Source organism: Lepidochelys kempii, chromosome 11 (genome assembly GCF_965140285.1).
Source record: "Lepidochelys kempii isolate rLepKem1 chromosome 11, rLepKem1.hap1, whole genome shotgun sequence".
Classification (NCBI taxonomy): domain Eukaryota; kingdom Metazoa; phylum Chordata; order Testudines; family Cheloniidae; genus Lepidochelys; species Lepidochelys kempii.
The window spans coordinates 74,621,467-74,692,905 of NC_136390.1; the positions used below are offsets into that span (position 1 = coordinate 74,621,467).

The following is a 71,439-nucleotide window of genomic DNA, read 5'->3' on the forward strand; positions in this document are numbered from 1 at the left end:
GCATATGTCCATCGCTGTACTGGCATTGGTGGATAGATCTAATTGCAGGATGGGAAGTAGCCACTCTGAGAAGGGGAATAAGCGGGCTTCTTAGGCCTCTGTATGCCCTTGGGCGCGTACCGCAGACGGGCCCCAGTCTGGCCCTAGATTTAGTGATGTGAAAGATACATATGTCACCCTCACTCAACACTATTCATTTAAACAATTGGAATTTAATTTTAATTTCCCTTTTATAAAGGCTTTTTATTGGCTTTCCTCTTGCAGTTTCTCTGGGCAATTGCTGTTGTCGCTTTATAAAATGGATGTAGGGCTCACTAGATTATTAAAATTGAAGGAGAGTGCCGCATTGGCTAAGTGACTCGTGGCTGGAAATCAATGTCCACAGAAGCTTTCAAACTGCTGTGGAAAGAATCTTTTGGCAAAAATGCACTGTCTCTAAACATGACCTCACCCCTGGTATGTTTGTGAAGCACTGGGAGAGCATAGTGTTTAAGTAATATATCATCCCTGTACCTTTGCTTTGGCTGTTGAAACAATTCATCAGTGACCAAGCCTGTCATAGGCTATATGATCCATCCTGTTCTTATTTTCTCCTTGAGCTCCAGTGACAGAATCACATCTAGATTTCTAATCATGGTGATTTCTTGAACATTTTCCTGTTCCTTCCTGGGAAAATTGTCAAAGCCACTGTGTCTAGGCTTCAAATTTTGGAATACACCACAATTTTGTAGGGCAGCTAGAGGGACACAAAAACTCGTTAGCGAGTTTGCAAAAATTTCAACAAGAAGGGCATGTCTTCTCTCCCGCGGCAGAGCTACGGAGCTCTACTGTAGGGTAGATGCTCCCTCCGGCACCGGAATGGCTTTTCCCATTGATGTAGTTAGTCCATCTCTCCAAGTCAACCTAACTACATTGCTGCACAGGGCACAGCATTTTCCACAGCCCTCCGCGATGTGGCTAGATGGATCTAATTTTTAAGTGTAGAGCTCCCCTAAATTTTCTAATCTCAAAAAGTACAGACTCATTCAAACCTTTCCTATCGTGGTCCCTTGTCGTTGTGATCTAACGCTAAAAATCTCGAGGATTTTGCTCTTTTCTTTTCATTCAGACTCATACTTTGCAGGTGAAGTAAAATTATTTAGCTTATTTGAGACATGGAGATGTTCAAAGGGACCTAATAAAGTTTAAGTGAATAGGCAGGTGACATGAACTTGCACAGTGATGACTAATGGCAGACAGTGCACACTGGAAGAAATCATTTAAACTACTCACACAACTTACTGGATTTTAAGCGTGCTGTAACAACTCAGCAACAAGACCTAGGTATAACTATGGGCAGTACACTGAAGAGCTCTGCTCAGTGAGACCCCGGTCAAAAAGGAAAAAAACATATTTGAGTGTGTAAGGAAAGGGACTGCGGGTAATACAGAAAATGTTATAATGTCATCGTATAAACCCACGGCCCACCCTCACCTAAAGCAGTGTTCATTTCTTGACACCCTGTGGCGCAGCAGAGAGAGGCAGAGTTTTGTGACAGATGACAAGGACGATTAGGGGTACAGAAAAATTCTCCTGTGAAGAGAGACTCAAAAGGTTATCACCAGCAGGAGAGTGAATTTGTGGGGGGGGGGGGTGGAGGGTGAGAAAACCTGGATTTGTGCTGGAAATGGCCCAACTTGATGATCACTTTAGATAAGCTATTACCAGCAGGACAGTGGGGTGGGAGGAGGTATTGTTTCATATTCTCTGTGTGTATATAAAGTCTGCTGCAGTTTCCACGGTATGCATCCGATGAAGTGAGCTCACGAAAGCTCATGCTCAAATAAATTGGTTAGTCTCTAAGGTGCCACAAGTCCTCCTTTTCTTTTTGCGAATACAGACTAACATGGCTGTTACTCTGAAACCTGTCAAAAGGTTTGGTCTGTTTAGTTTTTGAGAACAGATGAATAAGAGGGGGCATGATAAAGGTATACAACGTTATGAATGGGGAAGAGGAAGTAGATCAAAAATTTCTATTTCCCCTTTCTCATGATACCAGAGGAATGCGACAGTCAGTGAAACTGACAGGCAGCAGATTTCACATGGGTATGGATGAACTAGTTGCTGGACTGCTCAAATATTGCAATGCCTATTTTCCAACACTGGTGCTCAAAATCAGCCTTATATTAGCAGGATTCTTGTAGCCTTAAGTAGGGAGAGTCTATTTGCTCTTCATAACTGCCCCCACCCACACAGCCTTTGCCACACGATCTCATGTTCTTTCTAACCTGCAATATAGGCATCCTGTGACTGATTCTACCCTCACTGAGATCAACAGCACACAATTTACACTGACACCAGTGGGAATGGAACTGAGCGCCAACCAATCTGCAACAAAAATGGTTAATAATTGTATGTAATTATAATCCTTTTTCCTCAGATATATCCAATGCACAAGTTTTTCTGCAGACTTTACTATTTGGAAAGAATGAAAGGGACGTCACAGGCCATTTCTGAGTGGAAAGGAGACAAACAAATGTTAGACATATGTCAGAATTTCAAATGAATTTTTTTTTAAATTAGCCAACTCAAAATCAGTTTGATACAATTCTGCAAGTGTAGTAGAGACACTCTCCTTTGCCTTCGCAGTAAATTCTGGCGAATGCCAGGCCTAATCAATGTTCTAAGCTAAAGTTTAGGGGGTTCTAAAACAGGGTTTTAAAACCCCAGCCTGGGATTGTCTGCCAGGACTGAACTCCAGGATCTAAAAGCTCCTGTTGCTACTGTCTGAGAGAACTCAAACTTTCACCGCTTAAAGGCCACAGCAGACTCATCAACTTCTATACATGGGCTAGCGACTAGGTGGGGACAAAGAGCCATGCGGTATTATCGATGGAAGATGGTTGCAACCTTAGCTCATCCTCTCCATAAAGAAGCTCAGTTCAGAGATAACATCCCTCTCCCAGACCTGCCCCCCCTCCCGCTCCAATATCCTATCAATGCTGAAATCCCATACAATCCATAGATACAGAGAGGCCTCAGCAGACCTGGCCTGCTGCTTCTGGCATCAAGAATTATACTCTGCAGAATGGGGCACCTTTGAACTGAATGCCTACATGCAAGCGATGAGTCAAGCAGCTACCTGCAGCTAGAACTGCTAAGACCTCACCAAATGGGTGTATCATCAGTTTTGTTGGGGAGCGGAGCAGGGTTGTGTTAGGGGTTCAAAGAGAACAAGTTGGGTACCAGGAGTCTCTGCTGGGGAGTAGGAGAAGGAACTAGAGTCGGAAGATAGGGACTGATCTACTGCAGTTATTTCAGAGGAGGGAGGAGACACAGCTGTAACCCTGGGACCTCTGGATCTAAAAGCATGAGAACCAGGCACTCTCCTGCAAAGACTTTAGCAGACCCATAAACCTCTCTCTGTGATCTAGCCAGCAGGGGGAGACAGGGCGTGGGGTTCCTGAGAAGACTGGGAGACGAAACCTGACAAGGCTTGTGTATGTCTCTAGTGAAAAGCTGAGGGTTGGAGGCTTATTCAGCCCTCTGCACCTGCCTGTCACTTGCTTCCATCCCCCACCCTGTTTAGTCTGGCTTGAGCCTGCTGCATGTGAAATGACCCAGGGCTGAGGGTGGCCTGGGAAGGCGGTGCGCTCTTCTCACTACTAGCAGCCGTAACCCAGGCTCAGAGACCACAGGTCTCTTCCCCCCTCGGGTGGTTAGAACAGAAGTTTGTGAGGCAGCTGAACGGTTTTAGCTCAGGCCATAGAGACTTGTGCTTTTTAGAACCAGAAGTCCAAGGTTCAATACCCAGTGCCAACACCTTCTCCAGGGTGCGGTGTCACCCTTTGGTTCATAAATGAGCACGCTGCGAGATGGCCTTTTTTCTTTTAAACATCTTTATTTGGTTACCATGTCCCCAGTTTCACCGCAGATGTCTCCTGTCCGCTCCCCGTTTCAACCTGACTCCCTTTAGAAGCTGTAGTTTGTCCTTGGAAAAAGCAGCAAAACACTGAGCAACATCTGCAGGCATTTCATGGAGCATCTGTGTGTTCTTATAGCAGTCACTGAAAAGAAGGGGTTAAAGAAGGTACTACAACCCCTTTCAGAGCTTCCTGCCACATTCCCATTTGAGTTGGAAGCAAATATTTCCATTCCAAAATATCCCTCCCTGCACAAGAGGGTTTCAGAACGGAATTGGAAATAGTTGACCCAACTTAGACCATGGTGAATTGACTTGAACCCAGCCTTGCTGTTGTCTTTGGAAGTGGTGGGGAGGCACACGTGGGAACAACATCCCAGACAGCATTTATCAACAGCAGAATCCAGACAAGGCAGCAAAGTAAAGAAGAACGCAAAGATGAAATAATTCTCTTTTTTTAATGGCTGTGATTGTTCAAAATGTGTCTAGGTTCATTAGCCAATTTTCCAATCTCGTTACCATATCACAAGCTGCATTCCTAGCAAGGCCACACACTAATTGATACATAATGTGCATGCGTCTATATATGCAATATACACTGTCTGGCTGTTTGATTTCCCACCTAGAATGATTTCTGGCTGGGGCAGAAGATACATGTTTGTTATGAGTTATTTATGCTATTCAGCCATTACTGTAGGACTCTATGGAACAAACGCCTTTGCAAAAGAGGTATTTTTCTACTTATGAGAAAATAGTGAAATATGAGTTAAGGCGAAAATCTCTCTCTATATATAGTTATATAGAAATATATTGTACTACAGCTATACAATATACAGCTCACTCCCAATTAGCCAAATAGCACGGGCACACAGATTTTACTTGGGTAATTGGGAGCTCGGATAATCCAGAGGGCCAGAGCCATTCAGCAGGGGGTGGCCTTCTCAGTGGCCAACACTCATCCTCCTCCTCGCCGTTCTGTTCTATTATCCAAACTCATTCCTTACCTCCCAGCATGAGATACACACCCTCTGCAGCATGTGTCTCATGCAGGGGAGAAAGGAAGGGATTTGGATAATGCAGAGGTTTGGACAATAAAGTTTTGAGTAAATGGGAGCATAGTGTATACATGTTATTACTCAGATTTCATAGTGGAAAATTATCGTTCCTTTGGTTGAAAAAAAAAAGTCAGCAGCTAGATCTAATGCCTGAAGCCACAGGTTGAGAATATCATTGACCCCTGGAAGTCACTTTTTCAATTCACAACTCAACAGTTTCCTCTAAAAATTTCAGGATATACGTATGCTTAACATTGCCCTTTTAAGCAAGGTTTGGCACCCTTGGTAGCAAACCTCCACGGGAAACCACTTTGGCACCTATCCTGCAAACACGCTTGTGCTTAACATTCTGAACATGAGAAGTCCCATTGACTTCAGCTCGTATCTGGCTGTCTCTCCACGAGGAAAGATGAGAATGGTTGACATTTTCAGAGAGGCAAGAGTCTCTGGCTTCCAATGGGAAATGAGCACCTTCAGCTACACAAGCCAGAAATGCCTCCTGCACATGATAGTTTTGATCCTCCAAACACCTGGTTAACTTTAAACATGTTTGGTTTCAATGGAACTACTCATGCATCAAATTAAGCATAGACCCAAGTGTTTGAGGCATCAGGGCCCTCAAGTTCAGACTTTCTTTAGAGAGAGAAATACAGGTAAGATTTGATCACATCTCACCCATAATCCAGGTTGTCCTTTTTAGCAGTCAGAGCAGGTAGGTGAAGATACCAGGGAGAGAAACCACTTACGATAGATATAAACCGAATTTTGTAAGCAAGGTGGGGCCAATGTGTCTTGTACACCCTGACTGTCCTATTGGTCCTTACACATAAATATTGTATGGGAGGAGGACACTGCTTGATGTGTTGTTTTTATGGATAGGAGTAATGTTTTTGAGGAGAGGGTAGATGTGAGGGTTTATATGGTTAAAATTGTATAAGCCAGTAGTGCGCCTTTAGTGGGTTGCTCACAAACATGTTGTATGCGACTGTCTTAGCTGAGTACACACTGGTAAATGGCTCAACTACTGACCTGTTAGGAAGGAAATAATGAAATACAATAACATGGTGCTGTATGACTTAGAAGGGCTATAAGTCTTAGCACTAATTATGCTGTCAAGGCACACTGGGCTCAGATTTAATCACACTCCACAAGAAGTAACTTCAATTGCTGAATTTGATCATACATCCAGCCATCAACCATCTTAGCTATCCAATCGTTTCAGTCATGGGCCAAATTCAACCCTAGCTCAGCTCTACAAAGTTACATCACAGTTGAATTTAGGGCTGTTTTGAGGTTTTGTTCTTTCTCTATCATAATGATGTTCCATCTCAGACCCTTCTTCCAACATCTCCTTTGGGGCCAGGTTTTTAAAGGTATCTCAGTGCCTAAAGATGCACATAGGATTCTACGTAAGAACGGCCACACTGGGTCAGACCAAGGTCCATCTAGCCCAGTAACCTGTCCTCCGACAGTGGTAGGGTGACCAGACAGCAAATGTAAAAAATCCAGATGTGGGTGGGGGGTAATAGGAGCCTATATAAGAAAAACCCCCAAAATCAGGACTGTCCCTATAAAATCGGGACATCTGGTCACCCTAGACAGTGGCCAATGCCAAGTGCCCCAGAGGGAATGAACAGAACATGTAATCATCAAGTGATCCATCCTCTATCACCCATTCCCAGCATTCTAGTGGGATCAGCCAATCTGCTGGGGAGGCCTCCAAGGGGTGGAGCCTAAAGGACCTAAAGACTCTACAATACAGGTTGTCACTGATCTAACTTTCCAAAAGCATGTGTCTGTCTATCCATCCACTTTCCCTCATTTCCTCCCTCCCTATCTATGGTTTTTAAAACACCCATCGCTCTGGTGTCTGAGGACCTACTCATCACTCAAAATTCGGCAAAACCTAATCAGCAGAAATTTGTTTTTCCTTTTCATCTCACATACTCAGATATTTGTTTGCAATGAAACAGCGAGCAGAGGCAATGCAGGACCCATCTTTATATACTTGCCATCTACTGCCGCCTTAGGCCAGACTGCATGGCTGCTAATCTGAAATTAAAAGGCCAATGATAAGGAACACTGAGGACTCTCTGTCCATTGCTCCCCTTTCTTCTAATCTACCTCCTTGCCAGAATGAACTGTTAATGCAGAGCCGTTAATACAAAGTAAGAAAATAGTGAAATAACAGCAAAAAATAGCAATCCAGCATTGCCTACCAAATTTAAACACAAACATTCATAGGATGAAATTCATAAGGACAAATGCAAAGTACAGCATTTAGGAAGGAACAATCAGTGGCACACATAAAAAATGGGAAACGACTGCTTAGGAAGGAGTACTGCGGAAAGGGATTTGGTGGTCATCGTTAAGGCTGCGAGTCTTTCACAGAGGTCACGGAAAGTCATGTGACTTCTGCAGCTGCAGAGGCTGACCCCAGGGCTGGCTGAGCAGCTGGGGTGGCCCCGTGGCCAGCCGCACTGGCTGCTGCTCCAGTGGCCCCAGGCAACTGGTCCTGGGCGCTGCCCCAGAGCAGCGGTAGCAACCCACCCCAGGAGCATCAGCGACCGCCGGAGCACACACACCCCAGCAGCAGTGTCTTCTGGAGGACCCTACCCCAACCCCCCACTGCCTCTCTCTGTCTTTCACACGCCTCAGCCAACTCTCCACAACTGCTGAACTGCAGGAACTCAAGACAAAGCATGGTCTCCTCAGCTGCTTCACACTGGGTAAAAGGGCTGGATCAGAGTAAAAGCACGGTAACCACCCAGGGGCGGCTTTCTCTGGCACAGGCACTGCAGAAGACAGCCTCAAGGCTGCATTTCAAGAACCCCTCAAAACACCTGGTGTAGTGGGTGTGCAGAGCGTGGGGCTGGGAGGTGTTGCGGGGGATGGCTCGAAACCCAGTTTCCAGGCAATTCCCTGTCTAATGCTGGAGCCCCAAGAGTTGCATCCGATGAAGTGAGCTGTAGCTCACGAAAGGTTATGCTCAAATAAAATGGTTAGTCTCTAAGGTGCCACAAGTCCTCCTTTTCTTTTTGCAAGAGATTGCTGTAATTTAGGCTCCTGGGACTGACTACATGACACAGGGGGCCTCCCGCAGCCCCTGCAACGGTCCAGGATTGGGAGGGCACAAAAGCGACTATAGCTTCCCCTCCCTTTGGGCTGCAGGTTTGGTGCTGCACCCTCAGAGGTTCAGCACAGCATCTCACCCAAAGCATATACATAAATATAGTGTATAGAAATCAACAGCTAAACAAATGAGTAAAAGGGAGGGGGAACTTCTTCCCAGCTGTGGGGCCACCTCCTTGCAAACCTTGACACTCCACTGCTAGGAGCACCGCAGAGCACATACTGCGGGGCTCAGTGGGACAGGGCCTCCTATCTGTTTTTAAAACATCCCTACACAAAGCATAGGACAGGAAAGCACTCTAGGTGCTCTCCTTGGGACAGGGAGTCTCTTGTACGGATTGTATTGGGCCTAGTAGAATGTGGCCCCAGTTTGTGATTGGAGCCCATTAGTCATTACTGCCACATAAACAATAATAATTAATGGAGACACTAGAAACAAAGGGCGCCTTGGCCGAGCTGCCCAGCATTCTTCCATTGGGTGCAGTGTTACTCAGTCTTTATTCAAGATAAAACCAAGCAGCTCAGTCACACGGACACCCCAAGAAATTGTTCTGTCCACAGCAGAAGTAGGAAACACCTGATGGTTGGGGAACATTCTATCTGACAATGATGCCAACATAGGATGGGCAGGGAAGGGTGGTAGTAATGTCTATATGCGTGTGCCATGCTTTGCAAACTGCCGACACCTCCCCATCGATAACTGCCAACACGGCTGTTGGAACACTGATAACATTTTAGTGGGGGCGGCATGTTTCTAAGCAATGAAAGCAGACTAGTATTTGGTTTGGTGGAGTTTCTTGAATGGAGTAACCCCACAGCAATTTACAAGCATGGAGTTAATTACCAGTAGCGTAGGGACACTACAGATACATTTACCAAGTCATTCACCGAACAATAGCTCCCGTTCATCCTTGGGTATTTCAACCAGCATTACTGCGCATCGAGCTGTTCAGCAGAACATTGTCTTTTTGAGAAGTGCCATGGGAGCTTTCTGGTGGCCCATGGACATTAGAAACATTAGCTTAATGCCTCATTAGAAGGCTGAGACGCACCACAGTCACGAAGGAGTGGGACAGAGCATCTGAGCACAATCTCAGACTGACGCCTCCACAACTTGTAGCTGAGTGGGCTGCCTGCTAAACCACGTGCCATGGTGAGTGTTATGTGCCTTCTCCACAGTCCCATTGAGAAACCCCATTCTTTTCTTCTCTCTTATGGGTTTTCCCCTTCATGCCATGGCAGTGATTGCTATAGCTGGTCCACTCCCAGGCATTCATGTAATTGGAGACCTATTTTTCTGGTAGCCCACCCAGACCTATATATTTTTGGTAGCAGGTACGTCAGGACACCATATCACATCTGAGAGTGTTTTGAGGACACCTGCAGTTGCTCAGACCGGTTGGCTATCTCCTAGCCTTTTAGTAGTCCCATCTCGGGATTTCTAAATAACAAAAGCCAAGTGATCTGGCTTGGGACTCTGCTGCTACCTTGAACAGCTAGGCACACACAAGCAATTTCATATTCTCCAGCAAACACACGGCACCAGACAAGAAACCCAATGCATTCACCCCAGAATGAGACATACAGCAAGTCAAAACACATCAACTTGCCATATGCACAATAGCAATTGTCAGCTCCTCAAGGGAGCAAGGTCGAAGTAAGGACAGCTGAAGCATGAGAAGATAATGGAACAGTACTGTTGTACACGCCCATTACTGATGAGGTCAGGGACTACCTTTTGCATATTATAGGCAGATAAAAGCCCACCGTTTGAGTATGTACAAGTTCGGCATACGGTAGTGTTGCTAAAACCCAAGACAAGTTACAAGTAACAGCAACAGAGGTAGTGTCATAACAAATAACCTTATGCAAATAAACACAGGATATATCGTTCAAAACAGCACTGTGGGGAGGGGGCGATTGGCACCTGTTTTCATCAGCTTACTCATTTCTTACAGCAAACTGTCCCCAAAGCAGCTGATTGCATTCTAGCTCTGTTTGTGAAGTAAAAATTGTTTGATAGGGTCTGGGACTGGAAGAGCATGTATCAGATGCAGATGGTATTTGCCAAGTATCCTCCGCAGGGCCACACGGCACAAAGACAATAAGCTCCTGGGGCAGCCTGCAATCAAAATAACAAAGGGGAAGAGAGAAAGGAATAAAAGAGCAAATGTAAATTGTTACTGGGCCAGATCTCCCTCGGGTGTAAATTGCCATAGCCCTAACCACTTCAGTGGAGCTATGCTGATTTATACCCCTGGGGATTGGCTCCCTCCCCACGCCCTTGTTCTATACCATAATAGAAATTCACTGTTAATTCTTGCAAGGATCAGACAACGCACTTTGCAAAAGCTCAGCACCCAGGGCAGGCAGGAGTGTGTCTGACACTAAGGCCTCTGGATCAGATCTTCAGCGGCGATAAAGCGGCATGACTCCATTGAAGTCAGTGGAGCTATGCCAATTTACACCTGGTTCTCTGTTTATGAGGGGAAATCTCCAGCTCCCCTGAATGCTTAGCACCAGTCGAGTCATTTTGGTTTTAAGTTACACACATTTTCTTTTTGAATTAAGCATCCCCGGCACACAAAAACAATTAACACTGGGTAGAGCTAGGACCTCTTCTCACAACCTGTCTGCAACGATGCCCTGCAAACCCACTCCCCTTCCCTGACCTCTCTATTTCAGGTGAGAGGCACAGGGTGCACTGTCCTCTTTGCCAGCTAAGCAGGGGTTGAATGGACATCACACCACTTCCTTAACCCTCTGGTTGCTACTTTTCAAGAGGACCATGTGTTCAGCTCTGACCCTATGGCCACACGTTTGCTCCTCCCACCCCTGCTCCCGCTTCTTGCCACCACTGTTCCTCTGCTGCTTTGCTTCCCAGCCAGCATGCTGCAGCTGGAGACCTAGGCCAGCTGGCCCGGATAATCAGGGCCAGACAGGTACTATAGGCTCAGGCCTAGGGCTCCGGCACCAGGACTTGGAAAATGGGGTCAGAATCTCAGCTCTGATGTTTTCAAAGTTAAGTTTCTAGCCCTGTTGGACTCAAACAAGCTGGAAACATCACTTGAGTGTAACTGAGGCCTGCCTGAGTTTGCAGACAGCCTGAATCAAGAGCCCCAAGAGGCACAGACTGCCCTATTGATCTTACCTCTGAAACCTGCTGCCAGCCCAAGGAGGGCTGGCACCATGCTCCAGGGGCAGAACCACGACACAGGGGTGGGGTAGGGCGGGACCCATGTAGGGTGTGCCTAGGGCTCTGAACTGCCTTCAGTCAGCCCAAGCTACAAGCACCACAGCCATAGGGAACCGTTTGCTGTGCTTCTCTCTTGGCAGCACGAGCAAGTCAGTGCCGAGGACTCGCCAGCCACTTACTCCTGGCTTCTTTGAACACCTGCAAGGCTTCTGGGTTGACTTTGACCCTTCCAGTCGAATCGGCAGCCAGGGCTTCTGCCTTCACCAGGTTCAAGTTGGCTCCAAAGTCAATCAAGAGGTTGACAAAGGCTGGCTCGCAGCCGTGTCTCAAGACAGCATCCATCACGCAGACCGGGGAGCCCCTGGAGAAGCCCTGGATGTTGACGGGGCCGCAGCAGTTAAAATCGGGGTTGGCTCCAGCCTGGAGCAGCAGCTTGAAGCACTGGAGGTTGTGATAGGCAGCGCTGATGTACAGAGGGCAGACCACCAAGGAAGTGAGTGGGCGAGAGGAGGGGCTGGGGAGCCGTGAGGGCAAGTGGTGGTTGACGTCCACGTCAGCGCCATACCTGAGTATGAAAAAACAAAAGCCATCTTGGTACCGAGGCAGACGGGTGCGGGCACACAGGGCCTCCAGAGGGAAAATGCTTGAAAGCAATAACACGACTGAAGCTCAGGTCCATGGAGAAGCTGGAAATCACTGAGAAGGCAGGAGAGCCCCACCACCACTAACCATCCAGGGCCTACATCTAGGATACTTTGCTGGCTGCCAGCCTCACAGTATCTGTGCATTTAGCCTCACACTTTGTATGGGGGCGGAGGGCAGTGTGATTATCTCCACGGTACAGGTGGGAACTGAGAGACTCCTTGCGAGAGTGGGTGGCCTAGCAATGGCTCTGCCAGCTTTACCCCCTTCCCACGCACAAGGGTTTTCTTGACAGCCACGCAGCACAAAGCAGCAGCAGCAGAGGCCGGAATATGGCCTGTGAAGGATTCATGAATTGCAGGGACAAAGCGGAGGGCGTGTGTTAAACATTGAGTTCAATGACAGGCTCACATTCCACAGGGGTAAATTTAGGCTCCTGAAAGTTGGGGAATTCTGGATCGCCTGCCAAAACACCCTGCTCCTGGTCCCTTCCCTGCCCGACACAGAGAAGCCGACTGCATTGGGGAGGTGAGCACAGTGTATGTTGAGCTGGCCACTCTACAACTAGCCCAGTGGTGGCTATGGCCACTCTGGTGGCTGTTGGTCCCCAGGATCAGGAAAGCGGAGATGTGACTTAGAGACACTTTCCTCTCCCAGTCATAAGGGCTGTGCTGAGCATTGTCCTTATGCAGCTAAATATTCTGCCCTGAGTGACCAGTGTGTAAAATCCACCATTAATGGTTTGGCTAGGGGATGTGTAAATAGAATCATAGAATATCAGGGTTGGAAGGGACCCCAGAAGGTCATCTAGTCCAACCCCCTGCTCAAAGCAGGACCAATCCCCAGTTAAATCATCCCAGCCAGGGCTTTGTCAAGCCTGACCTTAAAAACTTCTAAGGAAGGAGATTCCACCACCTCCCTAGGTAACGCATTCCAGTGTTTCACCACCTTCCTAGTGAAAAAGTTTTTCCTAATATCCAACCTAAATCTCCCCCACTGCAACTTGAGACCATTACTCCTTGTTCTATCATCTGCCACCACTGAGAACAGTCTAGAGCCATCCTCTTTGGAACCCCCTTTCAGGTAGTTGAAAGCAGCTATCAAATCCCCCCTCATTCTTCTCTTCCGTAGACTAAACATCCCCAGTTCCCTCAGCCTCTCCTCATAACTCATGTGTTCCAGTCCCCTAATCATTTTTGTTGCCCTCCGCTGGACTCTTTCCAATTTCTCCACATCCTCCTTGTAGTGTGGGGCCCAAAACTGGACACAGTACTCCAGATGAGGCCTCACCAGTGTCGAATAGAGGGGAACGATCATGTCCCTCGATCTACTGGCAATGCCCCTACTTATACAGCCCAAAATGCCATTGGCCTTCTTGGCAACAAGGACACACTGTTGACTCATATCAAGCTTCTCGTCCACTGTCACCCCTAGGTCCTTTTCTGCAGAACTGCTGCCTAGCCATTCGGTCCCTAGTCTGTAGCGGTGCGTTGGATCTTCCGTCCTAAGTGCAGGACTCTGCACTTGTCCTTGTTGAACCTCATCAGATTTCTTTTGGCCCAATCCTCCAATTTGTCTAGGTCCCTCTGTATCCTATCCCTGCCCTCCAGCGTGTCTACCTCTCCTCCCAGTTTAGTAATAACTCAGCTCCTCACTGAATGGGTACCAGATAGGCCCTAAAACAACTTCCCCCCCGGGAGGAGATGAGTAGTTAATATGTTAGTGCAAGCGCCCCTTACCTGTTGCAATCAAGGAAACTGAAACACAAATCTCTGCTAAACGGAGGAGTGTAACGAATTTCAAGAGTCTCACTTCAGTGGGAACTCAAATAGTGGAAAGCCAATCATAATGTCAAATGCTGGAGTTTCCCCCTGTACTCAGCTGTTTATGCTAAATAGATGTACCAAATTCCAGGCTTGTAGCAAATTGGGAACATATAAAATAATTATGTCAGTTAGTCAGCCATCCCTGAGAACTGTATTGTATTATCCTAAAATTAAATATTATGAGTTATGTCATTATAGATCACTTTTAACATCTATTCAGGTTGTTGGGTTTTTTTATTATGGTTGACAGCTGCCATCTTGGCCAATGCACTAGAGATGAACCATGGATCTTCAGAGCTGCTATTGCGTGAGCTAAACTGCTAACGTTTTCTCGGGAGGGCTGTAACAGACTCAGATACTGTGGACCCGGAACAGAGTGGGAACTGTAGAAGCCATTCACCAAGGGCTTACGGTCAGAGCTATGCAAATAACTGATTTTTCAATTCACCAGCTACACATGCCAAAAAATTGTAAAAGATCATTTTGATGAAATGTTTTCAATTTTTCAGCAAACCAAATAATAATAATTTTACAATCTTTTGCATCATTTCTGGGGTTTTTTTAACCTTTTCAAAAATAAAATAGATGTACAATTCAAAAAAAGACGTCGTTTTGAATCAAAATGATTTGTTTAGAAATGTCAGAACATTTCGATTGTTTCAGATTTATATTTTCTCCTGGTTTTTCTGACCGAAAAATATGGTGAATTTGACACAAATTTGCAAAATGTCTCAAATCTGCATTTTTCAGCAAAAGAAGGTTTTGTCCAAAAACTTTCATCCACCTCTCAGTACAATGGAACAACACAATACAATTTAAGGGGCTGGTTCTCAGAAGCATTCTGCTTAGGTCTAGCTCTGCACTCATTGAGCTCAATGGATTTCAAAGAGAGCAGATACCCCAATGTCGAGCACTTTTGAAAATCTCACCCTCGGTGTTTAGAATCTATGCTGTTATGCTATAGATGTTACTTTGATAGTACAAGGCATGAAACTATACATTTTACATGTGTAGCCTGTGCACCTGAGTGGATCAAACACTGAGTGAACAGAAAATAGGAGGGTTTTGCAAAAGCCTGCTGAAGAATAAGAATAGCACAAAGAACATTTGCTCCCTTTAAAAATATTTACTTTGAAACACCATAATACCGCATTTGACTGAAAAATAATAATAGCAACGTGTGCTATATGCAATGCCGTACCCATACAGTATAGAGCACATGCTTCCCAAATGGTGCACTCGCACCCATTTTACATACCGTAAATGTTAAAAAAAGCAGGGTGGGGGAAGAACAAGCCAACCTCTTTTAGCCATTTTTAATTGCTCCTTTGCAACAGCCAAGGATGGATCCTGGATAGAGGAGAAGTGTCGTGCTTCCCCTTCAGAGTAATACAATGCTCTTCCGCTCAGGAATAACTCTCCTGGGTTTGTAATCTTAGCATTCAGAGAATGAGGCTTTTCTGCTCTCCTGTATAGTGTAGGATTCCTCTTTCTGGTTAATAAAACATTCTGGGCCAAATTCTGTCTAGATCTTTATGAAGCTCTCACTGAAATCAGTGGGTTTCTGGCCCTGCTGCTGCAAATATTTATCCATGTGCTTTAACTTTGAAGATATGAATAGGCCCACTAAAGTCAAGCATGTGCAGAACTAGTTGCAAGATCATGGGGCATTCAAGCACATCCAAGTGCTGAATTTGGCACTTTGCGCATATTTCTCCGCACTCCTCTCCACGTCACAGCACAGAGACTGAGACCTCAGAGGATGACGGAGAGGTGGCTGCAGGCATGAGTGGAGAGGACAGGACGTTACATGCTGACTTCCCCCAAACGCACACTGCAAAGTGGTCTCTGTCTCCTCCATAGTCACAACACAACAGCTCAGCTTTGCTTAGTGAAGGCTAAAGCTAAGAGAAGGGAAAAAGTAGCCAGGAACAGCAGCTCTCTGAAGAACTGTTCCCTTCTGAAAGAGGTTTTCAATGTTCTGTGCTGAATTGAGGCCATACTGCATATAATGGTTTCATCCTAGAAAGTTTACATTTAAATCGGGTTTCTAGGAAAATGGCAAAGGCTCAAAGCCAAGCAATGGGACTCCTCCCGAGAGTCAGGCCTGCAGGATTGGTTTCCTTTGCAACTAGCTGGTCAAAAATTCTCTCTTGAAACTGCTTCTCAGCAGAAAATTTGGTTTTCAATTAAATGAAATTTATTGCAAAAAATTTCTGCATTCCACAGAAATGTTTGATTTTTTCATCAAAAACCCAAATGGCTGAAAATCAAAATCTGGTCAAAACCGGAAATATTTCTATTTGGATTTGCTGCCACAGTGCCTCATTGCAGCTGTAGTCCGCTTTTCTCATGCCCAGTTTTCTTCTGTTGGCCAGATTCCCTGCCAAACTACATTTCTACGATGCACCGTGGCCAGTGACTCCCATAATGCACCACCCTTTAGGGAGAGCAAATTTTTTCATGAAAAAAGCCATTTTCTGACCAACTCTGCTAAGTTATACTTTTTAAAACAAAATCAGTCAAACTTTTTAAAAGTTTGTAAGTACTGATACAATTCCCCATGACTTTGTCAGTTTAACACTGTCCTTAAATGGAATAAGCAGAATATATATCTCCTAATATCCTGGCTCTGCCCTCTATTAGACTAGAAGTATGATGCAATATCCCATCACAGGATGATTATGTAACAGGCTGTTAGGAAAGTAATCTATACGCCAGCCATATAATTGTAAATATTTCCACCAGTCTTACTATAAAACACGGATTACCATTCCATAGCTACGTGTGTATTTACTATTAGTGGATAAAATTTACATATAATGTCCTATCAGCTCCTGCTTTTTGCCTGGTATTCTGGTTCAGCAATTGTAGCAGGTCACAGGACTTCAGGAATTGTAATTGTGCTACCATATGATTTAATAAACCAAATCCAGCAGAGTCAATAGCAACTGCGGAGTTTGTATGTTAACAGGAAGCACCACATTGACTGGTAATTAACTGGGAATAGGGTGTTTTGAAGAATATGAAAATGTATAATTACATCTTGGTAAAAAATGTCATTTTATTACATTTACCCTGTCAAGGAAAGAGTAACTTAGATCAATACTTTTAAGCTTCTACAGAGCTCTGTAAGTCAGGATTGTGTTTTAAAGTAAGCAATTCTGAATAGATCTATGAAATCCCTATTGAAAATTTTGGGCAAACTGACCATTTGGTATTAACTTAGCAGCCTTGGGAGAAACATTGCCTAATAAAAAGATATTGGACAAACTCCAGTTAATTTTTAATCCTGAAAGTTTTCCAGAATCATGCTTTTAAATTGCTGGCAAGGCATCTTTAGAGGCAGACGTATAAATCAATACATCAACTCCATCTGCTGAAATATCATTTGCTATGTTTTGTACTGTGCTAGCAAATATACTGCGGGAGATTCTTAGGAATGTAGCTAGTGGGTTCATTCTGATGTGTACACATGCAAAAGAGGAGAAAATTCAAGTTTATAGGGCCCAGTGCAAAGCGCATTCAGAGGCTATCAACCCTCCTGCTTCAGGGTTTAAGCCAACCTCTAAGTGCTGGGGGTAGGAGGAAACTTCACAGGGGTTTTCTCCCAAAGCAGCCTGCTCTAGGGTTTCTTGCACCTTGCTTGGAAGCAGCTGGGACTGGCCACTCCTGGAGCCAGGATACTGGACAAGATAGTCCATAGCTGCTTTGTAACTTTCTGTACCAACACTTTGCATTAGAGGTGATCCCATGCCCCTGTGACTTCAGTGGGCCCATAATGAGCTAGGACCATGATTTTCAAAAAGCTGGGCTCCCAAATCCACCTTTGCTGCAGAGTTAACTTGGGCTTTTACTCTGGGGTTGCCCCAATCCCTCTTTCCTAACACATTCATACCTCTCCCAGCTAACATTGGTGGTGATTTCAGCCCAGACTACCTGTCTTGTCCTGGGGCTATAGGCTAAAGCCAGCCTAAGTGAGGCTTTCCCTTGGGTTTGTATCCCACCCACTTTGCACTGAGGATGCAGGCTACATCACGTGACTGCTGATAGTCCTTCAATGACTTCCCACAATTCCCTTCACATACCTAGAAGTTAGAAAAAAGTTCTCTCACTGGGAAAGAATCAAAGTGGCTCAGGTGACAGCAGCACAAAGAACCAGGTCCACGTCCCAGAAGTCCAAGTTACGCTCATGGGGAGAGCAGCACCAGTGAAGACCCAGTAAGTCGGGTGTGGCTGCTCTCATCCAGGAGTGACCAACCCTGGTGCTGCTCACCCCACTTAACTCTGAGGTGACGACAGATCCCAAATCATTTCAATAAGCAGGCTGATTTTCATTGGTGATGAGCACCTACAATCCCACTAAAGTCTGTGGGAGCTCCTAGGGGCTCCTTTGAGAATCAGACCACTTATCCAGGTATCTAAATACAGGTTTAGGAGGCTAAATGTGGGTACCTGGTTGTGGCCAGTTTGGGCCTCGGGCAGTGTGCACAATTTCTAGGAACATAAAATAAGCATTGTATAGAGAAATCAAAGGTCATCATCCATCATTCTTATCATTAAATGTCATATCTTATTGAAGTGCTTTGCACACGGACCAGAAGTCTTTGCCCAGGATTTATTTTGGCTTTATTGACCTTACAAAAGAAACTTCAAGCTCCCCGCAAAAATAGGCACCTAACTTCTCAGCTGATCTGCTGCTTTGTAACTTTCTGTACCAACACTTTGCATTAGAGCTGATCACAAACTAGAAGTCAAAACAGCTTTCTGTTGGAAAATGCTTGGGGTTCTCAGCGGCACACCTGCTCTGAGCATTCAGTTCAAATCACCTGTTGAAATCCCTTGTCAGACATAGGCCGGACTTGAACTAGGGGTCTCCTGAGTCCCAGGTGTGTGACCGAACCACTGAGCATTGGTGGAGCTGGAGGCCTGGGGCAAGCCTAAGAAGGAAGGGCCAGCACTTTGAAGGTGGGGAGATGAGGTTTCACTCTAACATGATGACAGATGGGGAGGTGGCGGAGGGATCTGAAGAGGGGAGCGACTGAGTGAGAGCAGTTGCACCAGAGGGGAGATGTTGGAAGCTGGACTGAAAGGACCCGCCATGGAGCAGATGAGGGGACTGCGCAACCTGTGTGCTCCGTGAGTTTGAAGATAAACGGGGGGAGGGAGACAGAAGGCAGGACTAAAAGAGAGTTTGTGAGGATAGAGGAGAGCAGGATACTTTTCTATTGTGAGGGGAAGGAGCCAGGGGAAAAGAAGGAGGCCAAGGGAGGTTAGGAGACATACAGGACACTCTCTTTCCTCCCTGGCTCTGGATGCCGTATCAAATCCATGGCACAAACTCAAAAGGTAATAACAAAATGATTTTTAAGTACATCAGAAGCAGGAAGCCTGCTAAACAACCAGTGGGGCCCCTGGACGATTGAGATAGAAAAGGAGCACTTAAAGACGATAAAGTAATCACAGAGAAACTAAATGAATTCTTTGCTTCAGTCTTCATGGCTGAGGATGTTAGGGAGATTCCCAAACCTGAGCCGTCTTTTGTAGGTGACAAATCTGAGGAATTGTCACAGACTGAAGTATCACTAGAGGAGGTTTTGGAATTAATTGAGAAACTTAACAGTAACAAGTCACCGGGACCAGATGGCATTCACCCAAGAGTTCTGAAAGAACTCTAATGTGAAACTGCGGAACTATTAACTATGGTTTGTAACCTGTCCTTTAAATCACCTACTGTACCCAATGACTGGAAGATAGCTAACGTAATGCCAATATTTAAGAAGGACTCTAGAGGTGATCCTGGCAATTACAGACCAGTAAGTCTAACATCAGTACCGGGCAAATTAGTTGAAACAATAGTAAAAAATGAAATTGTGAGACACACAGAAGAACATAAATTGTTGCGCAAAAGTCAACATGGTTTCTGTAAAAGGAGATCGTGTCTTACTGATCTATTAGAGTTCTTTGATGGGGTCAACAAACATGTGGACAAGGGGGATCCAGTGGACATAGTGTACTTAGATTTCCAGAAAGCCTTTGACAAGGTCCCTCACCAAAGGCTCTTATGTAAATTAAGTTGTCATGGGATAAGAGGGAAGATACTTTCATGGATTGAGAACTGGTTAAAAGACAGGGAACAAAGGGTAGGAATAATTGGTAAATTTTCAGAATGGAGAGGGGTAACTAGTGGTGTTCCCCAAGGGTCAGTCCTAGGACCAATCCTATTCAACTTATTCATAAATGACCTGGAGAAAGGGGTAAACAGTGAAGTGGCAAAGTTTGCAGATGATACTAAACTGCTCAAGATAGTTAAGACCAAAGGAGACTGTGAAGAACTTCAAAAAGATCTCACAAAACTAAGTGATTGGGCAACAAAATGGCAAATGAAATGTAATGTTGATTAAAGTAACGCACATTGGAAAAAATAACCCCAACTGTACATACAATATGATGGGGTCTAATTTATCTACAACTAATCAGGAGAAAGATGTTGGAGTCATCGTGGACAGTTCTCTGAAGACGTCCACGCAGTGCACAGCGGCAGTCAGAAAAGCAAATGGGATATTAGGAATCATTAAAAAAGGGATAGAGAATAAGATGGAGAATATTTTAGTGCCCTTATATAAATCCATGGTACACCCACATCCTGAATACTACGTACAGATGTGGTCCCCACATCTTAAAAAAAATGTTGGCATTGGAAAAGGTTCAGAAAAGGGCAACTAAAATGATAAGGGGTTTGGAACGGGTCCCATATGAGGAGAGATTAAAGAGGCTAGGACTTTTCAGCTTGGAAAAGAGGAGACTAAGGGGGGAGATGATAGAGGTATATAAAATCATGAGTGGTGTGGAGAAAGTGAATAAGGAAAAGTTATTCACTTGTTCCCATAATATAAGAACTAGGGGCCACCAAATGAAATTAATGGGTAGCAGGTTTAAAACAAATAAATGGAAGTTCTTTTTCACTCAGCGCACAGTCAACCTGTGGAACTCCTTGCCTGAGGAGGTTGTGAAGGCTAGGACTATAACAGGGTTTCAAAGAGAACTGGATAAATTCATGGAGGTTAAGTCCATGAATGGCTATTAGCCAGGATGGGTAAGGAATGGTGTCCCTAGCCTCTGTTTGTCACAGGGTGGAGATAGATGGCAGGAGAGAGATCACTTGATCATTATCTGTTAGGTTCACTCCCTCTGGGGCACCTGACATTGGCCACTGTCGGTAGACAGGATAGCGGGCTGGATGGACCTTTGGTCTGACCCACTATGGCCGTTCTTATGTTCTTACCCCACAGACTGACCCTGAGCTGGGAAGGTAAGGGGACCGACTATACTTGCCTTATCAGCTCTCTCAGGATGTCGGCCCTGCCCACGCGGGAGGTGTGGTACACAGGGGTGCTGCGATGGTGATGGCTCCCGTTGGGGTCTGCACCAGCTTCCAGCAGGATTTGGGCGCATTCCAGGTGCCCGTTCACCACGGCAACATAGAGGGCTGTCTGCCCCTTCACATCCACCAGGTCAATCTCCGCCCCTTTCTGGAGGAGGAAATCCACACAGTTGCCATGGCCGGCGGTGGCAGCGATGCGCAGTGGGGTGCAGGGCAGCCAGCCGCAGCACCACACGGACTTCTCGTTGATTCGGCTGAGCGGGGGGGCAACAGAGCAGAGTTATCTGTCAACGCACACGGCTTCTTCCGGGATACAGCCCTGCCTCCCCCCGGACACACAGTGGGTAAGCCACAGGTATGGTGTATGCCCTGGCCTCTTGAAGCCTCATCTAGTACCTTTATTACGGTAGCACCTAGAAGTGCCCACCAATACCAGGGCCCTATTGCACTGCATGTTGTATGTACACATAACAAGGGGCAGCCACTGCCCCAGGGAACTTACAACCACGTAGACAAAGGAAGGATTATTAGCCTCATTGTACTGATGGGGAGGTGAAGCACAGAGCGGCAAAGTGGGCAGACCGTGCAGAGCTGGGAGCTGAAGACAGATCACTGGCGTCCCAATTGAGCACATTAGCCACAAGAGCACCCTCCCGCTTGAAGAAAGAGCAAAGATAAAATATCCATTCTTCCTTCCGAAGTGCAGGACTCTGCACTTGTCCTTCTTGAACCTCATCAGATTTCTTTTGGCCCAATCCTCCAATTTGTCTAGGTCACGCTGGACCCTATCTCTACCCTCCAGCGCATCTACCTCTCCCCGCAGCTTCGTGTCATCTGCGAACTTGCTGAGGGTGCAATCCACGCCATCCTCCAGATCATTAATAAAGATGTTGAATAAAACCGGCCCCTGTTTCGACAAAGAGGATGTTGCATGTCTGCTTGTGGTGCAATAGTCTATGTTCCAGGGTGAAATCGAAATATGATTTCACTAGCAAAGCTGTCATTTACAAACCAGCTTTGCTAGAACCATCACAGCCGAAGTAGGTCTTTTCCCCCACGGCCAGGCAAGAGGTGAAAGTGTGCCGAGCACACACCGGGCTGTGAGCTGCAACAAGGACCCTGTGACTGTGCCAGAAGAGCAAAGGAGGGAGCAGGGGTGAGGAGGAAGGCAGGGAAGAGTTAGTGACTGAGGCTTTTAGAACAATCTCCAGTCTTGATTTTAAAATCACCAGGGACGGTGCATCCCCCACGCCCATTGGTAAGTTGTTCCAATGGTTCATTACCCTGCCTGTTAAAACTATGCACCTTATTTCTAGTCTGAATTTGTCTTAGCTTCACCTTCCAGCCATTGGACCAGACTATACTTTTGCCTGCGAAACTGAAGAGCCCATTATCAAATATTTGTTCCCCTCATGGGTCCTTAGAGAATATGATCAAGTCACCCCTTAATGAAGCTAAATAGATTGAGCTCCTTGAGTCTATTACTCTAAAGCATGTTTTCCAACTTTAATCCTTCTCATGTCAGTTAGGGGCTGATTTTTTGCAACAATTCTTCTTTACAGGCAAAAGCCCTACTGTAGAAACAGTTGTTCTGGCATAAAAGTGTCGATTTCACTCACTGAAGTGGTATAAGCGATCCCAGAAAAGGGACGCTGTATAAACCATATAGCTATCCCGGCAAAACTTTTCTGGCCTAGGCTAGGCCTCAGAGCGCAAGAAAGCACAGACACAGCAATGTCCTCAGTTGGCAGGCAGCGCAGCCCAGTGGCTAGGCCATTCACTTGGATGTTAGGCGACCTGGGTGTTCTCAGCTCTGCCTCTCACCCACTGCTTGAGTGAGTCACTTCACAGCTCCAGGCATCAGTGCTCACATCTGTGCAATGGGGTAATAGTACTTCATCCCCCCACCCACACACACACACACTCACACTTGTTATTTCCCATCCTTAATCCAGGTTGTCTCTTTATATTGTAAATTCTTCAGGGGCAGGGAGTGTCTCTTGATAGGGGTTTGCATGGTGCCTGGCACAACAGGGCCTCTAAGCACGGCTGGAATATAAATAATAATCAAGTGAGGCTGATGGGCACAAATAGGTGACAGGTGGAAACTTTATAAAACTTGGTGGGCCAAGTGACAAAAGGAATGCCCCGGAAATTTGCTAGGGACAAAGCAGTTCATTCTTAGAAGGGCTGGCTCATTCTGACTCTTGCTGAAAAGGCAATTTCAGGCAAGAGTTGTCATTATGCAGTTTACTCAGCAATGCAGGAAAATTAATTAAATATCCCAATGGCCACAGACATAGGCTGGGCCAAATTTTTAACACAGGGCGTTTCAGTTTTATATGTGATTGTAATCCCCTCTGCATGGTTTTGCCATTACACATAGACTTCTATTTCCCCATTATTTTATTTCCAGGCTGAGCTGAAGCATATTCACAAGCGGAGGCTGGATATTTATAACTGTACGTAACTCAGTTGAAATTTGCTTGGCATGGGATTAGCCTGGGTAAATTCAGGTGTTACCTGAGCAGCCTCTGACCCGCAATACAAAGAGCCTGCTGGGTCCTGCCAAGCTGCTCTGTTAAAGCTGAGGAAGTGCTGAGCTCACTGTGCCCTCAGGGAACGGCTGATTACTGGGAAACACAGGAAGAAGCAGTCATCTTCCCTTCCCCCTGCGTTCCCAGGAGGGTCTGACGGTGGCCTCTGGATCTGTACGTTCAAAGATACCCTTTGTGTGTGAAAGGCATGAGGAACTCCGTGGTGCTCAGTGCTGGGATCGGGGTATCTGCTGAACCAGGGAAGCGGAGCAAGTGAGCTGATCGATCTGTGAACTGCCAGGTGTAGGAAATGTGCCAGAGCCACATCTCTGAAGACACCAGTGCCTGCTAGCATTGGGGAGCAGATTTCCTATCACCCCTCCTTAGGAGAAGGCCTGACACTGGAGGGGGAGATCCGACCCCAGGCTTCACTCCCCCACTTTCTACACAAGAAGATCTGTCAATGCACAAGTTCTTCACCATTTCAGAACCAGCTTGCTGAAGATGGACAAGGCAGCGGAGGGTGGCAGGGGGGGTGTTAGATTTTTCTAAACCTGTTTACCCCAGCCCCTGGAGCCCACTCATGGCCACGGCCATCTCGTGACCTGCTGTACACAGAACAGGCAAGTTATGTCTATGCAGCATCCCCACCAAGGAAAACACTCCCACAGGTGGCAAACGGGACAGCAGCCTCGGCTGAGAAGCCAAGGGAATACCACTGCTCTCTCATCCCTCCCAATAACCCCTTCGGCTCAGACTGGAGGGACAGACTTTGGCCCAGCTGCGAGGGCGCGACAGGCCACATTGCATATGCTCTATTAAAAAACCAAGGCCTGCATACAGTGTGAGAACCTAAAACCACTCTGACATATACCAGGTGAAATTGGGTAGGTTAAGAGCTGCAGCGTCAGCTGGCAGTATGATGGGCCAGATGCCCACCTGGCGTAAGTCGGCATGCCTCCACTGAAGGCCATGTGTGTGTGCTGATTTACACCTCTAGAGATCCAGTACCATTTCTCTCTATCCCAGACCCTGCCAAAAGGAAGCTTGCATCAGACTCCCCATCCGAGCATCACTGAGTAGCGGGTGTTCCCAATACCCAGCCGCGAGGGGCATGCTGGGAGAGCAGCAGGGGAAACGAGGGTCACCTTTGGAAGCTCTCCTCCTGCAGCAAGCTCCGGAGCGTCTCCAGGTCCCCGACATAGGCAGCATTGTGCAGCCTCATGTCTTCGCAGTGCTCAAGGGGGTGGTCACAGAACTGCTCCCTCAGCCACTCCTTCAGATTGCGACCTGCGCTGGAGAGAGGGTTGCTGTGTTAATCCTGGAGATGCCTGGATTCAACACCTACCCCATGGGCGCTACCTTGACCAATGCACCGGGGAACTCAAAGCAGAATTTGCTACAACTTGAGCTGTCTGGAGCCAGGGTGCTAACTTGGGGTTATAAAATCTCCCATTCTCTGTGGTGCGGCCTACGGGGGGCTTTGTAATATTCTCCCCGGTGGGTTATGTCCTCTGGCAGTGTGAGGATCTGAGGTGACATACGGCAGCTGCCTCTACACACAGCAGACACTGAATGCTAGAGGCTTCACTAGCCAGAGCCAGCCACGCTCTAGGGGCATGAGGGGGGCTGTCTTCCAGGGAGAGACAATGCAACAGGGAGCACCCGGGGGAAGGCAGGGTGGGCAGCCTGTCTCCACAGAGCTGCCGCACGTTGACAGGACCACTGGCACAGCAGGAATGATGGAGGGGACCAGTGTGTATGGCAGGGATATTCTGGGTGCGTCCAGTACCCAGCGCAATGGGGCACGCCCGTGGCTGGGGCCTTCAGGCCCTGCTGTACTAGGCATAAGCGTCTCTCTGCACTGGCCCCCAGCTCTGGGATTTGCTGTGTATTGTTTTCGCCTTCCCTTTTCCCTGGTGGTGTCATCTGTCCACTCCTCCTCCTTTCCCTTTCCCTGTCACCCTCCTCCCACTCCCGTTTCTCTTCCCCTCCCTCCCCTGGGCCTGCCCACCCAGCCCTTTTCCTGCCAGGAGGCGGGGAAAGCCAAGGGCCTGAAGAGAGCCAGCTCTTTGCTACCAAGTTAGGGAGGCCAGGTGAGCGGAGAGGTGATGCCATAGGCAGCCGGGCGAGCCAGGATGGCGGCTGTCTGTGCTGCTATGTTGCAGCGCTGGGAGACTTGAGAATCCTGGGAAAGTCCCTGGCTTTGGAAAGCCAAATGGAAGCTCAAATCAGGGCCTGGAAAACCAAAAGAGTCCTGCTTTTTGTGGGCTTCTGGTCACTCTACCCCAGAGGCCAAACCGTGCTCCTTCCCCTCCCCGCCATCACACCTTCCTGATTTCCCTTTGACCTTTCACCCAGCCATCCAAGCCTCCCAGCTGCCCCTCCCATGGCGATTCCTGCTTTCTTCAGCACGCTTGTGTCAAACGCTCAACCCACCGCCCCTGCTCCAGAAACAAGCGGTGCTTGGATACACTTCCACGTCCGAAGCCCTCCCGAACAAGGCTCACAGTTAGCAGGTGTGAACAGCAACAATCACTGACAACACATGATGCAACCAGCCAGGCTGGTCACTAAGAATGACTCCAAAGGTTTGGAATAAACAAGAATTGGCCTAACCCTCTGCCCACAGCTAAAACAAGCCCAAGCCAAAAATATTCCAATAACTGGTTGGTGTTTTGTCCTCACAAACGCTGCCCGTCCTAGCTCCAGCCAGGATCGGAAGTGTAAAGTACTCAATGATGGTGCAAGATGTAATGCTCTACAAGATTTGTAGAGCAATTTAGCAGACTCGGGAGGGTCGCATCATTTGAAGTGGTTTAGCTGAAGCAGCCAAAGCACTGGGGAGTTCTCTGAAACATCTGTGGTTCGCTTGTCAGTAAATATTACCTCCGGAAAAACTAAAAGGGAAACTTCTAGTTGCAACCTTAACTATAGGGTGCTGTCACATGCGCCAGAATTTTCAGAAGAGCTCGGCTCCCGTTTAGGCAGCAATACACACGGTCCGTTTTTGCCAGCACTTCAGCGCACTGGGTGCCAAGGTGTCCTGAAGAATGTGGCCAGAGGTGTCACAAGGGCAGCCGCTGGGTGCTGAGCACTTTGGGTAAATGGGAGCTGCAGGGCTCTTTTGACAGCTTGGCTCCAGTTGTGGATGCTGCTGAGCGCTTGAAAATGCAACTTGAGGTGGCTCAGCCTGTCCTTTTCAAATACATGTGAACATAAGAACAGCCATCCTGGGTCAGACCAAGGGTCCATCTAGCCCAGTGTCCTGTCTTCTGACAGTGGCCAATGCCAGGTGCCCCAGAGGGAATGAACAGAACAGGTCATCATCAAGTGATCCATCCTTGTCGCTCATTCCCAGCTTCTGGCACTGTGTGATGCACTGTGTAGCAAGCATACAATAAACATGTGAGATGGACAACGCTAACAGGGCTCTGATGATAGTCGAGTATCTCTCCATGTTAGAAAACGACGACGGTTCCATGAGGTGTCTTTAATCGTGTAGCCAACCAGCCCTTGGGGAGAGAGCTGCAGACATTAAGTACGTTTAATTTGAGAGGCAACTGGTAGACTTAAAATGGCAGCTCAAAAAGGGAAAATAGCAGAGTGATTTAATATCAGAGCTTAATTTGTGCCAGGGCTGAGCCCCGGCACCTTTAAGCCTGGCAGCTCATAGCCCCAGCACCTCTGGGCTTGCTTCATCTGTTATGAATGTAAAAAAATTGCTTGAACCATGGCACCTCTTTCATTACAGATTAAGCACTATTTCATATCCCTGCACACACAGAGAGCACACCCGCACACACTGGACTAGAGGCATAAACCACCTGCTTCTCATCCAGCTATGTGGACTTGTACTTCCTTAAGAGAATGACAATTGCATGGGAGCAGAACAGAGAAACAAACCACGGGGTTTGCAAAGTCCCTTTTGTGGTGCTGCTCACACGTCCCTCTGGAAAACCCTACACAAATCCGAGAGCCCCCTGAATGGCCGGCATTCCTGAACATCCCGCAGCTTACAGTGAGAGAATGCACTTCCCTGCCCCCAGCCTCCCACCCCCACCACACCACCCTACCCCCAGAAAAAGACCAGGGGGCACTCCAGAGTGTTCCCCCCCCCGGCCCCCAGTTCATTGCCAGGGAAGCAGAGCCTTGTAAAGCACAGCCCCCCCTTCCCCAGGCAGCGCCACAGGAAAGGAGGCAGGGCCGCAGCTTGAGACTGCTCTGGTGGCTACAGTCCCTCTGCTGATGCTCCTGGCTTGGCTTTCCTTACGTTACCTGCATTTCCATCGGTGGCACCGAGGGTGGCACCGTGACTGTCACTGCTCTGGGCTTCCAGGCCAGCCCCAGGTTCTCTTTGCAGGGAACCAGGACTGTTGGGGTAGTTTCCTTCAGCCATCTGGCCCACTCTTCTACACCGCAGCCGCCCAGCCACTCCCTGCCCCCCCCAGGGGCTCCCCAGGGCACTCCCTACACTGAGCTGCCCTGGCACAGGAACCACAAACAGGCTGAAGCTGGCATGTCATTTCCCTGGCCTGGGAACACTGTGAGCGCTGCACACTGTCCCACCCTCCCCGGATCCGATTGGTGAGGGCCATGGCTCTCTGCTTCCTGCTTCTAGTTAAGGTGGTTTGGGCTGTCAACACTGAACCAGAGCAGGGAAGCAATTCCTCCTTTGCAAGGGAAACAGGCTGGCTTCTCTCCCCCAAAAGGGCAGACCTCCGGAAGCTGAAATAGCCTGTCATTCGCAGGAGCACGCCCTCATCCCAAACAGAGGAGTCTGCGGAGAGGAGGGCCGAAGAAAGAGTGAAAGGGGAAGTTTGTGATAATAAGATCCACAGTCTATAACACTGTCCAAATGATCACAACAGCCGTGAGACAAGTTTGTCCCTGTGTCAGTCAGTCAGTCAGAACACAATAGCCCAATTGTTGGTTCGTTTTTCTGCTGCCCCAGCTTTCCGGCTAACCACATCTCGCTCCCTTCCATATGGGCCTAAGGCAGCCAGCATTGAAATCGCTCCGGCTGACTCTCTTTAGATCCCCTGTCCGCTTCCTGTGGAGGGAGCAGGGTGTAGTTTGGCTAGAAATCCAACCAACACGGAACATTGTGACTTAACGTTTGGCAAAGGCTTACTCACCCCGCTGGATGCTGACAGCAGCCAGCTGGGCCATCACGTCAAGGAGGAGAGAAATGGCTGCTATCCTGACCCAGCCTTGATCGGCTCTGTGTGCCAGAAGCCCATCCCTGAAGGGTGGAAGGCCTGCTGGCAGGGCCAACTTGCCCAGAAAATCCCCGTGTTCTGTCCCTGGAGCACCAGGACAGGGAGCATGAGGCCTGATGCACGAGGATGCATTGGTTTCAAGGGGAATCCTGTGCACTTGGGCAGCGCGGCATTCTGCAAGAGGAAGCAGCTGGCTAAGGAGAGTCCACCTTTGTAGTGTAAGGCAAAGGCGAAGGTTTGGTTTCTGCAAGCTCATGGAAATGCGATCAACAGCCGAGGCCAAACTGTTCTGGGTTCGTTCACCATTAAACTGTCAAGTCAAGCCCTGGGGATGCTAGTAGGACTAGAGCAGCAAATGTAAAAGCTAAGAACAGATCTATATGCTCTAAATAGGAGCTCTTTTTCCAGCAAGTGGTAGAAAAAGAGGAAGGGGGTTGCCATGAAATTTGCAGTACCACCCTTGCTTTTGAAAACAGCCTAGTAGCTTCAGTGGCACTTTTGCAGGACGCAAAGCGCTAGAAAGAGAAATGCTCAGCATTGGAAAGCCGTTATAAGCTACCAGCTTAGTGAAATAGCCAGAGGAGTGTGAAGATTTCAGATAGAACGGCACTTGTATACTATGGGTGTGTCGTTATCAGCTCCACCGTTAAGTTTGCATTGACTTTCCACTCTTAGCACAGGTTCCCTTAATTTTTATTAAATGAGTTATACAAAATTTTCCCCACAGCGGATGCTAAAATTATGGGTACAAGTGTGTGCGTACTCACATTTTTTGGAAGGTGCAGCTTTGCACACACAGGTTTTCACTTGGAGAAATGCACCAGATTGTGTGCAAGAGTGCTGAGGTTCCTTTCGCTTATATTGGCATGCATGCATTAAAGTTTATGGAGTTGCACCAGTGTAAAAATTAGTGCAAGTCAGAGGAAAATCAGACCCGTTTTCTATCATTCCGAAAATAGGGTAAGTAGCTTTCTAACTGTTTTGCACAAACAAAAACAGGGCCATGAAAAAGTGGGTAAGAAGAAATTTGAGCATGCAAAACTAGTTTTGTGGCCTGGGTAGAGATAGTTTAGTACAATTGATCGATAGGGCACAGTTTCATATGGTCTCTCCGACTACACTCACAAAATTTCCAGGGGCCTCTATCTGCAAATGCAAAACCTACACAGGAGAGATAATTACACCTGCAAAGCATGTTGTGTGTGCAAGTGACTGGGATTGTGGATACAAACAGATGCACCAATTGCTGCAGGCATACTTGGCATGGCTGATTTCAAATACATCCCACATCATCTCCGTACACAGCCCTAACTGCGCATTTTGTTGGCGGTCTGGAAAGTGTTTTAAACACACCCTGTCTCATGCATGCAAATTTGGGTCCCCACTGCCAAATGGAAAGGAATGGTTGTAAGCCACTTGGCTCTCCTGCAGCTCCACTCCTGCTGCTCAGCCACACGCAATCAGTGCACAGACTCCTGACTTGGGCTGCAGATGTGGTTTCCTATAACTTATGGTTTTAGATCCATTGATCCTTAGGAGAGCTATGCAGCTTGAAAACCAAACCTATCTGTCCTGCCTGGTAAGGGTCAGACAGGAAGAGAGAATTTCCAGACTCAGTTCATACCATCTTGTCCCCTTCTTCCAGCATTATCCTTACCCCAGGCATCCCTCAGCTAGACAGCAGCTCCATGGTGACTGCCAGTTTAAAAATCTGATCTGATGTTTGTTTGGCCCTCCAAGGACAAGCTGTAGAAATGCTTCAGACAATAGTGCTTCAGTTTATGTCCCTTACTTTTGAGTTACCGTGCTTCCGCTTTTCTGCAGCAGACCCTCAGAGAGTTAATACAGGTTCAAGCGCTCTTTAGCCCAACTCAGCTGTCTAAGTTCTGGACACCTCTGGCCCTGACAACTTATTACTGCTGTTTTATTCACCATTGTGCTGAGCTCACAGGTCCTCTTCATGCCCAGGCCCTGTGGTCCCTGGAATTTCACTAATGCAGAACTGGTCACAAGACCCTTAAAGACATTGCTTTAGACTTTGGTTGCTCCTTTTCTGCTGTGTTGTCATAGGGCTCGGCCTTGGCTCCTGCAATATTCTCCAGGAAGCCCAGCTTATCATCTTCTTCTTTGCCAAGCAAGCCAGGGAATTGGGAAGCTGGTAGCAGTTTCAGGGGCTCAGCTTTCTGGTTCCCAGCAGGGGTGGCATTTCAGCTTCCTAGAGCCCTCAGTAAGCAGCCTTCTCATCCAGACTCTCCCTTAAAAGAAGTATATTCATTTCCTTTTATTCTGAACTGGTGCTTTGCTCTTTTGCCCACTGGCAGCATGAGAAAGAGAGGGCCCTACTGTGGGTGTAATGTTTGCTTGCAGTCTGTTAGTCAGCCACTAGTTGTCTCTGTGTCCTATGCAGAGTTGCAGACAGCATGTGGTCCCTGATAAACAAGGAAGACAAAGCTGGAACTCAAGGTGGACGAATGCCTGTTTGTTCATGGCCATAGTTGTGTAAGCAGAGTCAGGATGAGCTCCACCCTAACATCTGGTGGTGAAGCGTGGCAAGTTGTGGAAAAGAACTTCAGGGGCTGATCTCATTTGCATAGGCACACCCACCCTGCCTAGAATGAGGCCATAGCTGCCCAAATGGTCACTTTGGCTGCTGTGGAATCCCCAGTGTCTCTGTTATTGGGGCAGGAAGAATAAATTGTTATTACCCTGATTATGGGAATCAAGGACAGTGGAACTGAACTTGGCCTTTTGTTATGATGGAGGGACTCGCCATCAACTAAGTAGCATCTCGCTAGGCAAGGAACATGGGTTCCAAAACTCTGTGAATTGAAAGAGGCTGGGGGCAGGTATTAATACTTGGTGGCATAGGCCCCACCCTGGGTGAGGGCCTTACATGCTAATTGCATTTCCTTCTCTCTCCACTGTGGACTATCAAAGCTAACTGTGATTCCATTAGGAGTCTAGTTACAGGCTGCTGAGCTCACTTTGGGCTAAGGGTGCACCAGCATCGAGGCTCCCCTACTACAAGCTGAAATCACCAAAGAGCTGACCTGACTAAGAGCTGAAATCACTGAGCGTTGGGTTAAGTAGTGGGGGAGCCGGAAGCTATATGGAAGAGCAGTTTGCGGAGTGGCTGGCAGAGCAGTTTGTGGGATGACGAGCGGAGCGATTGGTGGAGCAGAGCAATTTGCGGGATGGCTGGTGGAGCGGAGCCCCATGGAGGGGTGGGGCCATCAGCTTTGGACCACGTAAGGTGCCCCTTAACCCCCCCCAGTCTCCACCCAGGTTGGGAGGTAAAGCTCCACAGATAAACTTTTGAACTCTGGGGCTGCCCTGACCAAGGACAGAGACTTTTGGGTCGTTGGACTTTTGGGACTTTGGGTGATTTGGGGTTGCCGGACTCAAGAACCAAAGGGAAAGGGCATGCCCCAATTTGCTTGGGGTGGGTTTTTTGCTCATGGGTTGTGTTATGAATCCTGTTGGTGGTGTTTCCCCAACATAATGCCACATTGTTTCTCTCTGTTATTAAAAGGCTTTTTGCTACACTCAGACTATGTGCTTGCGAGAGGGGAAGTATTGCCTCTTGGAGGCGCCCAGCGGGGGTGGTATATATTTGTCCCAGGTCACTGCGTGGGGGCTCGAGCCGGTTTGCATTGTGTTATTGGAATGGATTCCCTAGATACTGAACCCGGCCCTTGTTGCTGCCAACTCTGACAGGCAGAAGGGTTACAGTTGTTTGCTCTAATAAATGGCTCCTGCTTAAAACATCCTGTGATTCCATGTATAATGAACGAGGAGATGACTGCGCTTTCTGGCCCTGTTCTCTGTACTCCATGCTTTTGAAAGTACATGCCTAGAACCGAAGTGAAGAGGAGAGCACAGACAGTCAGGGACCCTCTTCAAAAGAGCTGTGTTATCAGGAAAAGGACATATCTAGTCCGAGACCAGAGACCAGCATGTCTTACAGCAGGCCTTTATCTCTTTGACTTGGCTTTCCTTCACTCAGGGCTTCACACACACAAAACCAAACCGTGAATCTAGTTAGTTCTCCTACAGGCGAGGCAGACCGCTGTAGTTTATTTCTGTTGGGAAGCTGCTACAACAGGACAGTGGTGAGAATAACCCCAATGACTTCAATAGAGTTGGGTTGATTTACACTAGTGAGCATCTGGCCCAATAGCTTGCATGTGTCTGGCTTAGGAAACACCTTGAGGTCTGCCTGATGTACATATCCATTATGAGCAGCGGGTGCTGTATATTACAATGCTGGCAACCAGCCTGGCATCTCACTAACAGCCATTCTTTAGCATATCATGCCACTCCATTTTGAGAATTAACATCTGATATCAGCAGCATCTCCTGCTGCCTGTAATGAAGCAAAGTGATACATGATTAGGCTGTATTGCTGCTACATGGCTAGCGTTACAAGAGATTCACTCAGGGGGCAGCTGACTTTGCTTACACGTTGACTCCATCTCGCTTACACGTGAAAAGTACATTGGTGCAGATTTGGCCCAGTGAAAGTGAAATGGAATCATTATAAAAGGCAACAGATAGGACCTTCTGCCTTTGCTAGTTCCCTCCTCAACATCATTATTGCTATTTATTATTCATATCCTGGTAGTACATGGAGGCTTTACCAAGGGCAGGGCCCCACTGTGCCAGGGGCTGCACAAGTCCTTTGAACATGACGGTCCCTGCCACCAAAGAACTTACAGTGTAAATGCTCAGCAGACAAACAATGAGAGGGGAAACTGAGGCACAGAGCAGGGAAGGGACTTGCACACGGTCACCCAGCAGATCAGCAGCAGAGCTGGGAATGGAATCCAGGCCAGTGCTCTGCACACCAGGTCACAATGTCACTCAGGGAAATGGCGTATTAGAGGTATGAAGTTGACAAGGGGTAGCCCAGCTATTTGACGTTATCCCACTAATAGCATGGGCCCATACTTCATACCATTCTTTAAAGGTATTTAGGCTCAGAACTTCCATTAAAATCAATGTTTGCAGTGTTCATAGAATCATAGAATATCAGGGTTGGAAGAGACCTCAGGAGGTCAGCTAGTCCAACCCTCTGCTCAAAGCAGGACCAATCCCCAACTAAATCATCCCAGCCAGGGCTTTGTCAAGACGGCCTTTAAAACATCTAAGGATGGAGATTCCACCACTTCACTACCTTATTAGGAAATAGTGTTTCCTAATATCCAACCTAGACTTCCCCAACTATAACTTGAGACCATTGCTTCTTGTTCTGTCATCTGCCACCACTGAGAACAGCCTAGCTCCGTCCTCTTTGGAACCCCCCTTCAGGTAGTTGAAGGCTGCTATCAAATCCCCCCTCATTCTTCTCTTCCGCAGACTAAACAATCCCAGTTCCCTCAGCCTCTCCTCATAAGTCATGTGCCCCAGCCCCCTGATCATTTTTGTTGCCCTCCACTGGACTCTCTCCAATTTGTCCACATCCTTTCTGCAGTGGGGGGCCCAAAACTGGATGTAGTACTCCAGATGTGGCCTCACCAGTGCCAAATAGAGGGGAATAATCACTTCCCTCGATCTGCTGGCAATGCTCCTACTAATGCAGCCCAATATGCCGCTAGCCTTCTTGGCAACAAGGGCACACTGCTGACTCATATCCAGCTTCTCATCCACTTTTCATCCACATAGTTGTTATTGGGACACTTAATGCACTGGGAGAGATACACAATGTCTTGTGATAGGCATGTGTAGCACCCATGGATCTTGACAGGTGGGCTGTAGAGGGGTGTTGATCATTGTAGCAGTGGAGCTATGACTGCAGGTTTCGAATCGGTTGTTCTGACAGAGTCTGGCGCTGCTTTGAGTTGGTGGTTCCTGGTTTGTGGGGAGCTTGCTTCTGATGAGGAGTTTGGAGACGCTGTGGGGTTGTTTGGCGGCCAGATGAGAGAATTCGGGAAATATTTCTTTGAGGACGTGGTCTTCATAACTTATGGTTAGTAATAGACTACTGACCCCCTCCCCGTATGGGTTCCAGCGTAGGGCGGTAAGTGACAACAAATGGTGTGAGGTCAGCAGGCTTTCTGTTTCATATTGAAACATGATCTCTCAGTGTCTTTGGGTGGCCCACTCCATGATGTGATCTCCATTGCTGGTGGAGTGTCTTTGTCTGGTTCTAAGTGTGTTAAGGTGTGTAGCCCGGACTTTCTCCTTGGATCACATTCTCTGGTAGCTGAGTGCCTGGCTGAAGATAACAGATTTCTTGGTACATTTCGGGTGGTTACTGGATCTATGGAAGTAAGTGTGATGATCTGGGGGCTTCGTGGCTATAGTTTGCTGAAGGGTTCCATTGGAGAAGCTGATCGTGCTGTCCAGGAACTTCTAGAACACTCCGACACCAACGTCAACTTCCCTGACAGTACAATGGGGGGGAGCGGAGAGGGGTGGGTGCTCTGCTTGGGGAGCTGGGGGCAGTCGGGTGTCAGGAGTTGGAGGGGAGGGGGTGGGGGCTCTGCCTGGAGAGCTGGGGGAGTTGGGTGTCAGGAGTTGGAGGGGAGGGGTGGGGGCTTTGCGGGGGAGGCAGGGGCAGTTGGGTGTCAGGTGTAGGAGGGGACAGGGAGGGGGTTCTGTGGGAGAGGCAGGGGGCAGTTGGGTGTCAGGTGTAGGAGGGGACAGGGAGGGGGTTCTGTGGGAGAGGCAGGGGCAGTTGGGTGTCAGAGGTAGGAGGGGACAGGGAGGGGGCTCTGTGGGGGAGGCAGGGGGCAGTTGGGTGTCGGGGTACCAGGGGACAGGGAGGGGGCTCTGTGGGGGAGGCAGGGGCAGTTGGGTGTCAGGGGTAGGAGAGGACAGGGAGGGGGTTCTGTGGGAGAGGCAGGGGGCAGTTGGGTGTCAGGTGTAGGAGGGGACAGGGAGCGGGTTCTGTGGGAGAGGCAGGGGCAGTTGGGTGTCAGGGGTAGCAGGGGACAGGGAGGGGGTTCTGTGGGGGAGGCAGGGGGCAGTTGGGTGTCAGGGGTAGGAGGGGACAGGGAGGGGGCTCTGTGGGGGAGGCAGGGGGCAGTTGGGTGTCAGGGGTAGCAGGGGACAGGGAGGGGGCTCTGTGGGGGAGGCAGGGGCAGTTGGGTGTCAGGGGTAGGAGAGGACAGGGAGGGGGTTCTGTGGGAGAGGCAGGGGCAGTTGGGTGTCAGGGGTAGCAGGGGACAGGGAGGGGGCTCTGTGGGGGAGGCAGGGGCAGTTGGGTGTCAGGGGTAGGAGGGGACGGGGGGGCTCTGTGGGGGAGGCAGGGGGCAGTTGGGTGTCAGGGGTAGGAGAGGACAGGGAGGGGGTTCTGTGGGAGAGGCAGGGGGCAGTTGGGTGTCGGGGTAGCAGGGGACAGGGAGGGGGCTCTGTGGGGGAGGCAGGGGCAGTTGGGTGTCAGGGGTAGGAGAGGACAGGGAGGGGGTTCTGTGGGAGAGGCAGGGGGCAGTTGGGTGTCAGGTGTAGGAGGGGACAGGGAGGGGGTTCTGTGGGAGAGGCAGGGGCAGTTGGGTGTCAGGGGTAGCAGGGGACAGGGAGGGGGTTCTGTGGGGGAGGCAGGGGGCAGTTGGGTGTCAGGGGTAGGAGGGGACAGGGAGGGGGCTCTGTGGGGGAGGCAGGGGGCAGTTGGGTGTCAGGGGTAGCAGGGGACAGGGAGGGGGCTCTGTGGGGGAGGCAGGGGCAGTTGGGTGTCAGGGGTAGGAGGGGACGGGGGGGCTCTGTGGGGGAGGCAGGGGGCAGTTGGGTGTCAGGGGTAGGAGGGGACAGGGAGGGGGTTCTGTGGGGGAGGCAGGGGGCAGTTGGGTGTCAGGGGTAGGAGGGGACAGGGAGGGGGCTCTGTGGGGGAGGCAGGGGGCAGTTGGGTGTCGGGGTAGGAGGGGACAGGGAGGGGGCTCTGTGGGGGAGGCAGGGGGCAGTTGGGTGTCGGGGTAGGAGGGGACAGGAAGGGGGCTCTGTGGGGGAGGCAGGGGGCAGTTGGGTGTCAGGGGTAGGAGGGGACAGGGAGGGGGTTCTGTGGGGGAGGCAGGAGGCAGTTGGGTGTCAGGGGTAGGAGGGGACAGGGAGGGGGCTCTGTGGGGGAGGCAGGGGGCAGTTGGGTGTCAGGGGTAGGAGGGGACAGGGAGGGGGTTCTGTGGGAGAGGCAGGGGGCAGTTGGGTGTCAGGGGTAGGAGGGGACAGGGAGGGGGTTCTGTGGGGGAGGCAGGGGGCAGTTGGGTGTCAGGGGTAGGAGGGGACAGGGAGGGGGCTCTGTGGGGGGAGCTGTGTGCAGTTGCGGGTAACAGAGGAGCGGGGTGGGTGCTCTGTGAGGGAGGCAAGGGGAAGTCAGGTGTCAGGGATAGGAGGGGAGTGGGGTGGACCTGGACCTAGCGATCTGGGCCTCAGATACCATTTGACCCTTTTTGTCTCCACCGCGTAATAAAAGGGCTGGTTCAGTCTCAATTGAGAGTCTTGTTAAACGCTGGAGAGCTGAAATTACCGATACCTAGATCTAATTAGACCTGCTTTGAGACAGTGTCGCTGATGCAAGAGACTGCTCTGTGTGCATTAGCAGAGAGGCTCCCCCACGGAAAGCTGAAATCACTGAGACCTGTGTTAAGTGGCGGGCCCTGAAGACATCTCAGCGAGCGGCTGGTGGAGAGAGGCAGCAAGTGGGCAGCCGACAGAAAGGGGTGGCGAGCGAGTGTCCAAGCAGCGGAGTGTGTAAGGTGCCTCCTTACCCTCCCCTCCACCCAGGGTGGGAGGTGAACTCTGAAGATGCACCTCTGAATTCTGGGGCTGCAATGACCAAGGACAGCAACTGTGAGTGGGGTGCAGAGAAGGGACGGGCACGTGAAAGCGACTTAGGGGTTGCTCGACTTAAAAACCTGAGGGGGAAAGGACACTGCCCCGCTTACTTGGGGATGGGTCTTTTGCTCATGGTTTATGTTTATGATCTCTGTTTGTGGTGTTTTCCCAAATTAATGCCAAGTTACTTCCCTCCTTTTATTAAAAGTTTTTGCTACACTCAGACTCTGTGCTTGCGAAAGGGAAAGTATTGCCTCCTAGAGACGCCCAGGGGGTGGTGTATAATTGTCCCAGGTCACTGGGCAGGGGCTCAAGCCAGTTCTGTGTTGTATCAATGGAAAGGAACCGCTAGATATTGAACCCGGCCCTGGTTGCTGCTGGCTGTGCCTGACAGAAAGGTTACACACAGGAGTGGGAGATGGCAGTGTGGCCATGTACACAGTTTGCAGGGGACATCAGTTCCAAACAACTCACTTTAAATGAGGCACAGAGATGGAAACAGATCAGCCCTTACCCTATTTCCATTCCCCCACTTCCGCCTCCCAGTGCCCCCTGTGTAGAGTTCTCCCTGGAACTAGATGGGAGGCTCTCTGGGGCAGGTCCCTCTGGTGGGGCCGCTCTGGGCACGCTTCGATTGCTATTCCTAATCATGAAGAAGGCTACAATTCAGTCACAGAAGTCATGGCAGTGACAGATTCCATGACTTTACTGGACCTCCATGACTTCAGCTGTCAGCAGCTAAAGCCAGGCCCAGAGCCGGGGCTATTCACCCCATATAGCCCCGCGGTGGAGGCTGCAGCTGGGGCCATGTGCCTCTCCTACACAGCTTGTACAAGACACAGACAGGTCACAGGCTCTGTGAGTTTTTGTTTGTTGCCTGTGACCTTTTTGTGACTTTAAGGCTAAGATTTTGTCACAGTTATTTTTAGTTAATCATGAACCATGCGAATGCCACTCAGTGTTCACCAGTGCATCCTACGGTCTCCCACAGTATTCTTGTCAGCAAGTTAAGGAAGTATGGGCTGGATGAATGCACTATAAGGTGGGTAGAAAGCTGGCTAGATTGTCGGGCTCAACAGGTAGTGATCAATGGCTCCATGTCTAGTTGGCAGCCGGTATCAAGTGGAGTGCCCCAAGGGTCGGTCCTGGGGCCGGTTTTGTTCAATATCTTCATAAATGATCTGGAGGATGGTGTGGATTGCACTCTCAGCAAATTTGCGGATGATACTAAACTGGGAGGAGTGGTAGATACGCTGGAGGGGAGGGATAGGATACAGAAGGACCTAGACAAATTGGAGGATTGGGCCAAAAGAAATCTGATGAGGTTCAATAAGGATAAGTGCAGGGTCCTTCACTTAGGACGGAAGAATCCAATGCACCGCTACAGACTAGGGACCGAATGGCTCGGCAGCAGTTCTGCGGAAAAGGACCTAGGGGTGACAGTGGACGAGAAGCTGGATATGAGTCAGCAGTGTGCCCTTGTTGCCAAGAAGGCCAATGGCATTTTGGGATGTATAAGTAGGGGCATAGCGAGCAGATCGAGGGACGTGATCGTTCCCCTCTATTCGACATTGGTGAGGCCTCATCTGGAGTACTGTGTCCAGTTTTGGGCCCCACACTACAAGAAGGATGTGGATAAATTGGAGAGAGTCCAGCGAAGGGCAACAAAAATGATTAGGGGTCTAGAACACATGACTTATGAGGAGAGGCTGAGGGAGCTGGGATTGTTTAGCCTGCAGAAGAGAAGAATGAGGGGGGATTTGATAGCTGCTTTCAACTACCTGAAAGGGGGTTCCAAAGAGGATGGCTCTAGACTGTTCTCAATGGTAGCAGATGACAGAACGAGGAGTAATGGTCTCAAGTTGCAGTGGGGGAGGTTTAGATTGGATATTCGGAAAAACTTTTTCACTAAGAGGGTGGTGAAACACTGGAATGCGTTACCTAGGGAGGTGGTAGAATCTCCTTCCTTAGAGGTTTTTAAGGTCAGGCTTGACAAAGCCCTGGCTGGGATGATTTAACTGGGAATTGGTCCTGCTTTGAGCAGGGGGTTGGACTAGATGACCTTCTGGGGTCCCTTCCAACCCTGATGTTCTATGATTCTATGATTCTATAGTGACCCAAGGTAACACTGCAGCTAGTGCCACAGGCCTCCAAGGATCACCATGGCCCTGATCCTGCTGCAGGGATCCCCGTGGTGGGGATTCCTGTGCCTGTGGAGAGCCCCACTGACTTCCTCTTAGGAGGAGAGAGTCAGCCGTGTGCCAGGGATGCCAGCCAGGAACAAGGGAGGGAAGATGGGAAGAGCCAGCTGATGAGGGCTGTGGAGATTGAGGGGCGGGGGGGTGAGAGAGAGGATAAAGTGGCTCCTAAAACTTACCGACTGCTCCAATATCTTGTCTCTGTCTCCGTGGAGAAATCAGGGTGTTCTCTCAATAGGACACACGCTTTATGCAGGGAAACTTAGGCTTAACTGCTAATGGACAGTTGCAGGGTGGCAGTTCCCCACAGGAAAAAAAATGGGCCAAATCCACAGCTGGTGTAAATCCGTATTGTTCCACCAAAGTCAGTGGGCCAGATCCCCAGCTGATGTCTATGGGCATAGCTCCATTGGAGCCAATGGGCCAGATCCAGACAGATGCCCAACTGGTGTCACTGAGTGTAGGTCTAGTTACACCAGTGGGGCTACAGTGATTTACCGTAGCTGGGGATCTGGCCTATTTTTTCTTTTTTAAAATCTGCTCCGGCTGACTCCAAGAATCATACCCTGAGACTGAAAGCAAGTGCAATGCACAGGCTGGATGGGAAAACTCACTCGCCCACCTCATCCTTCTAAGAGCTCATTCCTGCATGGTCTGCGCTTCCTAGGACTGGCCTTTCATTGCTCTGTTGATTTCCAGTGCAGCTGAAAGTGGGGATGTAAACTGATCTCCTGAGAATGAAGAGCTGGGCTTTCTCTACTGGAGCGTCCATGCTCTAAAAATATACTCACACTAGTCTAACAGGACCCAGACACGGTGACTTTCTTTTTATAATATGCTTTTTTCTCCCTCTCCCAACCATGAAACAATGAAAAGACAGGCAAAGACACAGGTTTCCTACAAGGTTAAAAAAAAAACACATCCCAAAAGAAACCAAGAAGAAAAACACAAAAGAATACATTCAATATTCTGGTGTTTTTCCCAGAAATAAAATTGCACCCACCTTTCTCCCTTTTTAGAACTTGCTTGCCAAGAAAATCCATCTAATTCTCTGCATAATCGCTCGGCTGGGGGACACTCAGACTGAAATGTCTAACTCAGCCACTCCACCACATCCGCTAATGTTTCCAAAAGCTTCCCGTTACCACAGGTACTTTCTCCAGCTTCCCACTCTCAGTGCCCCATTCTTAGCTTCCTAGCATGCTCCTGGTGGTCTGAGATATGTCTAGCAATTGCCAGTATTAGTCCCCCATCCTGCAATTAACAGACCCATGTGGAGCACCACTGAGGCAATGGGAGAATGATCCTATGATCAGGGTGCTGGCCTGGTTGTTAGGAGAGCTACTCTGCTACAGACTTCCTGTGTGACTTCGGGCAAGTCACTTGTTGTCTTAGTTCTCCATGTGTAAAATAGGGCTCTACTGTGCACATAAATACATTGAAGATTGTATTGCTCACATATTGTGGCAAAGGCGGGGTGGCCATCTACATCCCTTCAACAGAGAGCTGGGTGAAAAGCTCAGTGCACATTTTTCTAAAAATCTGAATTTCAACCAGCTCCAGTGTAAGTAATTGGAATGGCTGTCAGAGATAGGCCTTTCCTGTTGGCCATCTCACCCAACTTTCCACCAGGCCACGGTTGTTTCCATTGGCATATAGCCTAGAACTTCGGACAAATCTACCTGTGAATAAGTCACACAATGGTCCTTTCCTTAATGTCCTAAGGGAAAGGACCTTGGTTTTAAATCTCAGCCATGAGAATTAACAATGACTTCAATGGAGCTACAGCAATTTGCAGCAGCTGAGGGTCTGGCCCAACTTCTGGAACACAGCTGAGCCAAAAGTTGTTAGTGTGTGTGATCGTCCAAAGGTAAATTTCATTTGTTTCCTCAGATATGCAACATGTTTGGCTGAAGTGCCAGACGATGCCTCTGCAGAGCAGTCTGAATGATACACACCTGTATGGACGGCATGCACTTGCCGTGTGGATAGCACCCACCTATGGGTGTGTGCATACAAGCATTTCTCAAGCATTTTGGGCTCACGACCCATTTTACATGTTTATTGCCTGTTGCAACCCAGTAAATAGTCTGGGGGTAGAGGCCCTCAGGTGGTTTCAGTCAGATCCTGTCCCCCTCCCGGGGGAGGGGTATTGGATCCTGCCCGGCCTTCACCCCACAGTGGCGGCTCCTGCAGCTCCTGTGCTGTGGGGCTGGCTGGGCTTGGCTCTCTGCTCCAGGCGTTGCAACCTCCGGGACTGCAGATACGCTCAGGTTTGGCCCTGCCCCCCTGATTGGACCCAATTTGTGTGAGTGGAGCTGTGACCCGGCTCATGGGGTTGCAGTGCCATTCACTCACGTTTGGTCTACCCAGACTCCCGTCAGCATGACGACTGGGCCACACCTGAGTGGTGCTGGGACCGCAGAGGTTGCAGTGGCTGGAGCAGAGAGGCCAGCCCAGCCAGCCCCGGGGGACAGCAGCTGCCACGCCACCCTTTGAAACATTCTGGCAACCCAATTTTGGGTCCTGACCCACAGGCTGAGAAACCCTGGAGACAAGGACAGTGGTTTCGCACATAAACTGGAGATTTCCAGCTTAACCCCGTGGAAAGGTGACACAATACATATGCTAAATGGATCCCAAAGGCTAACATTTTATTCTATGTCACCAGAGAACTCCACCACTAGAGCAAAGGAAAAGGGTCATAAGCATCTCCCACTGCTTTTACTTCCTGGAAGTACGCCAGCATTTGCATTTAGTGCAGTAGAAGGAAGAGGATGGAAATGTACCTCGCTCTCATTTCTGGCTTAACGAGAGCCCCCCATGACTGTGTCCCACACTCTGATTGGACACTCTGTTCTGTGACTTCTAAGGGCAGTTATTTACTATTGGTGCTGAAATGAAGGTTAGCCCCCCACCACCTTCCACACCCTTTCCAGAAGCAGCCGCCCTCCAATTCCCCAAAGGTTCCAACCAGACCTGTCAAGTAGCAACAGCAAGCTGTGTTATGGAGTACTTAGCAGTATATCTGCTTCGGCACCGGAGTCACAGTCAAGCTGCTCTTTAAAAAAAGGAAAAAACCCAAGATTGTAGCCATAACTGTAATTCACACTTAGCTCAGTCTATAAAACCTTTTTCTTCCTGGCTCTCGGCCAAAGACTTAACTTTAGAGTTCACTAAAAATTCAAGTTGCTCTGGGGATTAATTCCTCCATGCCAGGGGAAGGGGGGGAATCCCTACCATTTTAGTGCAGATAATGAGATCTGTACACTAATTGGCAGTCAGGAGAGTACGCCCACCTTCGAGAGGGAACTGCAGAACATGTCCAGGAGCAAAAGTCGGTATTAAAAAATGGAAAGAAGAGGAGATGTGAGGAATGCTTAACTCTGACATACTGGCTCGTCAATAGGGTTTGTGGTCCTCTCGAAGAAGGCAGAAATAGATTTCTTCAGATCCAACAAGCTCACTGAATGAAGCTTTGCCCATTGAACTAGAAGAGCAGAACGCTGACAATCCCACAATTCACTTCAGTGCCATTGTCTTCACTGAAATGTAGCTGAGATGGTAATTAAAGTCCGTGATGCCAATGCTCCAGCAGTTCTTCAACCTCACTTTCAACAAGCAGGTGTGTTCATTCATCTCAAACACCCAAACAGTAGAAAAAGATCAATGGGTGATTACACCATAAAACAAGTGAAAGATAGAGACTTGCACCAGATAGGGAAGTCACAACTTTCTTTCATCTGTACTGGAGCACAAAATGAGCCAGTCAATGAAACAAATTAAGCAATTTACCTTGGATATACTGGTCCCAAGACAGTTAGACTCACACATCCCATCCTAGATGCTGCCAGCGAAAAAACAGGGCGGGGGGATAAACCAAGATCCAAAAGGATCAACATGGACAAATCATAGGGCTCGGTGCAAGAATCAATGGGAGTTTAACCACTGACTTCAGCAGGGCCAGCATTTTGCTTGGTGAGTCTGTGGCATTAATACAAGATGCTGACAGAAGTTATCATATTCCCCTGCCATACAATCTTCAAAGTCCAAACTGGCACAACTGTGCTGAATGGTGGGCAGCCAGAGACAAATGTCCAAATTAGTGGGTGCCTGCGTATGAGAGGGAAAAGCTGGTTCTCAGATCTATTTCTCAGAACGGATATCACCCACTCTTCTGGGCAGACCCTCCCTAGGGAGCCACCCCAAGTGTCCTAGATCCAACTGAGTTTGCAGATGTGCTACCATGACATTTCAGCTGTGGAAGTCACCTCCCGGCAGTCAGAGGGCAATGCTGCAACAGCCAGCCGGGGGAGCCTGAACTCAAAGGAGGAAGGAAAGGGGAGGTGGGAAGGGAAGCCTAAGCCGACTGTGCAGGTCTACCACACACACAGCATTCAGAGCAGTGGACCGCTTGTGTCTGTTCACATGCAATGGAAGTGAAGCAGAGTTTGACCGGCAGGATTCGAGCATCTTCCCATGGGCCATGACTGCTGTTTGCACCACAGCGCCACCTATTGTAGAGCAGCAGATTACAACGAGGGCTGCACTTGCCAGAGGGAACCGCTCTCACTTCACCTTTCAAAAGAAGTGAGCTACAGACAGGAATCAGACACTGCTGAGGCGGTGCAGCCGGCCCACTCTGTCTCTTTTGTGTTCACTGGCACGTTACAGAGCCTGTCTTTCACCTCCTCAGACGCTAACCAGACCTGCTGTCACAGAACAGGCGGGATAAAACTGGTGCACAAGCGCTGAGCGTGCCTCAGGTGACAGAGAGAGGTTGCAGTCTGCATGTCGACCTCATGCTTCCACGAGAAGTGCCTGCACTGAGTTACAGGTACTTACTGCCGAGGACATACGCTCCATAAATCATCCATGATCAGCACCAGCCATAGGCACAGTGAGGGACATCCCTGACACTTAGAGCCAGCTGAAAGCAAATGCTCTGAGGGCTTTTACTGCCGCCCTCCAGCCAAAATCACCATCTGCACCATTCCCCTGCTGGCACACCTGGAGCTAGCAAAGCAGAAGCAGGTGCTTCCTCCCCCTCAGTCACCCACCCAACCACCTTCGTGCAAGCCGGCTAAGGCCGCTGAGCACAAGTTCTCACGGACAGTAAAGATCTGTCCGAAGACAGGTCACAAATGAAAGCGAGTCTACTGTTTCAGCCAAGCTATTTTTTTCCAAGGCTAAATGGCTTTTTAGCCAAAAAAAAGGGGGAGGGGGGAATTGTCACTTTTCATGGAACGTTTTCTGGGTTTTGGAGGGGGGAAAAAACATTTTGGCGTTTTTTCAGCACAAGTCAGAAAATTTGCAAAGAAAATTTTTGCCACAATTGGGGGGGAGGGAAGACACACACACGCACTCACTTCTCTTCCCTCCCCCCATTCTAATTACATTTTTTATGGGCAGACAAATTCATGTCCTGCTATGCACTGCCCATATGCATGCCACCACGGCTGTGGACCTGTAGGCATGGTACTTGCCACTGCAGAAGATTTGCTGGTGGTGCAGCTGAGTCTGAGTATGCACCGATTAGCCATCACTTCCCAAAGCTTGAGAAGGGGGGGGATACACCGTACTGCACCGCAAACCCACCCTGGTACAGCTAATGGGGATGGATTGAATTATCCGGCATGAGATCCTTAAGCCTAATAATGGGGCAGCCCTATGTCACCCTTCACTCTTCTCCCTCCATATCCACTGGCATGGCTAGGAGAGAAGGAAACCCCCACAGGCCACATACCAGGAGTGGTACTTGTGTATGGCAAGAACGCCCTGAGGATGCCAATTTAGGGGCCTCATCACTGAGCATGGCCATGGCCACGGCCATGCAGGGGTGTGGATGCTCTGATGAGGAGTCCACATGGGGAATCCACAATTAACAGAGCTGGGAAATGATGGGCAAATTTTTAATCCTCTTCCATGAGGATCAAGGGCAGGGCCTGACCCAGCTGGGTTCCCCAAATGCTCAAGGCCTCCACACTCCAGCTGAGCCACTTGGTGCCTCCAGGTCCTGTCTTCCATTTGCGGAGACAAGGCCTTACAGGGCCATAGAGCCTAGTCCTGGTCTCTAGCCTCCTCTGCCCCTTCCAAAGGAGACCACTGGCATTTACTCATGTAAGAGCCATGAAGGGCCATTGTCGGGTGAATGGGGAGGGGTGGGACATATTGTGTCTCCAGTTCTCAGCAGAAAATGGCCTCTGAGAGGAAACAGGGGATGGAGAAGAATCTTTCCAAGTCCCAATCAAGAGACCTTGAGGAGCCAGGGCCCTCAGTGCTGGTAAAATAACAAAACTGGGGGACTTGCCCCGACTGCTGCGGGGGACTCTCCTGCAGGGCCAGCTGCAGTGTCACCCAACTGCCTCACACACTGATGTTTGGAGGGCTCCTTTGGTCACACAGGGTTGCAGGCCTTCAGCGTGTATTGCAGATGGGAATGTTGATACGCCTGGACCCAGTATCCTGAGACAGAGGGATGGAGTAGGTCACAGACTCAAGCACAAGTTACAACAGGACCCTATACCTATTGCCCCCAACCTCCGTCTGTCAGATGTGTGTGGGGCCTTCTATCTCCCCACCACATCCAGCTACCAGCATCATCTTCACACTGCCAACACCTCATACCCAAGATACCCCGCTGTCTCCTGCCTCTTCCGTCTTCTTCTTGACTCCTCAGTACCCTTGACTCCCTCCCATGGGCTCACAATGGTAGCACCAACCCCAGAATTCAATCCTATTATTATTGTTCATATTGCAGTAGGGCCTAGGAGCCCTAGTCATGGACCTGGGTCCCATTGTGCCAGGCACGGTACAAACTCACAGCACAAAGAGGTGATGGAGGAGGGCATGGTCGCAGCACAGAGCAGGAGTCATAACCTCTAGAGGTGGCGTGAGGTGGGATGGGGACAGGCTGTGAAGGCAGGGATTCATAGCTTCCAAGGCCAGGTGGGACCATTGTGATCATCTCATTTGACCTCCTGTGTAGCCCAGGCCAGAGAATATGCCTGCATGAATTCCTGTCTGAACTAAACTATGTCTTTTAGAAAAACATTCCATCTTGATTTTCAAATTTCTATGAGCGGCTGCGTTTGCAGCAACGGCAAAGGAAGAGCCAGGGGAGGGATGCATGGAGATGGGGGATGCCTTCAAAGTGCTGGGTGGGGGAGATGCCCTTCGCAGCAGGGTTTGGAATGGACCAAGGGAGTGAGATGGGCTTGGACAAGGCAGGGAGGATAGTGCAGAGACAGGAGGCGACAAGGGCCCGGACAAGCATTCTAGCTGGGCTGATGGGCAGCAGAGGCTGAATTTAGTGACAGGATACAGGGAGAAGCAGCAAGAGTTAGACGGAGCCTGGATGCAAGGATGGAGAGAAGGCTGAGTGTCAGAGAACGCCCAGGTGTAGAGCAGACGAGAACCCCTTCAGTGCTGTTACTATCCCAGCGCCCTGCCCCATCCTCATTCATGCAGGGAGGGGAGACTACCCGTGGGGGCCCTCTACCAGCCCCACCTCACCAGCACTGAGGGGAGAGGCTTACCTTCCCAGCTTTCCTCCACTCTTTCCCAGGCATCTGACTCTGGAACCTGCAGGCCCAGGGCCCTTGGTGGAGAATAGACACGGTCAAGCTCCCTGCTCCAGTGAGATCTTCCTACGCCCCAGCCTTGTCCACATAACAGGGCTTCCCACCCACCCTGGCCACCCTCAAGGGATGAAATCAGCTCCTGAGCTCAGGGACAGAGGGGCTATGGCCAAGGAGAGGCAGAGTGTGCAGGCCGGCAGGTGTATATGTGCGCACACGTGTCCACATCCCCCACCAGGCCTGTGAGTGCACACACAGCCTCCACTCTCCCTCACCCTGTTCACTTCCCCAGCCAGAAAGGGGCAGCAGGATCCTGGTAAAGGCTGCACAGGTCAGCCATCAAGCTCTGCACTGAGGCCCTAACTCAGGGTCCTAGTTAAGATCCAAGGTCAGCCTCTCATCCGTGCCGCACAGTCCCTGGGCCATGTCCCCCAAGAGGGGCTTTGCTCGTGGCACAAAAGGATCCTTGGGGAGCATTCGTTGCCCCCTACCTAGATAATCCCCATCCTAGCATATGCTGAGCCCCCTCTCAGCCAGGGCAGGCTATGCTACAGACATAGGCTCCTTTTCCTCCCGGAAGACAGACCAGGCCAGTTCCTGGTTCTGCTCCCTGTGCCCCAACCAGTCCAGTGCTCCTGGGTCGCCCTGGCAGAGCTGCCACCAGGAGCAGTCCCTCAGCTCAGACAGACGGGCCCTCGATTGGCTTTGGAGTCAATGACATTCCTGCTCTGGTCCCCTGGGTTTTCCTTTGCTGGTCATCCCTCCCCTCCCAGGGACTGGCAGCCAGGATGGACAGGCCCTGGGTGCCGAGAGCCTGGGTGGGTGAGGGGTCCTGCAGCCCAAGACGTGCCACCATTTTGGCTGCTTATGAATCCCTGAGAGAGGCACTAGTACACAGAGAACCGGCCGCTACGGAGCTGTTTCACACAGAGCAGAGCTCTCTGGCCCACCAGACACACCATCATGCTGGAGAGAAGCCCTCTGGAGCATTCAGCATCCGGTGTCCCCACCAGCTGCCTGTGGGAGGACAGGCCATTCTCAGAGCTGGCACACCCTAAGGGATCAGGCCAGAGACCCTAAGCCCTGGGGAGTTAGATGAAGGAACCATTCCATGGAGACAGTCCCTGGGGGCAGGATGAACACTGACCCCCTGAACAAGGTGAGGCAAATAACATGACCCCAACCAGCTGGAGATCTGCCTCTGGCCCCAGGGCACCTGCTGCTTGGGATGGACACACGGAACCCCCAGGGTTTAGTGTGTGAACCCTAAAGGCTCAGAAACCAGAAAGAAAATAAAAAGGACCCAACGTATATTGTCTTTTTTTTTCCCACTCTCATTTTTTTTAAGACAATCTTACGATTTTTGGGGAGTGGGAGGGACCTTTATGGATGCTTGGGGTTGAAATATTGTAATAATACTAGGAGGACTTGTGGCACCTTAGAGACTAACCAATTTATTTGAGCGTGAGCTTTCGTGAGCTACTTTCCTCCTTTTCTTTTTGCGAGTACTGACTAACATGGCTGCTACTCTGAAACCTGTAATAAGACGGCTTTTCTCAGTCTTGTCTGTTTTGACCAAAGCTCTTTGGGGCAGGGACTGTCTTTACGTTGTTATGAAGAATTCACTTACCGCTAGAGCACCTCCTTCTGGTCACGTATGGCATAGCAGCTCCCCCCACCATGCCACCCCCTGCCAACAGTTGCTTCAGCACTATGATAATCTCCCAGTCCCGCCAGACAGGTCAAAATTTAATCCACCCCTTCTGGGATCACAATCTAACTATCCTCACCAAAAGGCCTTCAGCCCCAACTCCAGGTCCAGAGGCCATCACATCTTTCTCTCAGATCTCTCCTGTGGCCCTTAGCCACTTCTCAGGGGCTTCACACCACCTTCTCAATTGGCCATAAGGGAACCCAGGCCTTCACTGCACATCAGGTTGCAGCCCAGGGACCCCATAACCAGCAGTCAAGGTCTGCTCAGTCCCACTCCTTGCTGCTGCTTCCCTAGGCTTCTTCCTACCCCACCTTCAGAGGCCTTCTCCCCCACAACCTCTCTGGCTTCACCCTAATTTCAGGGCCAGGACTCTCAGGCCCTCTCCAGGAATCCCCTAACAAAATCCCAGCCTAAAAGTATAAAAAAAAGCCTGATTCTGCCCTCTCCTCCTTCTCAATTAAATGTCTCTTGGGGATCCCTCTGTAGAGGCCCCCATCTTGCCCTTTGGCCATGGCTTCCTTCCAGAGCGCACTCCATGTCACTCCTGGCCACTTGCAGTCTGCCCCACTCAGGAGAGGACCCCAGGCCTTGGTATCCTTCAGGTTTCCATCTCTCTAACCCCAGAGTGAGACTGCATTCATGGTAGAAAGTTGGCTAGATTGTCGGGCTCAACGGGTAGTGATCAATGGCTCCATGTCTAGTTGGCAGCCGGTGTCAAGTGGAGTGCCCCAGGGGTCGGTCTTGGGGCCGGTTTTGTTCCATATCTTCATAAATGATCTGGAGGATGGTGTGGATTGCACTCTCAGCAAATTGCAGATGATACTAAATTGGGAGGAGTGGTTGATACGCTGGAGGGCAGGGATAGGATACAGAGGAACCTAGACAAATTGGAGGATTGGGCCAAAAGAAATCTGATGAGGTTCAATAAGGATAAGTGCAGGGTCCTGCACTTAGGACGGAAGAACCCAATGCACAGCTACAGACTAGGGACCGAATGGCTAGGCAGCAGTTCTGCGGAAAAGGACCTAGGGGTGACAGTGGATGAGAAGCTGGATATGAGTCAGCAGTGTGCCCTTGTTGCCAAGAAGGCCAATGGCATTTTGGGATGTATAAGTAGGGGCATAGCCAGCAGATCGAGGGACGTGATCGTTCCCCTCTATTCGACATTGGTGAGGCCTCATCTGGAGTACTGTGTCCAGGTTTGGGCCACCCACAACAAGAAGGATGTGGATAAATTGGAGAGAGTCCAGCGAAGGGCAACAAAAATGATTAGGGGTCTGGAACACATGACTTATGAGGAGAGGCTGAGGGAACTGGGATTGTTTAGTCTGCAGAAGAGAAGAATGAGGGGGGATTTGATAGCTGCTTTCAACTACCTGAGAGGTGGTTCCAGAGAGGATGGTTCTAGACTATTCTCAGTGGTGGAAGAGGACAGGACAAGGAGTAATGGTCTCAAGTTGCAGTGGGGGAGGTTTAGGTTGGATATTAGGAAAAACTTTTTCACTAGGAGGGTGGTGAAACTGGAATGCGTTACCTAGGAAGGTGGTAGAATCTCCTTCCTTAGAAGTTTTTAAGGTCAGGCTTGACAAAGCCCTGGCTGGGATGATTTAACTGGGGATTGGTCCTGCTTTGAGCAGGGGGTTGGACTAGATGACCTCCTGAGGTCCCTTCCAACCCTGATATTCTATGATTCTTTCAGAGCCTGGTTTGGGTACATACCCACTCACATAGGTGTATGTACTGCTCTTAGCACAGTGAGGATCTCTTGGAGCTACTGCAATGCAATTACATCTGACTTCCCTTTAAACACTCGCCACCACCACTAAATACCACTAGGCCCAGAACTGTTTTCGAGCTTTATTTCTGAATGCAAAGGTAGGAGGATCTCCACAAATAACATTTTCTCTGCCTCTGGCCACTGAAAATGGGCAGGAAATACTTGCTGGCAGAATCTCAGACTTGCCACCTCGAGTATCTGAACTGCTCCAGTGGCTGGTGATGAGGCTCTGCCAATGACAGCTCAGGTAAAACTGTTACTAATTCAAGTAACGTCCAACTGTGAGCATTTTACGGGCAGTGCAGAGTTTAATAATCCCAGTGCTTCTGAACATGTGGAGCAAAACTCAGCCCTACCACACATTGATTCATAGGGTCATGGACATTAGAAAGGGAAACATCCTATTAAATCACCTGGCCATCCCCTGCCAATGCTGGGCTGTTCCCTACAGTCCAATCCTCAGTGCCATGTCCAGTCTAGTTCTACATGACCCATGCAAAGGGGCTTCCATCTCTTTCCTCATGTGCTGATACATCAATTGGGGGAAGTTCTGTCCCTTGTGACATGGACCTGCCCAGAATAATGATTCATTGCAAGCCAGCCAGCATTTCTGGAGGTGACCCTAGGAGAGGCTGGGTCTTTGTCTCCCTCTAGTGGCTGCTCCACCTAAGATGTGCAAGTCAGCTACTATTTCCAGCTAAGGAACATAATCCTTTATCTTAGGCAAGAGAGGTTTATGCTTTTAGCTTCCTAGGTCCTGGCTTCAAATGCTGCTGTTGGCTCATGCACAGCTGGTCAGACTTAGGTTGGCATCTTCAAAAGCACTCAGAGGTGACCTAACTGCTCTCACTGAAGTCAGTGGGGGCTTACCGCTGACTTAGGCCAAGGTCTCTCTCTTGTGCATTCTGAAAAGGGTATTTTCCAACAGATGCATGCACCTGAGTCCCATTAATAGGAGTTGCACACATACATTGCAGAGAGGGTGAATACATGTGAAGGTGCAGGGAGAGAGAGAGAAACATCAGGTGTATCTGAAAGATCGAGGCAACATCACATTGTTTAAACACTTTAATGTAGCCAGAGCCTTCTATTGGTAGCAGCAGAAGGTTATCATCATCTATGTGGACCTGCCTCTAAAGGGTGATAGAGACACACACACTTTGCCAGCGGGTTTCAGCTCCCATTCTCCCGTGCTCTCTCTCAAACCCATCCATCCTTTGCTGTCTAGAAAAAAAGCTGTTTAATGCACTGGCAAGCCCCCTGTTTGTCTCCATCTCCCTCTTGTGGCAGATCAACACAGACAGTAACAGCCTTCTCCTGCTGCAGTTACTTGGTGAGCTCAAGTGGTGGAGGTCTGTGCTGTGGATCTAAGATTCCAACCCTACTGGTGATGCATGTGGATGTCAACATGGTTCCAGATATAAAATTTGAAAAAATAAAAATTCTAAGTGTTTAAAAAAAACTGAGGAAATCCCATCCCCAAAAGTCATGTTAGAAGAACATTATTCAGGTCAAAGTCAAGCACTCAAAAGTTAGGAAATACCAGAATTAAGGGTGCCTGGGCAATGTTAATTTGGTTCCCAGGACTCTGGCCTCACTCAGTACACAGTACGTCCCCCTGCTCTGGGGATAAATCAGGGCTGTGCAGTGAAGGAAGCGGTTGTCTGTAGGGCCCCTGTCTCATTCGTTGCAGAAGCTGGAAAGTGTGCAGTGAATGAGGCCAGGGACTGCAGAAAGAGAGGATGGTCTCATGGTAAAGGCAGTTAAAGGGTGCCCTGGAGAACTGGGTTCTATCCCTGCTTCAGCAATGGAGCGCCTCTGTAATGCTCATTAATGGTGTGTGTACACTTAAAATGCCGTAGCTGCACTGCTGTAGCTCTTCAGTGTAGACACTTTCTACGTTCTCCTGGCAGGGTAGGTAATCCACCCCTGAAGCTCTAGCTAGGTCAACAGAAGAATGCTACCCCAGGGGTTAGGTTGGTATAGCTGTCTCTCTCAGGGGTGTGGATTTCTCAGTGCAGACCAGGCCGAAGTCACTTACACCAAACTTTTCAGAGGTGTCACTAAGTGTATGTGCTTCATTTTCTGGGGACCCAGTTTGAGCCCCAAGGGGTCTGATTTGCAGAAGTGCTGGGTGCTTACAACCACAGCTAACGTCAAGGGAACTGTGATCTGAACGTATAAAGTGCTACCAAATGCCTTGGGAAATCAGGACCTGGGCTTTTCAAACTGGGCACCCAAAATTAATAGACACTTTAGGCTTTGATGTCTGTGCTGCAATTCCCCCAGCTGTAAAATGGGGACAACAATACCTCTCAGCTCACAGCAGAGCTGGGAGAGAAATGCATTCACATTTGTAAAGAAGTAAGATACTACAGTGAGAGCACTACAGAAAAGCCCAGGAGGATATCAATAATTCTGTATTCAGTGCAGGGTTTGGATGCTGTGCCTTAAAGAAGGCTTGAGGCCACATGTTGAAAAACAAGTATAACAAATATTAAATAGCTGCCCATGTGGTGAGTACTGTCCATCCTGGAGACTGAATGAGGCAGGGGTCCTATGGGAAAAATAGCATGTGATCGTATCTTTACAGAATGTATCATAATGAACTTACACAAGGGGGGCAAATTAAGGTTGCACGGGAAAGCTTAACTCTGACATTTCCTAACCTTTGAGTACTTGACTTTGCAACCTTAAAATTCTTTAAACAGTTTTTCCCTTTTGTCAAATTTCTAGAGCGAAGACCGACTAACAGATACAGATACAGATACAGCACCTCCTTGGGAAGAGAACTCAAAGCTGAAGTGGTGCAGGCACTTACAACTGCATTTGTAATCATAAGAGTTGCTTTTTAAAAGATTATCTGGGCATCCAAGTTAGTGGAGAAAAACAAACATTAATCTCTCCGAATCACAGAATATCAGGGTTGGAAGAGACCTCAGGAGGTCATCTAGTCCAACCCTCTGCTCAAAGCAGGACCAATCCCCAACTAAATAAATGTGAAATAAATAAAAGTGCCTAACTACTTCATTAAGGCAGACTATGGCGGCAAAGAAGCAGGATGTATATTTATTGAATTGAGCCCTATGAGAAAAAAAGGAGGAAAATAAGCTTCTACTTGTTATGGTGATAGGCATAAAAAAAAGCCCAGGAAAATAAAAACTACAGAATCATTTGTTATCCTGTTAGGACATCATGCTTAAAAATCAACGTTTTATAGCTAAAAAAGCCCAAACCCACAATTACTTGAAGAGACAAAGTTTGGGAGTAAAGCATAAGACTTACTGGTTTTAACCCACAGGTATCCCTGTGTGTTTCAGATTACACTATCCCACAACTGAGGTGGTGGTGGTGGGTTATTGGAATTATTAATAATATATCAATGTTATTAATATGGGAAATCACCAAACACCTATTTAACCAGTAAATCCAAAGGCCAACTGGTACTTGATGCAGTTGCTCTAAACAGGTCTAACAATCTAAAAATAAGCAGTCACTACAGTAACAAAGTACTCCGAAGCACGTGATCAGTATACTTACAAACCGGCCAGACCTGAGGATAGCAGTCTCATTCTGGCTGGTGTGTTCCAGTATGATCAGGTGGGTCTGACAAAGAACACCTCACATTCATAACTCCTTATACCCTTTCACAAACGAGTGCTGTCATGGCCAATTACTGACTCCAGCTAAAACCACTCTGAGACAGTTCCCCCTTATTGCCAGCCCATTTTTTCTTCCCAAGACCTTTGCTCCCCTCCTTGCTGACCAGCAGGTTTTGCACCTGGGTTCACGTAGAGATAACACTGGTATGTGGGTTGGGAATGGCCACGTTGGCCCGTTTTTGGACAGATTTCTTTTGTCTTATTTAAAACTAGCTGCAGTCACCCCTATCGGTCATAGGCCTTCTTTTTAGAAACTTCCCCTTACCTCATTAGTTATTCTTTACACACAACATCCTCCCTACTTCATTCCTTCTGGCCTTTTAACTCATTATTTTCAAGACCTTTCCATCAAAAACCAAGTGAAATTCACTGCTTTGAAATTAAACCAGGCAAAATGTGATGGTTTGGGAGGAGTTTTGTCTTGAGATTTTCGATTAATTTAAAACCAGAAACACAGCAACATTCAAGGGTACAAATCTACCTAAGCTAAAACTGAAGCGAATGCCCTCACACTCTCCTATTGCACTGCTCTGATCAGGGCCCTTTACAATGGTCAAGAAGTCTGGCTGTTGTTCTAGACCTTTTCTCTAAGCCCACTGAAGTCAATGGAAAGATTCCCATTGGTTTTAGTGGACTTTGCATGAAGGCCTCACTGCTTCTCACCCATCCACCTCCTCATTCATCTCAGATGATTTTTAATCCTGGCATTTGATCTTGACATGACATTTTAATTTTGTCAAACAATTGGTGCATTAGGTAGGCGAAAACTGCACACACCAGTGCATAGAGTAACCATGGGTTTCTAAGAGGTAACTTTTGGTAGAACCATTGCCGACTGGGCTCAGTGCAGGAATTCCAGGGTGGAAGTCTCTTGCCTGACTTACACAGGTCGGACCAGATGATCGTAATGGCACCTCCTGGCCTGAACTTCCATGGAGGACGACATAAAACCTTTGGAATGTGCGAGCACCGCTTTGTGTCACGGCACGTGCTTGATTACTCACATATGGAGCTATGGCACGTTAAAGAAATGCCTGTGTTTTGATATGAATGACATCAATGTTCAGTGACTTTGAGCTCAATATGAAAACAAACAACCTGGACAAACCTCCATTGAAGAAACATAGCCGGAAATGAGCTCAAGCCATTACTCGCATATGGGTTTGGGTTTTTGGTTTGTTTTTTTCCAAATGAGTGGTTCCTCCACACACTAATCCAAAGGGTTGGAAATATCCTCCAGCAGGTTAGAATCCAAGCTGCTAGTTCATCTTAAAATTGAGGGCAAGAGGCTGCCCCACTGGTCATACACTGATTCAGACCAGCTGAGGCTCTGGGTGTCCATATGAACCTATACAAAGCTTTTTGAAGGGTTGCATAAAACAATTATCTTGTGCTATCAGTTTAAAATGTGCTGCTTTTTAATTCCATTGGGTATCCCCTTGTCATTGTCATAAGCAGAGAAACAGGAGCTCCTGACTATATCTGACTCTGTCCTATGATCATGCCCCTCTTTCTCCATCAATGTCCCGTACAATTTTTGCCTACTTGATCAGCCAGACCTTTATTTTGAATCGCTGTGGTTATAAGCCAGGCATAAGGGAGCTCTTTTCTTAGGCCTTGTGATCCAGGTCATAATCAATGTTCCACAGCATCTTCCAGCTCAAGCTCTTTGGTTTTCACACCTAATGGGGGCGAATCAGTTTAGATGGAAACAGGCAGAATGCCAATCCAGGCTCGTGGAGCAAAGCCGTGGAGCGTCACGTTCCAGAGTGTTCAAGTTCAAGTGGAAGTAACTGGATCCTCTCCTGGGACTACACAAAGGGCATTCAGTGCATGGGATTTCCAGAAGGCCCTAAGTTAGTCAGCCACACGAGTCCCATTGAAAGTCAATGTTGTGCTCCCAACTCTAAGGCGCTTTTGAAAATCCCACCTAGTATCAGCACACAGGCCACATTCACCACTCAGGTAAAGAGAACAGGGGCAACCCAGGTTAGAGTTATTTAGACTTTGGTGCATGCATAGACCGAGAGAGATGAGAGAGAGCTTGTCTGCGTGGCAGGGCTGTGGGACAAGTTATAGTTTGGCTCAGCTATGCTATATGGCGGATACTGTCATAGAATCATAGAATCATAGAATATCAGGGTTGGAAGGGACCCCTGAAGGTCATCTAGTCCAACCCCCTGCTCAAAGCAGGACCAATTCCCAGTTAAATCATCCCAGCCAGGGCTTTATCAAGCCTGACCTTAAAAACCTCTAAGGAAGGAGATTCTACCACCTCCCTAGGTAACGCATTCCAGTGTTTCACCACCCTCTTAGTGAAAAAGTTTTTCCTAATATCCAATCTAAACCTCCCCCACTGCAACTTGAGACCATTACTCGTTCTGTCATCTGCTACCATTGAGAACAGTCTAGAGCCATCCTCTTTGGAACCCCCTTTCAGGTAGTTGAAAGCAGCTATCAAATCCCCCCTCATTCTTCTCTTCTGCAGACTAAACAATCCCAGCTCCCTCAGCCTCTCCTCATAACTCATGTGTTCCAGTCCCCTAATCATTTTTGTTGCCCTTCGCTGGACTCTCTCCAATTTATCCACATCCTTCTTGAAGTGTGGGGCCCAAAACTGGACACAGTACTCCAGATGAGGCCTCACCAATGTCGAATAGAGGGGAACGATCACGTCCCTCGATCTGCTCGCTATGCCCCTACTTATACATCCCAAAATGCCATTGGCCTTCTTGGCAACAAGGGCACACTGCTGACTCATATCCAGCTTCTCGTCCACTGTCACCCCTAGGTCCTTTTCCGCAGAACTGCTGCCTAGCCATTCGGTCCCTAGTCTGTAGCTGTGCATTGGGTTCTTCCGTCCTAAGTGCAGGACCCTGCACTTATCCTTATTGAACCTCATCAGATTCCTTTTGGCCCAATCTTCCAATTGGTCTAGGTCCTTCTGTATCCTATCCCTCCCCTCCAGCGTATCTACCACTCCTCCCAGTTTAGTATCATCCGCAAATTTGCTGAGAGTGCAATCCACACCATCCTCCAGATCATTTATGAAGATATTGAATAAAACCGGCCCCAGGACCGACCCTTGGGGCACTCCACTTGATACCGGCTGCCAACTAGACATGGAGCCATTGATCACTACCCGTTGAGCCCGACAATCTAGCCAGCTTTCTACCCACCTTATAGTGCATTCATCCAGCCCATACTTCCTTAACTTGCTGACAAGAATACTATGGGAGACTGTGTCAAAAGCTTTGCTAAAGTCAAGAAACAATACATCCACTGCTTTCCCTTCATCCACAGAACCAGTAATCTCATCGTAAAAGGCGATTAGATTAGTCAGGCATGACCTTCCCTTGGGGAATCCATGCTGGCTGTTCCTGATCACTTTCCTCTCATGCAAGTGCTTCAGGATTGATTCTTTGAGGACCTGCTCCATGATTTTTCCAGGGACTGAGGTGAGGCTGACTGGCCTGTAGTTCCCAGGATCCTCCTTCTTCCCTTTTTTAAAGATTGGCACTCTAAAATGAGACTATCACACATTTTTCTTCTGCTCTCCAGCTCGGTTCAGTATAGATTCCTGCATGGATGACAGAGTATTTTTCTTCAGTTAAGCGATGCCAAATCCAGAAGAGTTCCTGCCCCTGCCGTGAAACATCATAATACACAGTGATGCAAAAAGCAGCTTTACAAACATCGATATCTCAGCCCCCATGTTTAATATCAGTGACATCCCTTTCATTGGTCAAAAGCATCATATTGCATATTCTTATGGAGTGAGAAGTGGGAAGGAAAAGAGAGTAGCCTCTTGGGGATATTTTGTCAGGGCTATAAATACAGAGCTTTCTCTTTTGCTATTTCAGTGCTTCTCATCTCAAAACCCGAAAGTCATGGATGAAAAGTTGGCATCTTTCACCAAGCTTTTTGAAACCTCAAGTAAAAGTTTTATGGGCACAAAGTTCTTATTTTATGCCAACAAGTTAGCCAACCACTGGTGAAAATGGTGAGTAGATTTTGCATTTATGCTGGTTTTTTGTGTGTGTGGGTTTTTTTTCCTTGACGTCATGTTAAAGCACACTTGGTGAACCACAATGTGCCCGACATAGTGCAGGGACAAACTTTAAAAAACAATCATGCTTTTCTTTCCAAAGTGTAAAGTCAAAATTAGTACAGCTCTAATTACAAAAAAAATTAAAAATAAGGAAAAAAGCAAGAAAGGCAGACTGAAGCACCCAGTTTACTAACCGAATCCACGGTGTATGGAATTTGATATACACTTCACTTATCAAGTCAACATCCTAGCACTATGTACTGCTTTTGCTTGTGGACTTTCAAAGTAATTTAGCACGGCGGACAACTGCAGTGCTGAATACCTCCAGCCTGAGTCTTATTAAAGGCTATTTTCATACCTGTAAACTAACAGAACAATGCCCCATTTTAAAATTAATAAATATTGTTATTAACAGATTTAAACAAAGCTGGCTTTCATTCCTTTATTTAGTGGTGCATTTGGTGAAGCACTTAAGAGGAGGCCATTCCAACGCACACATATAACTGTTTTAATTGCATCCTGTGAATTTATTTTTCCAGGGAGAAATATTTCTCAGGGAAAATGTCTATAAAAGTAACTTTAGAAGCAATGTAATTTTGTGTGTGTTTCCTATAGGAAATCTGTTTAGTTTAAGTCCCAAGTTCTAACACTCCCTTTTATGCAGCAATGTAACCTGAAGAATGCTGTTGACAGCTGTATAAAGCCCCAGTATCTCTTCTGAAATTAAATCGCTGATGGATTTGTGAGGTAGATCTTGGTGGGACCTCACTTCCTTTCTTTTGCTTGGAAGGCTCACTCCTCTCCTCCACAACAGAAAACTTGATCCATCTTCCATTGACTCACTACACGGGGAAGCTCCAGGAGCAGATTGACCTCCACGTGTTAGAGCTTTGTCTGCTAGTTATTTTTAATTTTGTTTATTTAACCCAGGCAGCCCCCCTGGGTACTTTACACTGCTTTCCCAGCTACACTAAGTAAAACATTATGGATTTCAGAACTAACAAAACGAGAGAGTTCCCAGGAACCGTGTTCCTCTTGGGAAATGTTCGGTTTAGCTTAGAAGTTTAGCAACTCAAAGAGCCGGAAGTTCCAGTCTAAAGTCAGAATCCTCTCCCCGCCATTCGTCTGCTCACAGATCATTCGGATGGTGCACCAGAGCACCCATCCCCATTGACTCTACAGAGAGGCAGTATGATCCGGTCGGCACTCTAGTGAGAGTCAGGACACCTGGGTTCTATTCCAAATCTGTAAGATGGGGATAAAAATACTTCAATTGTCAGATTAGACAGACAGCTTTTTGGGGTAAGGGCGGTCTCTCACTGTGTGCATGTACAGCACCAAGCACGATCAGGTCCTCCTGATATCACCTAGGGCCTCTAAGTGACGCTGTAATGCAAATCATAATAAGTGCTAACTATAGTGTTTTCAATCCACATTGTATTCTAGAAAGGACATCCTGGAGGAGGCAATTTGTTTCTCCCAGATTCTTGGAGGCTTTCCCCACGCAGTAAAAAAAAGTGGCATAAAAAAGTGGTAACATGCAGTTCTTCACTATGCAAACCGTTCTGTGGCGACAAGTTATTTACAGCGTTAGCATTAGATAATGCATTGGTGTCCCCACAAATTATCCTGCATTTACTACTCCTTCCAGCGGAGTGAGTCTGTAGTCATCTTAAAATGCTGAGTGGCATTTCACGGTAAGTACTGCGGGTTGTTATGAAACACAGTTACAAAATCCTTGGAAGCTTCTGGAAGCTGATAGAGAAAAGGCCGGGGGAAACTGATCTGTGACATCCTTTGTCGTATGAGGAAGCAAGGTTTTGCCATGTGGAGTGAACAGTAAGGTTAGTGCTATTGGTTCTTTGTATTGAGAGGATGCAACTGAGACTGACGCCCCATTGTGCCGGGTGCTGTAAACACACAGCAAGAGCCAGTCCCTGCACTCAAGTACTTCCACGGTGAAAAGACAAGGCAAAGAGTGAGAGGACAAACAGCCCCCGGGACACAAAAATTATTGCGCTAGATGATATAGTATGTTAGTGGGAGAGGTAGGGACAGAACCCAGCTCTCATGAATCCCAGTCAAGGGCCCTATCCATTGACCCACACAGCCACTGAAATTTACTGCAATCTCAAGCCAATATTTATATTGCTTTGATCTGTAGGGCTTTGGCAGGATTTGAGGTCTGAGCAAACAATTTCGCTGAATTTCAGACTGACCTAGACGGTGCTGTATATATCAACTGCCCAACTGAGCAGCCCAGCATGAAAGGTCTCCTCCACTTCTAGTGAGTCAAAGAAAGAGGGCTGTAAACTCAAAGCCACCTCATAAGACTGCATACTCCTTTATCTAACTAGCGAGCTGAGGCCAAGACCATAGAGTATCCATTTACCCCAGGAGCACTCCACAGCAAAAGAGGATGGAATATACCACACTGAACAAAGGGAATGGAGAACAGAAAGGCAATCGGTTCTTAAAAACTTTCCAATTGGACTTGTTAGAAGGAAAATCTGATCATGAGGCCAAGGCATGAATAAACGGGCTGGAACTCGCCAGAGACAGAGGGGTGCGAAGTCAAGTGCTGAAATGGAAATGGAACCTTCAATTCATTCTCTTGGACCTGAACAACCAAGTTCCATCCCTCCCATAGTGCATTTCCCACTGACCTCAGAGGGATGCTGTAGGTTTATAGTTTTCTGGGAACGTTTTGTAGGGCTTACAGTCACAATTGGAAACTGCAACTGATGAGTGGTTATTTGCCAAACTGGGAAAGAAGTGACACTACCTCTAAATGGGCTAAGAATGAGAGAAACATCTCTGCCCCAAAACCAGGGCACAGAATCAGGCCCTGACAATTCTTGAGAAACTCCAACAGCACTTCCTGAATGACAGGGAATAAGGAGGGAGTTACTGTGGATCTCGGAGACAGGGTGAGAATGGTTCTCTACACTCCGTGAGTACGTTGGAAAAATGACAGACTCCCTCGAAGGACCCACTTCTTTCTTACTAGTTTTAATGTAACCTGTGGTAGTCAGCAAGAGAGAAAGGTGTAAAAAATAAAAATAAAAAGACATAGAAAGATTTGCTTTCCTCCAACACTGAACAAGGAACATTATTTGAATAAGGCACATGGTATTAACCCTTGAAGATACTCTGCCTCTTTCATGGCAGAGCTCCTTCTAGAACTTTCTCCGCCCCATCTAGCTACAGCTGTGTAAAAATATCTATCCGATCAGTAACATAGTTCAGTAAAAAGAACACATCATATGGCCTGTTTGTTCATGTTATCCAAAGCCTCTGTGTAATCCAGAGAGGTAGTGATAGACAGATGCTGATATCAAACAAGGCCTCTTACTGACTCAGAGCACGTTGTCTTAGGATGCCACTTTTGCTCTTATATGTATTTTTCACAGTTATGAACATTATTTATTATTTGATGAATTCTAACAAGGGGCTTGGAGCTGTACACTACACAGAGGTAGACAGGGTGTACACCCCAAAGAACTTATAGACAGATGTGGCCTGACAAATGAGTTATGGAAGGGAATATCCAATCTCTATGCAGTGCCGATTTTTGTTGTTGTTAATTTTGCTGCTGGATTATTGTTGGTAGGCTTTGTGGAGGACTTGTGTTTTGAGGATAGATTTGAATAGGCGTACACAGGTACTGTATATTTGTGCATTTCCATGTCTATTATGTATACAGAAAACCCCCATCAGCTATGCTCTCTCAGAGTGAGAATTGGGATCAATTACAACTGATTGTTCTTAGATCCAGGCTTTTTTAGAATTATATGCATACCTGACTTGAGCATGTAAGTGGTTTTAGGCTAAAAGATTCTTAAGTTATTTCATACTCTCCCCTTTAGAATAGCAAGAGGCGAGTCCAGAGAACAGGGTGTTTAGCTTAGGACTCATTTTACTACCCAGGCTAAATAAATGGGCTAATACATTTTTCTTATTTATTTATTTTCTTTAGTTTGATTTAATCCTCAATAAAAGAAGCATTTCCCAACCTCAGATGTCCTAGGATCTCTCAAGGTTACAATTCCTAATAATGAAACAACAAGACAATGGCCTATCCCACACATCATAAAACAGCCAGTTGACAAGAAAACCCTCCCACTCATTGTCTGTCTTAGACTGTAAAGCTGTTTGGAAAAGAGATTGCATCTTATGATGTGTTTGTACATTGCCTTGCACAATGCAGCCTTGACCTCAGTTGGGACTATCAGGCACTACTGCAGTTATAATAGTGGCAATCTAGAAATGGATAGGCTGTAGAAGCTAGAAATTGTAGGAAACTGATAATGGAAGCAAAGGGACACAAGAAGAATTCTATGGCCAACATAGTTAAGGACGATAAGGAGTTTTTAAAGTATATCAGGAACAAAAAGAGTTCTAACAAGGGTATTGGTCCTTTACTAGATGGAAATGGTAGAATTATCAACAACAATGTAGAAAAAGCAGATGTGTTCAATAAATATTTGTGTTCTGTAGGAGGGAAAATCAGATGATGTAGTCATATTGCATGACAAGAGCCTTTCCATTTCACTAATATCTCAGGAGTATGTTAAACAGCAGATACTAAAGTTAGACATTTTTAAATCAGTGGTCTAGATAATCTGCATCCAGGAGTTTTTAAGAAAGTGGCCGAGGAACTCACTGTATTTTTAATGCTGGTTTTTAATGTTGCACCAATATTTTAAAGGGGTAAATGGATGACCAGGGTAATTATAGGTCTGTCAGTTTGACATTGATCTTTGGCAAATAATGAAGTAGCTGATATTGGACTCTATTAATAAAGAATGAAAGGAGGGTAATGTAATTAATGCTAATTAACATGGGTTTGTGGAAAATAGATCCTGTCAAACTAATTGGTATATGTTTTGATGATATTACAAGTTTGGCTGATAAAGGTACTTGGTACGGCAAGACGTTTTGATTAAAAAACTGGAAAGATATACAGTTAACACGGCGTATATGAACCGGATTAAAAACAGGTCTCCAAATGTATTAGTAAATGGAGAATCATCATTGAAGGGTGTGTTTCTAGTGGGGTCCTGCAGAGATTGGTTCTTGGCCCTGTGCTATTTAACATTTTTATCAGTTACCTGGAAGAAAACATGAAATCACTGATAAAGTTTGTGATGACACAAACATTGGGGGAGTGGTAAATAATGAAAAGGACAGGTCAGTAATTCAGAATGATCGTGTTTGCCTGGTAAGCTCGGCTCAAACAAACAATATGCATTCTAATACAGCTACATGGAAATGTATACACCCAGAAACAAATAATATAGGCCATACTTACAGGATGGGAGACTCTGTCCTGGGAAGCAGTGACTCTTGAGAAAGATTTGGGGGTCACGATCAGTTGAATATGAGCTCCCTGTGTTATGCTGTAGCCAAAAGGGGTAGTGCAATTGTGGGATGCATTATCGGGGGAACCTTGAGCAGGAGAAAGAGGTTATTTTAAATCTGCATTTGGCTCTGGTGTGACCACTACTGGAATCCTGTGTCCAGTTCAGTTTATGCCTTATTGTCCCCTTCTGGCCTTGGAATCTATGACTCTATCAGCGTGTGAATTCATCACGCATTAATCCCCAGCATTTTTACAGTTGCACACTTCTAGCCGCACACAAGTCTGCAATAGAATATTTTTGCCTTCAAAGGGCAATTGGCCCAGGTGATCCTTGCTCTCGCTTTGTACTGACTCTTCCTCTGCCTTTCTATAGCAAAGGGTCATTCTTTTGTTCTGGCTTCACATTAAGGACATTGTTCACAGCCCACTGGAGTCATTAGAACAAAAGCCATTGAGTGGAGCAGCCTTTGGAGAAGGCCCTAGCCGTGGGATTTGCCCCAGCCACAAACCAGTCACTGGGGTGTCGTTTTTAAAGGGCATCTGGGTCTGTATCTGGATCCCTGGCGACCTTTTGGAAAGCCTCCTCTCATTTTGTTTGGCTGCTTTTCGACTCTGGAACTGTCTGTGGGTTTGGTATTGGTTCAGATTCCCGGTCGATGGCATTTGCTCGAAGCATAGCTTTTTCAGCAGGGTGCGATCCAGGATTTAGAACAGCTTCTCGGTAGCGCCTGCTGGATTGACGTCTGTAAAACCATTTCAGCATTAATCACTTCTTTCCACACGCTCAACACTTTGCAAGGCATTCACTTTTCAGGATAACATTTTCCATGCTTGGGCTCTGGCCTGAAGAAGGGCTTCTTTTTTTTGTATGTGCAAGACTTTGATCAAGGTCTGTTCCACCATTTCTGAGCTTGGCAAGGGCAAGAAACTTTTCCCATTCAAAAAAATTCTCAGCACACTTTTTGTTTTTAGGAGTACAGCTCCAGCGAGGGGAAAGGCTGGTGCTTGGAGGCTGAACCGTGGCACAAGTCCGGCTTTCCCGGCGGGCCAGGACCTGTGCTTTGTGCGGAAAACCTGACAACCTCAAAAGTGCTGCTGTTGTGGCCTGCAGCCATGGGGCAGCGTGGGCATCGCTCAGATGCAAGCCCCACTCGCGCGACACTAGCCCCAGCCCGGGGCCACCCACCCACACGATTTCAGCCCTCCTCGAGAACACCCCACTGATTGGCTGCTTCCCTGCCTGCAGGCCACAGCAGCCAATCAGAGCTGCAGCAGCCTGCAAGCAGAGCTCTATCCCCCCATACACACAGCACCTTGGGGAGGGGGAGGAGAGAGCCCAGCAATTTGGGGTGGGTCAACCCCACTGCCCCCTCCCCACTTGAGCAGCGGGTGAGCCTACTCCCTGCCCCTCCTCCTTGAGCAGTGGGTCAGTCTGCTCTCTGCTCCCCCTTCCCCCCTATGAGCAATGGTTAAATCTGCTCCCCTTTCTCCTCTGTGAGCCATGGGCCAGTCTGTTCCCTGCTCCCCCACCCACCATCCCCTCTCCATCCCAGGAAGGAGAATGGGGGCAGAGGGAGGTGAAGAGCCCCTGGAGCGGCCCCACCCCCAGCCTGGGAAGCTGTGAAGAGCCCCCAGCTGCAGGAGGAGCAGAGCGGGTTTGGGTGGGGAGAGATGTGTGGGTGGGAGGCACAGAACTGACTAACTGGAATTCCAGGGGAGGCTGGAAGCTCTGCTTCATCAGGCTGCATTTCATACACATCTCCATCATGTGGACCCCGCTTGGTCCTTCCAGCGGGGCTCCTGCCTCGGGGGCCCAAATCCCTCTCTACGGCTGGGGAAGCTGGCAGCACTGCGACTGTTACTCACACACTGGAGGGGAGAGCTCACATGAAACAGCAGAAGTGACCAAACACCAAAATATAATGGGGGTGGGGAGCTCATAATTTTGTGGGCCAATCTCATGACTTTTGGGAGGTTTTAAACGCTGGGTTCTCACTGCTGAAGACTGCTCCATATGCCCCATTACTCCCCTGCACGAGTACGCAGTTGAGCTCTATGGGTCTGATCCAAAGCCCACTAAGCCAGAGAAAGTCCTTCCACTTAAATGGCCTTTGGCTCAGGCTCCAGGTGCCCAGCTACTAAGCCTGGTCCAAAGCCCACTGAAGTCACTAGGAGTCTTTCCATTGACTTTGGTGTGTGTTGGGTCAGGCTCTATGAGCACAGCTGCTGGTTCAAAGGACTGACAAGGTCTGCTGGAGAAGCCAGCACAGCTTGTAAAATGCGCCAGTGAATTACCTCCAGATTTTTTCTCCCTGTTCTTTAGGGCGCCTTAGGAAATGAACTGCAAAGAAATAACACTAGGGCACCATGGAGGCTGCAAAATCAAGCGTTCAGAATGATCAGGAAATCATCAAAGGTGAGATTGCCCTGGCAATATTGTCTCCGCTTCACTGAGCCATTTTCAGTTTTTCCCGGTGTTAATGTAAAAAGTAACACATTTTTCTCTTTGTTAGTAACCTGTCCTGGACCTTAGCACTAGTTGCATCACAGCTGCACTTAAAAGCACCGAACAAGGACTTATTGTTACTGGATGCTGTGCAAAACGCAGTGTAAGAAAAAGAGTCCCCTGCCCCAAAGAGCTAACAGTAGACAAGACAGGCAAAGGATGACCTATTGTTCCCATTTTAGAGATGGGGAAATGAGGGGCAGAGAGAGAAAGAGATTTTCCCAACATCATGCACAAAGGCCGTGGCAGACCGGCACACTGAACTCAAATCTCCTGAATTTGAGTCCTGTGCCTAAGCCACAAGACCAGCTTTCCTCTAAAAGGGCACATCTGATGTGCAGCATGGCAGAGCTAACTTTATTTGCTTCAAATGGCTGAGCTCAGAAGCTTTACAATCCATGAACAGTTGCATCATATGGGTCTCAAGGCAGGGATATAGATTTTATGTTCCTTTGGACAGGGACTGTAAGCCAAATTCTGCCATGATTTAAACCCCCTTCTACCCTTTCTAATCAACAGGGTGGCTTGAGTCAGTGCAGAATTTGGCCCTTGAACGTGTGTAAAGCACCTGGCACATTCTGAGCACTGTGCAAACTACTGGGGGAGGTTGGGGGTTCTTTGGGAGCAGGAAGAAGGACTTTGGGGCGGGGCAGAGGGTTGCACTTTATTCTGTTATGCCCAATGGAGCACCATTTGCAAATGGCTGTACTTAAGGTTACCAAACAGTTTCCATTACCACCTTTCGCACTCTATCATTCACACCTGTCTGATACATTCCCCCTTCCAGGCTGATGCTCTCCAAGTGTGGTCTGGACTTCAAGGTGAATTTTTAGTAGAGTTTAAGTCCAAATGGGTAGCAGCTAGCAGCCCTGAGAACTCAAAAGTGTTTCTTCTCATTCAAGGTAGTGCAGATACAGCATCTTCACTAGATGCTGCCTTTGGTCACCAGGTTTTTCAGGCTAATGTTCCTCCTTGATCTTTCTCTTCATGTCACTCTGCACCTGTCTCTCCACCCCCACCCCACACACACGCCCTTTCCTGGGTGGGCTGCTGGCAATTTCCCATGTGGAGGATGCCATCTCATTCTGCAAATAGACTATTTGAGCTTTCCCCCTACCCTAGTGCATAGTTTGTGTATGGTTATCATTTCCTGGGGTTCAACACTTTGCAGAGTCTTCCAAACAGGTGTGTCTGTGAGGAGAGAGATTGAGAGCCTGAAGAGAGATGCAGGAGATGGTCAGGACAAGCCCTTTTTGATACCTAGAGGTGTGGAACCTAGGTTATAAGTGTGGAGGGAGAAATATGGGGCCCTGTGACTGTGTGAAGCCATCACAAGAGCATCCTCAGATGCCAAGACGTAGCACTGGGTTCTTCTGCTCTAGTGCCCCCTGGTGTCTGTCATCTGGCGCTATAAAGGTCTGCAGCTCCCATGGGCTGATTAGGTTGCTAACTTTCTGATTGCAGAAAACCAAACATCCTTGCCCTGCCACCTGCCCTGCTTCTGCCCTGAGGCCCCACCCCGGCTCACTCCATTCCCCCTCCCTCAGTTGCTCGCTCTCCCCCATCCTTGCTCACTTGCTCATTTTCACTGGGCTGGGGCAGGGGTGCGGGAGGGGGTGAGTGCACCAGCTGGGGGTGTGGGCTCTAGGGTGGGGCCAGGGATGAGAAGTTTGGTGTGTGGGAGGGGGCTCAGGGCTGAGGCAGGCAGTTGGGGTGTGGGAAGGGGTGCGGATTCTGGGAGAGAGTTAGGGTATGGGAGGAGGCTCAGGGCTTGGACAGGGGGTAGGGTTGCGTCAAGGGGTGCAGGCTCCGGGAGGGAGTTGGGGTGTGGGAGTGGGCTTAGGGTGCAGGAGGGGGTGTGGGGTGCAGGCTCTGGGTGGGAGTTTGGGTGCAGAAGGGGGCCCAGGGCTTGGGCGGGGGGGTGGGGTGGGCTCCAGGCAGAGCTTCCCTGAGGCAGCTCCCAGAAACTGAGACATGTCCTTCGGCTCTTAGGCGCAGGGGCAACCCAGGAGGCTCCGCGCACTGCCCTTGCCCACAGGCACTGCCCTCACAGCTCCCATTGGCCATGTTTCCCGGCCAACAGGAGCTGTGGAGCCGGCGTTCGGAGCCTCCCTGGCAGCCCCTGCGTCTAGGGGCTAAAGGGACGTGTTGCCTCTTCTGGGAGCTGCGCAGAGTCAGGGCAGGCAGGGAGCCTGCCTTAGCCCCGCTGTGCGGCCAATTGGACTTTTAATGGCCCAGTCAGCAGTGCTGACCAGAGCCGCCTGGGTCCCTTTTTGACTGGGCGTTCCGGTTGAAAACCGGACACCTGGCAACCCTAGGATCCTCAGCCAGGTCACCTTCCAGTTCAGCCCCCTTCTGGAATAACAGAAAACCCAAAGTCTAATAGCCTTGTGGCAGTCCTTCTGACCCCATCTGGGGACTCATCAGTCTCTGCCTCTTAGCATGATGGGAAAGACAAGCCTCAGGACTGGGGGAAGGGAAGGGAACCCAGGCCCACCATCTCCTCTGGGTTCCAGCCCAAGGACCTTGGGTTAGGCAGATAAGCACTGCTCCTTCCAATGCGTCACCACTTGACTGGGCTGCTCCTACCCTTCCCCGGCTTGTCTGCATCTCTTGCAGGGCCGCAGACAGGATGCCACTACTCCCGCTCTGGAGTCCTGTCTCCTCATGCAGCTTCTTCCCAGCCCGCTACTGACGAGCTTCCTTGAGGCCACTCCCAGCTTCTCTGGCAGCAACCCCTCTCTGGCTGAGCTACAGCCTTTTATCCCAGCTGTTGCTAATTGGCCCTTCAGTTGCAGCTGGAGGGATAATTGGTAGGTCTATTACCTCTTTCCTGGCTGTCACAGCATGGGGTCTATACCCCATTGCAGGGCCTAAGACAGGGTCTGCTGAGCCTGCCAGAAGTAATTTAGACTGGGATTTTCAAAGCAGCATACAGGAGTTTGGTCGCCAAATCCCATTGAAATTCAATAGGCATCTAACTCCCTTAGGTTCTGTGAAAATCTCCGCCTTAACATATCTTCTGCCCGTCACACTGAAACCTGCAGTTAATGGACAGACAGCCTTTCAAAGATGGTGGTGCATTTTATCTGGGTGGATTAGCTCCCCCTTCCTCCACCCCTTTCCACACAAAAACAATAGCAGGTGATGGAGACGTGACCTGAGCAGCCAGAAAACAATACCGTCTGCATAAACTGGGGCCGTACTTAAACCGCCCTTCCCCGTACCAAACTTTTCCTTGCTTGAACAAAGGCCATGCTCCACCCCTGCTCTCCTTCCAATGGGGAGAAATTGCCTTTCCCATATCAGATTAAGCCCAGCAGTCAATGGAGCCAACCCAGACATCAGCAAAGCAACAGGCCGAAGGGTCGAGCCAACAGTGGAAGCTCTCTTGTACTTTTTATTGTGCTCCATCGTTGCCTGTGCGAGCTCACCTAAGCAATATACATTGGAACCAGCTGGATGCTGTAGGGTGGTCTAACACTTAGGTCGCTCTCCAAAGAAACGTATCGAGCGCCCGCAAGTCCCGTACAAATAAAGTACATGATACCTGAGAAAGTGACACTAACTTAATAACACATTTAATACACATTCCGGCACAGCTTCTGATCACTCATAACAGCAGATGTAAAATTCAGTACAATAGAACAGTATGTAGCTACAGGAGTCAACGGGGCCGCTCCCTTATACTCTGGCTCTTAAAGGCAATATCCCATTAACACAGTCTGAGTTTACAGCCCTCCATCCAAGATTAAAACATAAAAACAGCCCTTGGTTGACACTTTTGTGGAACAGCAATGGAAAGCTAAAATTCAGTAACCACCAAACCTGAACAAAAACCAGTCGTAAGGGTAACTCGGGTTCCCTGGGATACCATGTACCATGCATTCCACTGCAAAGCTCTTGTGTAACTCTGTGCATGAAAGCGCCATCCTTTGCACTGATTTGCTCTCACTATGAGGAGGCATGGCATGAAGAGTTAACCTAATCAGCATACCTACATCCTGATTCTCAGATGGCATAAATCATTGGAGATACTCTCAATTATACACATAGGGGATGTGGTCCATGGATGCCGAAGGAGTTATGTTGATTTACACCAGCTATCTGGTCCACTGTACCAGTTGGAGGACTGGCCCCTTGTTTTGTCCTGCCTAGTTTCACATGGCCCAAGTGATGTGATAGCCACAACTTCCATGGAGTAACTATTCTACAACCCAGTAGTGCTGTTGATGGGAACCTTTTTCCCCAACATTTAGCCTCAGTAATTTACCCCCTGTTCATTTCATTCCATTACTTCTTGTTACACCTCTTAGGCCCCCTTTAATAATCCCTCTTCCTCCTTACATCCCTATTCTCTTCCACACAAGATATGAAGTCCCACTGAAGACATTAGTAATGAGCTGGGCAGAGAGAGTGAGCAGCACGGTAATGAAATGTGCAGGTGATCTTAAATACAGAGGTGCTGGAAAACACTAATACGGACTGAGCAGGAAACCAAAGCAAGCTACAATTGTGGGAAGAAGGACAACACAGTGAGGTTCAGCTTGGGAAAATACAAGGGAAAAAGTCATTTATCTCATGCAGCTATTCAGGGGAAGGTGCAATTCCCCCAAAAAAGCTTTGGGATTGATAGTAGACAATGAGTTAAACATGAATTTGCAATTCAGTGGGATTTGTGGTAGCCCACATGCAACATCAAGCAATGAAATAAGGAGGCTCTAGACCATTGAAATCCATGGAGTTATGCTGATGTATAACCAGTGTGAGTGGGGAACATTAGGGATGTTCTTTGTTTCAACAATTTACTAGCAATCGAGGTTAGACATGGTGGCCAGAGCTTGCCTGGATCACTCTTCCTTCATCTTTAATTTTTTTTAAATCAGAAATCCCCCACCCCCCATTTGCTTTACTCCAATCTC

At 48.3% G+C, this 71,439-nt stretch overlaps 1 protein-coding gene across 3 annotated transcripts; it reads right to left on the reverse strand.

The window, feature by feature from the left end:
• Positions 1 to 3,839: 3,839 nt before the first annotated feature.
• ASB1 (ankyrin repeat and SOCS box containing 1) lies at positions 3,840 to 28,235 on the reverse strand. Of its 3 annotated transcripts, XM_073306841.2 has the most exons (6): positions 27,952 to 28,235; positions 24,822 to 24,963; positions 21,088 to 21,390; positions 11,464 to 11,849; positions 10,034 to 10,210; positions 3,840 to 4,046 (listed from the first exon to the last, which is right to left on the reverse strand). In XM_073306841.2, exons 1-5 carry the CDS (start codon positions 28,070 to 28,072, stop codon positions 10,077 to 10,079), a joined length of 1,086 nt encoding a protein of 361 aa, XP_073162942.1. In that variant the 5' UTR covers positions 28,073 to 28,235; the 3' UTR covers positions 3,840 to 4,046; positions 10,034 to 10,076. The 3 variants fall into 3 exon arrangements, with proteins under 3 accessions (XP_073162942.1, XP_073162941.1, XP_073162943.1); XM_073306840.2 differs by lacking the exon at positions 3,840 to 4,046 and having other exon boundaries at positions 4,341 to 10,210; XM_073306842.2 differs by lacking the exon at positions 3,840 to 4,046 and having other exon boundaries at positions 4,341 to 10,210; positions 24,822 to 24,968; positions 27,952 to 28,041.
• Between the last annotated feature and the right edge of the window lie 43,204 nt (positions 28,236 to 71,439).

What these genes read in the sequence shown, in the direction of transcription:
- ASB1 (XM_073306841.2), bottom strand. Translation starts at nt 28,072, where the DNA reads ATGGCTGAAGGAAACTACCCCAACAGTCCTGGTTCCCTGCAAAGAGAA. An exon ending in ATCCTGAGAGAGCTGATAAG is followed by an intron (nt 11,850 to 21,087) that starts GCAAGTATAGTC and finishes TTTCATACTCAG; the next exon opens with GTATGGCGCTGACGTGGACG. An exon ending in GGTGTTCAAAGAAGCCAGGA is followed by an intron (nt 10,211 to 11,463) that starts GTAAGTGGCTGG and finishes TTTTGATTGCAG; the next exon opens with GCTGCCCCAGGAGCTTATTG.